The 72,089-nt window shown below is 37.6% G+C and overlaps 5 protein-coding genes across 5 annotated transcripts; 3 read left to right on the forward strand and 2 right to left on the reverse strand.

Annotated features, from left to right (window-relative positions):
- Nucleotides 1-15,936: 15,936 nt before the first annotated feature.
- Smp_038950 (putative l-lactate dehydrogenase) lies at nucleotides 15,937-17,665 on the reverse strand. Its single transcript, XM_018789814.1, has one exon. It carries the CDS (start codon nucleotides 17,567-17,569, stop codon nucleotides 16,571-16,573), a length of 999 nt encoding a protein of 332 aa, XP_018655219.1. The 5' UTR covers nucleotides 17,570-17,665; the 3' UTR covers nucleotides 15,937-16,570.
- A 9,001-nt stretch (nucleotides 17,666-26,666) lies between these two features.
- Smp_038940 (putative mrna (guanine-7-)methyltransferase) lies at nucleotides 26,667-33,660 on the forward strand (the record flags this gene model as incomplete). Its single annotated transcript, XM_018789815.1, has 2 exons — nucleotides 26,667-27,137; nucleotides 33,007-33,660. 2 exons carry the CDS (start codon nucleotides 26,667-26,669, stop codon nucleotides 33,658-33,660), a joined length of 1,125 nt encoding a protein of 374 aa, XP_018655220.1.
- A 157-nt stretch (nucleotides 33,661-33,817) lies between these two features.
- On the reverse strand, nucleotides 33,818-48,647 carry Smp_038930 (putative ribosome biogenesis protein tsr1 (20S rRNA accumulation protein 1); the record flags this gene model as incomplete). The annotated part of the gene is made up of 11 exons (XM_018789816.1): nucleotides 33,818-34,147; nucleotides 34,370-34,558; nucleotides 35,431-35,607; nucleotides 36,462-37,041; nucleotides 38,107-38,234; nucleotides 40,935-41,200; nucleotides 44,657-44,935; nucleotides 45,535-45,748; nucleotides 46,327-46,743; nucleotides 46,778-46,840; nucleotides 48,534-48,647. 11 exons carry the CDS (start codon nucleotides 48,645-48,647, stop codon nucleotides 33,818-33,820), a joined length of 2,757 nt encoding a protein of 918 aa, XP_018655221.1.
- A 3,235-nt stretch (nucleotides 48,648-51,882) lies between these two features.
- Nucleotides 51,883-52,209, forward strand: Smp_038920 (hypothetical protein; the record flags this gene model as incomplete). The annotated part of the gene is made up of 1 exon (XM_018789817.1): nucleotides 51,883-52,209. One exon carries the CDS (start codon nucleotides 51,883-51,885, stop codon nucleotides 52,207-52,209), a length of 327 nt encoding a protein of 108 aa, XP_018655222.1.
- A 14,915-nt stretch (nucleotides 52,210-67,124) lies between these two features.
- On the forward strand, nucleotides 67,125-67,889 carry Smp_203830 (uncharacterized protein; the record flags this gene model as incomplete). Its single annotated transcript, XM_018789818.1, has 1 exon — nucleotides 67,125-67,889. The coding sequence occupies one exon, from the start codon at nucleotides 67,125-67,127 to the stop codon at nucleotides 67,887-67,889; it is 765 nt and encodes a 254-aa protein (XP_018655223.1).
- Nucleotides 67,890-72,089: the final 4,200 nt, after the last annotated feature.

Here is a 72,089-nt window from a genome sequence, read left to right on the forward strand (position 1 = left end):
ATGTGGTCTGCAACCCCATCCCGTAGAAAACAGCCTCGCTAAAAAAACGCCAATCAGATTAAACAAATTAAACTATTTAAACTCTGCCTTCTGAGTTCAAGGAGGAATTATGACGCCTCAGTATTAAATCCGAGATTTTTCGGAAGTCACAAGGTCGATACTCCTTCTAACAACCTCAGCAACACTATATAGGTACATGGAATATTCGGTTAGTGTGGAAGACAGGGAAGACCAGTCAAATAACAACGGAAATGAAGAGAAAAAAATTGGCGGTTCTCGGAATCTGAGAAACCCACTGTACACAAGCTGGACAGCAAAGGCTCGATACGTGAGAGATGCTTCTGTTCTCCAGTCACGAAGAGGAAAATGCTCCGCACACTCAGGGAGTTGCTCTAATATTATTCAGAGACGCACAAAATGCACTTGAGCAATGGGAATCTCATAGATCCAGAATCATCAAAGCATCATTCAAAACAAAGGATGAGGGGATCACAACGAATGTTATCCAATGTTATGCACCTACCAATGATAGCAACGATGACGATAGAGATCAGTTCTATGAGAGGCTGCAATCAATCATATCTAAGTGCTCAAGAAAGGACCTCACCATCATAAAGGGAGATTTAAATGTTAAAGTCGTAGTGGACAACACTAGATATGAAGATATAATTGGACGACATGGACTGGGAGAGAGAAATGAAAATGGGGAGAAATTCGCAAAAATATGTGCATTCAACAAACTGATGATATGCGGCACAATATTCCCACACAAACGCATACACAAAGCTACATGAATCTCACTGGACCACACCACAGAGTACCAGATAGATCATATTTGTATCAACAAACAATTCCGAATGACAATGTAATATGTGAGAACCAGGAGAACTGGCATAACTTCAAATCAAAAGCTCATAAGATGAATTATAGATTTGTAAATGTTTTTGTCATGATAACTTGTCCAGTAGATGATGTGGGTCAAAAGTCATTAGTTTAAATATCACATTTAATAATGCTTGTCAGTAAGACTTATTTTCAACATTGACGAAGGTCCTATTCTTTCAGAAATCTGAAATATTATCATTTTTATAATGTCAAATATATTTATGTTGTAAACTGAACAAAAATCAACTAAAAATAATCAACATGATACTGGGTTCGAGTCCCAGAGTGAACAACAACTCTGAAATACAGGTACACCCAGCTGACGAGTCTCAAATAGGACGAAACGCGCGTCCTGGATTCCACTGCTAGCCACTATCCATCTTTGCTAATAATCAACATGGTCTATTTTCAAAGTTTTTAAATTCATTTTAATTTTGGGTGATATATATCTTATGCTTTGATAATGTCTGAATTTACACTTTTATTAACATTTACTCTCCCTCACACACACACACACACAAAAGTGTTTTCAGTCTGAAAAAACATTTTCATACTTGTAAGATAACCTTTGTAGGTTTATATAACTGGAGAACATAGTAAAGAAGATAATTATATAAGAGAATTATTTTACTGGTATTTAATATGCTCAAATCTGTGGTTCTTATCACATAACCCATTGAAATCATTTGTTGTTGTTTTTTTTTCTATAATTTATAAAATGTCAAATAAAACGTTTATTGATTGAGAAAAAACTTTTATCTTTGCAAAGATTCTTCTCAATTCTTGAATTATTGTTGTTTCTAATTGATAAACTAATTTCATCAATAACGTAGTTATTTTTGATTTCAATGAAGTTCCAAAAACATCATTACAGCCCTATACAGACAAAGTAACAACTGTTTTGTTTTTGGTGATAACATATTTGTGAGACAATATATAAGTGTAATGAGCTAAGATTTGGATAGATTAAAATAATCTATTGCATAACATAAACTTATACATTGCATTCCAAAAAATTTTAAAAATGACTATACGTTAAATGCATTATTTAATCAATTTCCTTCATACTATTTCTATCGTTCTTCCATTACTTGTTGTTATTTAAATTGCTTTCTGATTCCTTCTACTTGTAAGAATTCTACTTTCAATTCCTAATACAATACTACCTATATTTGTCCGTATAAATAGCACACATCACACATAAACTATAATGTGAAATATTTTTGAACTATGTAGTCTTCCATTATCATCCTAGTTCGAAGATGAAAACTGGCAAAGTATGCTTATAATGGACAACACAGTAGTCAAAAGTGGATAGTTTAAACAATTGAAGTGGATTCAGTTAAACGTCGTATTGATTGTGTTTGTTTCTTTCTCAATTACACATTTTTGTATCAGCTACTTTTATTGATTACAAAAGAACCCATGTCGTTTACAGGAAAGGAAGTGGAATAAAACTACTCAGTGTAACTATTTATCTCTTCTGTGGTAATGATACAATAGGGAAGATGTTGTAGTGAATGAGAACATGAATGGGGGCAATCGAATGTTTTTGACACGGAAATTAAAGACTATCACACTAAAATCTGACCACCATACCGTAAACTGTTTATTTGCAAACTATTAATTCATTGTCCCAATCTTGACCATTCCTTATGCAAATATCTGTCCATAGTCTCCGATTATAATTGTTCATGCATTTTCATACCAATTGCGTTTCGTTTCCATTCTTTCCTTATCCATCTTCTACTGAAATACATTCAATGTCCGACCATCGTTATATACTGCTTGTGTGGATTTAAGTAGCCCACACCACATTACTATCAAATTATATGAAAATCGTCCAAGAACAGGGAAATTATTTCCAAATTAAAACTACTGATTTCTCATTTGAAACAATTTACTGTCTTTTTAAATGAAAATTGAACTGTCCGTTAAATATGTTATTATTTACTATAGATTGTAGAGATTTTCTAGAAAATCGTAAAACATAAATCAACTTTGATAGATTTCGTCGATTAAGAAGTTAAAAACGATAAGGAGAAATAGCACGTAAATATGATCAGTTTTTAAGAGATCCCAATGATTTATTGAATAATTTACAGAAATTTGTTACAAACATTAACTTGTGAGATGTCTAAGGCGTTTACAAAGTCTTTTTGCCTGAAATAAAAAGGATTTCCTGCAGCAGTAACATAAAGAATAATTCCAACATACGACAGTGCAAAATACAGCTGTTAGATATGTCTAAACTTGATGACAATTTATCAACAAGTAAAAACCGAACCAAGAGCAAATAATATGGAAACCATTGCATTTAAGCAAGGGTTAAAAAATAAACAAAATTGTGAATAACTGCTACAATGATTGAGATAAAGTAATTATTATGATAAATACAATACATGTTATAAGTATATGTAAATATTTCAGAATATTACACGATAAACTTGCATCACAACATAAGCGCAAAAATTGCTAGGAATGCAACTGTTTACGGAATATAAATAAGTAGTATAAAGCAATACGCAAAAGAGTCGAAGGAAAGTGAATAAAGACAGAGAATATTAAACAGACTTAACAAACAGCTTGTTAGCAAATTAAATAAACGTTTATTAATAGAATTTTCTTTATGTATTACTAAACAGCATTAGTCTAAATTTCGTTTAGAAATAGGGTTTCAAGGACGTAATTTTTGCGATATCACAAGTGGTAATACATATGTGCTAATATGCGTTGACATAAATGTCAACATGTGTGACCTAGATACATGAACTGTAAATTAGATTTATAATAAACATTTCTCACCAAGTGATTTTTCTTGAAAACTTTATTATATGTGCTAATATTCTATTGAGAAAACATATCGTTTTGTTAAGACCTATTTAAAAGAGTTTTACACACATTGAATAGATTTACTGACAGACAAGTTGATATACATCATTTTATTGCTGGTGTCCCTTTATTCTATTTAAAGTCTCATTAGTTTCATTTATTAGTTAAATGGAAGTCTATAGATTTTTAGTGAGATCTAGCCCGTATTGTTGAAAATTTACTATGTATGTTTTTAATGATTCAGCATTCATTGGCTTATTGACAAAAATAAATAACCAAGTTATTCACCACTTTGGTGTGTCAATAAAAATTTACATACCGGATCTGAACATTGATTTGTAAGTGATTTGTAAGTACTCATAGAAAAATTATGGTTTGAATGGTTTATTACAAAGCCTAACAAAAAGTAAACCTTTTAACAATATTAAGAAAGTTTAAAATAGTCAAAATAATGAATCGATATTTTCATACAAGTCTATGATAACTATTTAGGATTTGAGTGCACCATAATGAAAATTGCTATGACAGAGAGTGTCCTAAGTCTGATACTGTTATCCAGTGTGCTACGCGCTAACCCCCCTAACTGACTACTTGAGCGAGAACACAGGAGTGAGAGAGGAAGTGGATTAGGCTACCGGATAAAATACACAAATACTCATTAATATATATACAGCTCTAATCCTTAGGAAGTTGATCCATTTCGTAGCTACTGAAATGCACTTGTTCTTTAGGTCACTTCTGATTGCCATCGATTGATCTTCTCATTACGCTACCCCTGACTGGCTCTCCATATCAAAAATCAACATTGAAGTTAAAAGTATTACAATCATTGAGTAATAAAGAAGGTTGCTTGGTTAGTCTTTTTAATATTTTCTAGTTGTTATAAGTTCATTATGATAGCCTAATAGTAAATTCGGTTTCTGATAAAGTATAAAAAATCTGATGAGTATATTTCTAGTGATGCCACAATCACGAGAAATCGCATTTTATGCTTCCATGGTAACAATTCATCAATGAATACTAAGAACTTAGCTCGAGAAATCATGTACATATTGTACTAGAGTAATAAAAAAGATTTTTATTTCAGATGGTTGTTCTTACAAGTATTATACTCTGTGAGCTGGATGATTTGATTTTGAAGCCACCATTGTCAATCTGAAGACTAGATCATCTCAAATTTAAATTGAGATCGATGTTGTCTAATAACAGTCCTTTGGAATATGTTTTATTGTTGTTATCATAAATTAGGTTTAAATTTTTTTATTTCCACAGATTCGAAAATACCTACCATTATTTGTTCCTTTGTTTATTGATTGTTTTGAAAGATTTAGAAATTTCGACATCGTGCTCATCGACGAGCAAATGACAAGCAAAATGTTATGTCCATTTAATCTAAGCTTTTGTGGAATATGTTCAGAGATGCAGACACAAATACTCCTTTTTTATTCCGATGTAGGTGCCTTTGGTGCGTTTATGTAAGCTGGTCAACACAATTAGATTTAACATAACCCATGTATTTGTCCACATAAAACGATGGCCGTGGTAGTTTTCAGAGTTCCACCTCAGTACAACAAAACTATCTTGACCAATATATTGGTATTCGATGAATCTTACATCCGGCTCAGTAACACTCTATTGAACACTGCTCCTGGTACCGATAGTAGTGTGATGCCACTGTAGTTCTCTCATTTGCCCAGATCTCCTCCGATTGATCTCTTGATGAGGTATCCTTCTTTCCAGTCTGTCGGCACTTGTCCTTCCTCACAAATTTTCCTGAAAAGAACATGGAGCTTTATTGCATTCGCTTCTGTGTCTGACTTCAGTTCTTCAGGTGTTATACTGTCATGTCCTGTTGCTTTCTCACTCTGATGTGCATGATGATTTCTTCGATCGTTGATGGAGTGAAATGTATAGGAAGGTCTGTAGGTGCTGTTTTTAATTGCGGTGGGTTCAGTGAAGCTAGTCTTTTCGAAAGTTCTTCAAAGTGCTCTACTCACCCATCCCGTTGTTCTTGAATCACATTGATAAGCTTGCATTGTTTACACTTGACTAGTTGTTCTGGTTTGCCATATTTCCCTACTAGTTTCTTCGTCATATCATATAATCGTCTCACATCTCTTTAACTTGCAGCATTTCTGCTGTGATTGCAATGTCTTCAACGTATTTCTGCTTGTCAGCTCTAATGCTCTTCTTCACTCGCTGTTTTGCTTCTGTGTGTTTGGTCTGTACCTTGATACTCCCTACCCTTGTTTAACTGTTGTTCATTGCTTTTCGTGCTTACCCTGACATTTTTAAGGTCTTCATAATCCAATCAACAACAACAAGGAAGAGAAAGAATGAAAGTAAGCAGACTCATCTGACACCAATACTTATTCGGAATACATCAGTCAGCTGTTCTCCATGTACGATTTTTCAGTGAAATTCGTCTCATGAATTCCGTATGGTGTTGATAATTTTCTCTGGTAGGTCATAGTGTCAAAGAATGTTCCATATGGTTCTCCTCCCCACTTTACCTTACGCGTTCTCATAATCATGAAATTTATCTGTTTTATATTACCCATCATTATACATCAACGTCGTTTTGAGAACTTATAACTTTTGAAAACCAACGAGGTCAGAAGTGAGACGCATATGACTCATTACACTGGAGGATGATTGTTTAATCTAGCTGATCGATAGCATTTAAAAATGATTACCACTAGATTCTAATTCAGAAGTCTAGCTGTACTACACACACCTTCAGACAATAGTCCTAAATTTCATCCCCAACGATGACATGGATTGAGACCTAATACGATTTTAAATAGTTCAAAACATTACTGAAATAATTAAATGATTCTAATCATCTAATGATTCCTTGTAAACTAGCTATTGATTACTCAAGTCCAAATTAACTATGATTGAATTGATCAGAGATGTACAAACGATATTTGACCAGTAAAAAATACACTTTAGATAAAAATAACTTGAGATAGCAACTGATGAATTAAACACATCAAATCATAAAAATCAAGTTTACAAACAGTTATTTTGTTGCATATATATGAAACAATATATTTTAGTATCATCTTGAAAAGATCATGAAAATGTACAAGAATATCAGGCATTAGCTTGTCAACGTTTCATTTTTTAGACTACAAAGATGCGTTGTTTATCAATGTGTTGAAAGGTCTTCGGAAATTGGCAACATTTTTCAGATATTTTCATTATGACGTAAACTTTTATCACCAGCTTTTATGACATTGTGGTACACAGTAAAGATTAGTACGAGTCATTGTGGTGTTTATATGAATCAATGATTCCCGTGTATTGATGACTGTTTAGATTTCGAATTCCAAGGACAGTACATCGTTCGTGCTCATCTAATACTTCTTAATTAAATTGCGTTATTCCTGGGATTACTAGTTCATACTATAGTTTATACTATATTTCAAATACTTCAAATTATCACATTGGCGTCACGATTGAACCTGTGATGGAACGGTTGGATATACATTCAGATTTTTATGCTTTTGAGGATTACATGGAGAGGTTCGAAATCTGGGCTTTGACCAAGGAAAACGATGAGTATCTTAATACTGTGGCCCATTTCCTTACATTTATCGGAAAAGAACCATACAGCCTTATAAAGACTTTGTCACTTCCAGACAAACCTATTTCACTCCCCTATGCAACTCTCAAGGAACTACTGTTAGATCATGTGCAGCATACAAATTTCGAATGCGGTAAAGAGGAAAAACTCAATGAAATGACTCGCCAGGACATCAGGAATTCCACTACTTTAATAAGTCGTCGCAGTTCGATACATAATCAAGGTTATTCGGATAACAACTCATTAAATTGTGAAACAGTTCGTGAAGATGAGCACAAGTTTGGTAAATGCTTGTTCTATGGCAAGTTTCACCCAAGTAATTCATGTGTATTTCATAATTCTAAATGCTTTAAATGTGATAAAACTGGACACATTCAGTCAGTTTGTAATACCATGGCTCATTTCGCTGAAACTAATGCTAAGGTATATGTTTCTAATGATCACTTGTCTTTATCCAAGACTTCTAGAAGCGGTATAGTGTCATATAACAGTATAGAGTTGAATGCAACCCAGAATCATTGTGAGACAAATGTTTCCAATCAACCAACTTCTTATCAGATTTCTCGTGTTATTGTACCAGATATGGTTTGTCGTAATAATTCGCATATTTCTGATGAAATTCATTACAACTGTGAGAATAATATCTTGAATGCGTCAAATCATGAGCAAAATCCAGGTTCAGTTTTGGTGGATGCTAATTTTCCTAATGATCCATTATTCTCTAATGAAACTCTTAATAAATTTGATGTAAATATTTCAGAAAAATCAAATTCTGATATTATATCAAATGTTATTCGTCGTCACAATAAATTTATCTCTAATGATATTCCTAATGAATGTGACAAATTTGTTCCGAATGAGTCGAATTCTAGTCACATTTCTGATGTTATTGTATCAGATGTTGGATATTCTCACGAACAATGTTTGTTGAGTAGAATCCCTAGTCAGCGGTACGATGAATCAGAAGGAATAGCAATTTTTCTCGAAGCAATCAGAGAACCAGTTTGCCCAGATATAGAGTTTTCACAGGCAGAGAATCCAAATCAAGTTCAAGATTATCCTAATGAGTATGAGGCAGATGCATGTTTTCCATTCGATTGTTTCTCAGGTGAATTAAGCCTAGATGAATCACATGTGTTAATTACAGATATCAATGCATATCTATCTGTGTATTCTAATATGCATAGCAAAAGAATATGTGACAGATTTTTTATGCAAGTCAAAGTCACATGATGGAATACCTCAAATTGTATATTAGTGTTTATCCCCAAATACTGACATATAATAATCGAAGCGTGAGATTTGAGAAGATAATGCGAATTGGGAACGTCATATTGGCTAAAACATTGCGACGTAAGGATCAAACACTATTTCGTGGGGGAGGATAGTGTTGGAAAGTCTATGATTCAAATTGTAAATAACAGTGGTTTCACTCCACAAACGACATGATGATTGTATACAATTCCAGAAATCAGGTGAGTCTGTTCCAATTTCGGTTGTTAATTCTAATACTAACGAGTTCATTCTAGATAATACGGAGTCTACATCCAATTCACTGTCGGATAGACGTAGGTTGAACTTAAGAAGAAGATGTACAATCGATTACAGACACTTACACTCCAATTTGAGCTATCGAGGATGTGGTGTTTATATGAATCAATGATTCCCGTGTATTGATGACTGTTTAGATTTCGAATTCCAAGGACAGTACATCGTTCGTGCTCATCTAATACTTCTTGATTAAACTGCGTTATTCCTGGGATTACTAGTTCATACTATAATTCACATACTTCAAATTATCAGTCATTCAAACACAAACAACATCAGGCTTTTCATAAGTATACATCGGTCTAATTTGTCACATACAAATAACAACCATTTGGAATTAGATTAGAATTAGATATACACTCTTTATCTTCCCTTAAACCTTGAGACTAAAATTGCTTCATATCTCCCTTCCTATACTATATCCTTATATACAACCTATAATTTATATACTACTACCAACACTAAATTAACTACTATTAATCCGGTGTTGATCTTGTTGTGCTAACGAGGTATGGCAACTTGGACCGATGCATATATGTGCCTGGTCCTACGTTGTAGCTGACTGACTGGAATTAGATTTATTCAAGCTTTTCTACGAGTTATATGAAACTAAGCCACTAGATGGATTTCAAACAAGGTGATTTTTGGCTTCTTTATTTATGTTATCAGTTAAGAAGATAATTTGTTCAAATCACCGAAAGCTAACCAAATTACATAAATAAAGCACGGAATATTAATTATCCCAATAATGTAGATTCACGGTAAATACATTGGTTCATCATTGATTAAAACCAATTTGGTGATATGACTAGAATACAATAAAAAGATGTAGTATTGATAAAGATAAAAAAGGGGAGCAATAACAATAACAACAGATATTTAATTAGGTACTTATATGGGAATTAACTAACGAAAGTAATTAATTGAGACTTACAATAAAATAAATTTTAAAAGTTCCCTGTAAAAACATGACCATTTCTCTTGTTGGTTTAAAAGATCCATCTAAATACTATACTTTGCTTTTATTGGTATCAAAATTATTTGCACAAAGGTTGAAAGAATTCACATCGACATCGATTCAGTACGCAGGAATTTAATAATAGCTCAATTTTGTTTGTGAAGGTAATCTATTATTTGACATTGAAGATGGTATCTGTGGTGTTTGTATGAACTGATGATCCCTTTGTACTTGATGACTGCTTGATTTCGAATTCAAAATACAATACATTCGTCATCTAGTACTTCTTAATTAAACTGCGTTATTTCTGGGATTCCTACTTTGTACTATAATAATTCACACACTCCTAATTAATACAGTATATCAAAATGCAAATAATTCGATAGAATAGCAAGTTGAATATATAATGCACACCAACACAATTACACAAAGTTTGTGATTCCAGAAGACAAGCATAAAATTAATGCATGAAAAGGTGCTAAACTTCAATAGCCCACTGAAACTATACACCAGAAAAGGTTCTGACTAATTATTCTGAAGGATCACAAATGCTACTTTATATCCCATTCATTCTCTTTGAGTGCCTGACTCGACTTTCAGTTACGCAAAAGGCGAACAAAGGAATACTTTGCGGTTACGAAGTTATGAGTTTTAAATGGAGTAAAACCTTGGTCTTAATCGAATTCGAAATAACCTATCCAGAGTGGCAGTGAGATATTTAACTGAACGAACTACAATCACCAAAAAAGGAATATTGTAAACACTTTACTCATTTGTCAACTGATTGCTTCCAATTGTTGACTGTGAACTTCACTTGTGTTGGAACTAGACTAATCTACTTCCGGATCATTTTGATAAATTACAAATAGTCAATTTTTCACATAACAGCTGGTAACAATTCCCGGCGATTGAAACGGAATCAATACTTGAAAGACAATCAGGTCTCAAAATCCAGTGAATGAAGCCACAACAGGGGGAAATATCTAGCTCAGTCCTATAAATGCTATAAACCACCAATTTTGCATTCGGTTCCGAATAAAGTGTGCATACTACTTGTACATAACCGATATCCAGTAATTAGTACGACATTTCGAAACTTCAGGATGCTCAGATTTTGTTGGCAAATACTACGGTCTATCTTCATTTTGACCGATACTGATTTTAAGGAGAATGATGCGAAGTGGTTTTAGAAAACCCACCAAACGTAAGCTTGTCATAAATAAATCGGTCAAACCATTCACAAAATCAAGACACTTTAATTCCCTCTTCGGGAAGCTGAATTTTGTGAATTATCATACTACATTTGTAAGAAAAAATGACACTCAAATACAAAATTTCCTGTTGGAATTTACACAGTTAGGCTGTAATGTAGTGGTGAGATTTTGTGTTTGTCATACGCAAACTACCCAGATATTGTTGTCGACACATTTGGTACGTAGACAAAACTGGTTTATGAGAGTAAAAGTCCCATTCCACTAAATTCAAATTATTCAGAATGACTGAATAAATCTACTGACCATTTCTTACTCCAATATCATCATATGAAAATGTTATGTACGAACAAATAATAGATGAATGATAATTGCTGAGAATTGTTTATGGACTGTTATTGCATATATTTTTACTGGATAATTATTAAATAACTAGATTACGTATATATTCATATTCATTTTATCAACAGCTTCCATTTGACCTATTGGCTACTGTTAACATATTCCGAGTTTATTGGTTGTAGTATTCCATACTCATAGCCACTTTTAGATTGACCTTGTATAATTACTATTTTTCATTTTTTGGTGTGATGCGGGAATTTTTTACCTGTATATAAACCACGTTTGTCTGAAATATACGATTTACATATTGGAGACCAATATTTGTGTTGTGGGATGGACGGTCTGAGTTGGGCGAGAAGCTACTACACAAACGACCAATTAGGCTCAGTGTTGACTTAGTGCTGCTAGTACTAGTTAACGCATGACTAATCCAGCACAGAGACAAGGTCATAGAGGTCGATATTCTGATTGGTGACTTTATCACGTAGTATTTGACGGGCCATGGAAAATAACAAGAAGATTTACAAATTGATGAAGGTTCAAACGAACTTCTCAAACCTTAGATGACCTGAACCATTTAGTTGGGTGTGATTTCATTAGAAGTGAAGTATTACTGATGAAACCAGAAATGATCGCATAAAAGAAATACGATTCAAGAAATGACCAGTCGATTCTCGGATACTCTTGGTATCATCAATTAGTTGTGACATTCGTAACTCTTTATCGAGAGTGAAACTACCGCATTCTGGATGTTATCTTCCTATGAATTACCAAGTTGGTCACTTTCAAATCCTTCCTACTCCTAATAACTCTCTTATCTCCACGACTAACCCTTCCCACGTCCTTTTATCACCTCGCACCGCTAGGGCAAACGATTCAAGTACACGGAACGTTATTCCTGGTCTCCTGAAACCACGCTCTAAACTACATATAGGAACTTTTAATGTCCGAACAATGTGCCAAATAGGACAACAGGCTTCCTTAGCTAGGACTCTAGAATCTTACACCATAGACACACATTCAGACGTCCCACAATAGTAGTATTTCCTGACCTTAAGGCGAAATTTGACTCCGTTGATCGTGAGGTTCTATGGCAGTGTTTGCCATTGAAAGGAGTACCAAAGAAGTACATTAACCTCATAAAGGCTCTCTACTCGAACACAACTGGTCGAGTTAGAGCCTATGGAGAGCTGTCATCAGAATTGGTTACCTCAAGTGGTGTTCGTCAGGGCTGTCCACTCTCCCCATTCTTGTTTAACTTTGTCGTTGAAATGCTTTTAGAGATAACACTTTCATCATCTCAATCTCCTGGAGTTGAACTTTTACCGGGAGATTCACTTGTTGACTTAGAATACGCCGACGACATAGTTTTATTCGGTGAAGACGCTGACAAAATGCAGAGTCTTCTGACCACTATAAGCAACAATGCAGGCATGTTCGGGATGCGATTCTCTCCCTCGAAGTGCAAAATGCTACTTCAGGATTGGGTTGCATCGACACCTGAACTAATGATAGGGAGTGAAGTAGTTGAGCGTGTTGACAGCTTCACTTATCTTGGGAGTCTCATCAGCCCTTGTGGTCTGGTGTGTGACGAAATCTCAGCACGGATACAGAAGGCTCGTCTAGCTTTCGCCAACTTGCGCCATTTATGGCGTAGGCAAGATATCCGTCTAGCAACAAAAGAACGGGTTTACTGTGCAGCAGTCCGTTCCGTTCTACTTTATGGCAGTGTAACATGGCCGATAAGAGTAGAGGATATTCGTAGGCTACTAGTATTCGATCATAGGTGTCTTCGACTCATTGCTCGTATATCCTGGGACCACCGGGTAAGTAATGCAGATGTTAGGAAACGGGTACTAGGTAAGGATGGCAAATCGATTGATGAAGTAGTGAAACTTCATCAGTTGAGATGGCTGGGACATGTGTTATGTATGCCCAACCACCGACTGCCCCGACGTGCAATGTTTCATGGTGTAGGAGCAGGTTGGAAGAAAGCTAGGGGTGGCCAGACCAAAACATGGCATAAATCCATGAAGTCGCTGACAAGTGGACTGGGCCGTGTTGGTAGGTGTAGACTACCTGGTCGGAATTCGCGAGGTGATAGCAACCGATGGTTAGAGACCTTGAATGACATGGCTCAAAATCGTTTGCAATGGCGAAGGTGCATCCACTATTTGTGTTCTGCCAAATTCTAATCTTCTGAATTCTTCATGTCTCTATCATTTTCCTCTTTCCAAATTTATTACACTGGATTATACTCCTTGAATAACATATTCAAACCCTAATATTTCACATAATACTTATACTCTTACTACTTCTACCACTATGGGATTTGAATCGACAACTTCATCTCTGTGCTAATGTGGTGTGGCAACTCGAACTGATGTACGTACGTACGAAGTTCTACGTTGTAACTGACTGACTGACTGAAGAATTACTTTGCAAGGGAGTTTTTGGGAATTTCGAACAGTTTGCGATAACTTCTCTGTGAAACAAAATCACCACTACCAGCTTTTTGTTAGAACGATGATAGTCTCTCATTTAAAACCGCTTTAACAATACTTACACCTGTGACCATATCCCATTTCACTAGAGAAATTAGAAAGACATTAAGTGTTTGACCTCTGTTGTCACTAACCTTAATTTCTAGACTTCCCTTCTACTGAAAGTAGCATAACATAGAACAGACTAGCACATGAAAACGGTAGACCTAACGCGGTGATTTTATGCCGTTTTTTCGTTCCCATGGTCCCCAGTTTCCCTCTAATTATAGATGATTATAATTACCCCATAAATGTAGTGGAGTCATCCTTCGGTATATTAGTCAAGCTTCGACAGGACGTCTGAGTATACTTCATAGACTTGAGAACTAGTCGAGAGTAGATGATGTGCATATCGATAACACTCAACATGAAGAATATTTGGTGCATAATTATTTCAGTCATCACGACCTTTAATGAATCGTTACTGTTTGTTTCTGATTATTATGTGCTCTAAGTAGATACCATCCCATTGTTTTGCAGTTAAACGTTCTCCTATTTTATCTCTGTTTTGTTACTAATTGACCCTTAGCTATCATTCACTAATTCCTACCGGGTAAGGTTAGGTTCGAAGTGATTAAGACACATATCTCCATTTCAAAGAAATCAATCACATAACCCTACGGACTAACAAAATATATGGTTTCACAGTCCATCAAGGGTCTCAATATTGGCTTACTTAGACCCAAAATCATTCTGTATGTTCAGTGATCGATCACGGTACCCTGACCTGGTCATTTATCACTGAGATACACTACTTTCGTTTGTCATTAAAAGAACGATAATGCTATAATCGATGTAATGTTCAGACTTTGATAGGCTCTCGTTTATTGTGAAGATGCGTTGTTTGCTAACGAGGGGGGAGTGTGTAAAGTAACACGTGTTCGAGAATAAGAAATATAGGGGAACAAGACAAAAGTGAGACGACGAATTGTAAGTTCGCAAAATGCACTTGCGTCTAGCATCGAATCATATCGACAACAATAAACACGTACACTAGCATGAAATGAAAGCGTCCTGATCATTGAAAAGAGGAATTGATTGGCTAGAATGTCGATTACGTTACACAGATATCCGATTCATACGATTTACTAAACACAGACAGATGCAAATAGCATACAATTTTTGTTAGTATGACATTTTACCATCTTATCTCTTTGTATCATTAGCATTGAAAATCGTGTGACGCATTCTTTTGGTTTCTCTTTATTAGCAATTCAAACTCATGGCGATCCATCATTACGTTTGCGAGCTATAAAGCGAACATCATTGGAGCTGTACGAGCAATCTCACATAAGTAGGCATTATCTTACCTTAGAATAGTATACCAGCTGATATGCTTTTGTTTTGTATCATCCTGGCTAGAAGTTTTGTACCAAAAGTTTAGTGTCGACGAGAGGTTACGTAAATACTAAACAATGTATTTTTTCTGAATATGGATATACATGACTTCTCAAGTCATTGAATCTAAAATTGTTAATAAGAGTTCGTGACTTGTTAGTACCATTTGAATGAATGCCTACTTTATTCTAAAATGAGACTTTTATGAACTTTCTGTGTTTGGATTCGGGGAATCGGTTTTAAAGATTGTTAACTAATGAGTTAAAAAGCCAAGAGAGTCTATGTTGGAAATCTAACATTGCTTTTTAAACATTATTACGTTTATTGTTGACAAAAGCGGCCATTAAAAAATCCGTAGACTGAAGTCATATTAGTTACGATGATAAAAAGCTATCACGAGTGAGTGTGTAAAAATAAAACATATTTTTGGGGGGTATTTAGATTCTAACCTAACATTTAATTCATAGAAGCCCCAGAAATTTGTCAAAATGTGCGATTAGGAAGTATCGAGAATAAATAACTGGGAAACTATATGTACGATGAGTATTGCTTAATATAGTTTCTCCTTGCCACATAGATATTCGGTTACCTAGCTTTAGTCGAGTAAATAATTTTTGAACTGGTTAAAATAGATGTTTTCGTTTTATTACTGTTTAAGGTAGTCTCGAAATGAATATAAGCAAAAATGCACTATGACAGTTTATTGATGATTTCATGAAGTAATACATTAAACGGTATCGTAAACAAACAGCTCAGTTCACTGACAAAATCACCATCGAATAAGTACCGATTAAGTGTCAAACTTCACAAATGATTACAGAAGTCAGAAATATTTTCGAATTTTTTCCAACAACCTATTTCTGTCAGAAAACGATTACAAAAAACCAAACCTTCTTTTTTAATGTCAGACTATTACAAATTCAAATCATATGTGCTGCAACTACATATAGTAAGCTAAAAGACGGTTTGTGAAGCCTCTTCACAATGTGTGATACCATAAAAACCTGATTTGTAAGATGACAGGAATTTAAATCATCCCTAAATAATTTCCAAGGGTGAGTGAAATAATCTAATGTAGTTAAGTAAACCTCAGATCACGCACTGTTACAGCTAACAGTATAGAAGGAAAGCTGTTTATATATCTACCAGATTAATTTATGTTTAATTCTTTGGATAAAAATTTAACAATCTCAAGAAACGAAAATTAAGAAGCTTCATATCTAATACTTACTAATTGAAAAACAGAGAGAACATACATGAAAGGTCGAAAAGCTAGCTTTCTTTGGTACGTAAACATGCAGCAACCATGAGTCGTACGACTTTACCATTTGATCCCCGTTATAACCTCATTCAGAGTGGCAGCACTTTTTCTCAGTTTACACAATTCATCGTCACCAAGTTCAAGTGGGATCAAATGGCTGATTCCAGATGAAGTAACGAGACATGGTAAACTCAAATAAACATCTTCGTTGATTCCATGGATTCCTTTGACAGGAACAGAGAGTGGATAAACTGTGTGAAGATTATTTAATAGTGCGTTACAAAGTGATCGACAGGTCAACCCGATTGCCCATGAGGTATAACCTTTCAAGCGAATAATGTCATAGGCACTCTGGACAACTTGTTTATGTATTTCTTCGAAGTTCTCAGGATCATCTTTGCATCCTATCTTCGGATTTAGAGAGGAAAGCCGAACTCCAGCAACATTCACATTACTCCAAACAGCAACACTCGAGTCACCATGCTCACCAATTACATATCCATGTACAGAGTTGGCAGACACTCCCAATTTCTCACCTAACAGAAAACGGAACCTCGCAGAGTCAAGCATTGTTCCGGTCCCAATTACTCTATGGGCTTCAAATCCACTCAATTTTCGAGCAACATATGTCAAAATGTCCACAGGGTTCGACACAACAACTATGATGCATTTCGGACTGTATTTGACAATATTTGGTATTATTTTCTTGAATATATCGACATTACGCTGAACAAGGTTCAGTCGTGATTCTCCTTCGTTTTGTCTGGCACCAGCAGTGATGACGACAATGTCTGAGTTTGCGGAGTATTTGTAGTCTGTTCCTCCATCAATTTTACACCTGCCAAAAAACTGTTGACCATGTTGTAGGTCAAGAACTTCTCCTTTAACTTTATCTGCTACGACATCAATAAGTACGAGTTCTCCTGCTACTTGCATAGTCGAGAATGCTGCCGCCATTCCAACCATTCCAACACCTATAACAGTCACTTTACTACGAGAACGAGGCTCGATATCTGTTGGGGCTACTGGCTTCAACAATGCATCGCATATAGATGACATATTTTGTGATACAGAGCCTAAGTGAATTAGCAGCCAAATACGTGACCAGATATACACAAACCAAACTACTCCCAGTACAAGTTCACTCAATTGGTAATGTAAAACAAAAGATATACATTTGGTGGTCTAAATAATAATCCTTATTATAACGTTTTGTCTTTTACACCTACTTCATTGCAAGTCTTTCTCTGATTTATTTTTTCGGATTTTTTATATGCTCTGTAATTCTCGGGCTGGTGTCGCCAAGTACTTCGAAATCCAGAATTTTTCAGGGAGAAATAACAACTTATTAGTTCCTTTAAAATTGAGTCTGGGTTATGAGAGAGGTTTCAGTTAAAAAGTGCCAACATCGTTGTTTCCGTCTTTTGTCAGCCTCAAAGTCAGTCAGTCAGCTACAAGGTAGGACCAGGCACATACATGCATCGGTCCAAGTTGCCATGCATCATTAGCACAACAAGATGAACAACAAATTCATAGAAGTGGTTATGTAAATGGTAGTAATATATAAAAGAAATAATTTGCATAATACATGGAGAAAGAATTAGTTTGTAGAAAGAAAGGTATGAACTAACTTCAATCTCACGGTTCAAGGGAAGACAAAGATTGTATACGCCTAATCTATTGCGATCGATTCTGGGCCACGTCACCCACAGTCTCCAACCATTGGTTACGATAGTCACACGGGTCCCAACCAAGTAGTCTGCATCTAACAACATGGCTCAGACTAGAAGTTAGTGGCTTCAAGCACTAATGCCACGTTATGGTTTGGCCACCCCCAACTTTCCTACAACCATCCGATATACTAGTCAGCATTGCGCGTGGTGGTAATCGGTGTTCAGGCACACGTTACACGTGGCTCAACCGTCTCAGTCGATCAAGATTTATAGCCTCATCAACTGATTTACCATCATTCCTTAATACCCTGTGTCTAACCTCGCTATTACTTACCCGGTGATCCCAGAAGATGTGAGTAGTATTTATAGACATCTGTAGTCAAATACTAGTAGCCTACAAGTATCTCCTACTATCAATAGCCACGTTTCGCAGCCGTTGAGTAGAACAGAATAAACTACTGTGCAGTATACTTGTCCCTTAATTGATAGACAGATATCTCACCTTCGTCATAGGCGAGAAATTCAGTCGGTGTGACTGACTTTAAGTGAGGGTCACCTCCATAAAATAATGAGAATATAGGACATAAGTAAAGGGGAAAGGAGTAATAATAATAAGAGAATGATAATAAGAATATCAAGGCCATGGTAACGAGAATGATAAGACGTACTTCTTTTGTACGCATAGTTCTGGTTTGAGTTCATGAATGGTAAGAGCTTCGGCTATTTTTAGGGGTTTGATACGAAGAATTTAGGTAGATTTGAATGAATCATATAAACAACCTTAAAATCATAAAAGAAGGCAGTTAGGAGTTCTATACTTGAACACCTAATCGACTGTAATCATTCTACGGATCAACAGTCTGATTTTAAGGTTGTTTATATGATTCATTCAAATCTACCTAAATTCTTCGTATCAAACCCCTAAAAATAGCCGAAGCTCTTACCATTCATGAGCTCAAACCAGAACTATGCGTACAAAAGAAGTACGTCTTATCATTCTCGTTGCCATGGTCTTGATATTATTATTATTATCATTCTCTTATTATTATAACTCCTTTCCCTTTTACTTATGTCCTATATTCTCACTATTTTATTCATGAATACTCATCATATCACCTTGTTTATTTTTACACCTCTATGACATTTAATGACTTTTAATTATTGTAACCAAAACATTTTATTCATTTTATTCATCTTATTATAATCTTGGTTATTAGTGTTCAGATTTCCTCACGGAATTAGAACTTTAACAAAACATTTTCATATATATACGATTGTACAGTTTGATAATGAATTTGTTGAAAAGAGATTCCTTCTCTGAACTTCGTGTTTTATTCTTAAAAATAGTTTGCTTTGTTTTTGACACAATAATACGAAAAAACCGACACGAAACAAAGTGTCCTAGAAACCCTGCTCTTCTTCCAGAACACATTGTTTTTATTTTGTTGTCAGATACCACCGAAGTGTCCTCGTGATTGTTGGTGAGGTATCGTAATTGTGAGATTTGTGTCTTACGATTGTACCGAAGGAAAATATATTTGAACAGGTTATCCTTCCGAATGCGTGGCATTGAGGCGATCGATGCTGATGCTATCGTTAGTTCCGTTCATATCGATGATACAGCATTTGAATTCACGCTGGAGGACTTTGAAGGGTTCTTCGTATACAATTTCGAAAAGTCGTTGAAACGAGTCGTTATGCATGAAAACGTGTATACTATATCGTAAGGCAAGTTGAACGAAGACGTCAGTTGATTGAGGTCGAGTTAAGACAGGTTTATTTGGACGCTTTGCGGTTGTAAGCCTGTCCGTGTAAGGGCTTGAATCCATATTCCTTGAAGAGTATGAAGAATCCACGAATCCTCTTGGATGTCGGAATGTCGTTCCATAAACGAGTCGAGCTGCAGTGTATCCAATGGCAACTTTCACTGCATTGCGAATACCGAGGAACACGAGTGTAAGAGCGTCTGTCCACTATGAGACGTTTGCAACTGAGAGTGAAGCTTCGGCTGTTGGTGAAAGCGTTCTACTAACCCGTTTGTTTGTGAGTTGTAAGCGATCGTTCGGAATCGTGTGATTCCCAATAGCGTAGTCAGACAACGGGAAAGTACAGATTCAAACTGGCGTCCACGGTCTGTAGTGGTAGTTGAAGGGCAGCCGAAGTTCGCTACCCATCGATCGACGAAGGCGTGGGCCACTGTTTCAGAAGTAATGTTTTTGTTATGTACTGCTTCCGGTCATCGTGTGAAATAGTCTTCACAAGTTAAGAGATCGGAGTATCCATTGGAATCCGATAAAGGTCCTACCAACTCCATATGAACATGGTTGAAACAAGCGTCTGGAGATTTGAATGAGCCTAAAATTACTTGTTGTGCTCAATCACCTTGGATGTATAGCAGCTTATAGAGGAGTGTACCCACTCCACCACATCATCATTCATACCAGGCCAGCAAAACCGTTCTGTTATAAGCTTGGTGGATGCACAAACGACTGGGTGAGAAAGTTTGTGCAACTTAATGAAGACGTTGTGTCAATAATGTTTCTGCACGATTGAGCGATCACTACCTGTAGATGTGTCACGTATTAGGGTTTCTTACCTGTTCCCATCCGTTTAATGCTCAGTTTTAGAGTTGTTGAGGATAACTCGTGCTGAAGATCAGTGTCTTCTTCTGAAGCTGGACGAATTTAAGAAGGTCGATTCCTTGGAAACTGTTCAAGGAGCTTATACGAGATAAGGCGTCTGCAACCACATCGTTTACTCCGGAAATGTGTTGTATGCTTGAGGTAAACTGCAAAATGTAGTCCATTTGTCGAGACTCACGAGGTAAGTACTTGTCTAAAGATGAGACTAAAGAGAAGGTAAGGGGTTTAAGAGCAGAAAAAGGGTGAATTCTCGGCCTTCGATAGAGTGTTTAAAATGCCGCACAGTGCAATACATAGATAGGAGTTCCATGCCGACTGTGCTGTGCCTCGATTCACTGTCTAGCAACCGTCTCGAAAAGAATGCCGCAGGTTACCGGGATTAGTTGACCTATTGTTGTAAGACTCCTCCGATAGCTGAGTTGGATGCGTCTACTGCGATATTAATGGGCACTAGAGTGTCCTGATGTGCCAGCATAGTTGCCTTTGCAATAAGTCCCTAACTGTGGAGAATGCTTTGCGCGCGGAGTCGTCCAGGTTATTGGATTTCGCATTGCAACGAAGTTGGTCAAAACGGACGCGCGTTTGGGTATAAACCGTCTATAAAAACTTACAAGGCCGTCAAATGTGCGCAACTGCTTAGTGGTGGTTGGTTCTAGGTTAACCATAATGGCCACCACTTTGCTTCCAAGAGGTCAGATGCCTTGAGCATCAATAGTGTGTCCTAGGAAATTTAAGGAGTCGGTTCCGATTTGGCATTTCTGAACGTTTACAGTAATGCCATGCTTTTGCTGTCGTTCGACCACAATGTACGGATGCTGGAGATGGGATTCTCTGTCCGAACTTGCTATCAAGCAGTCATTAGAATACGCATGTGCGAAGTTGAGACCTCGAAAAACGTCATCGATGAACTTTTGGAAAGTCTGGGCAGCATTTCTTAGGCCAAAAGGCGTTCACGAAAATTCGTAGAGGCCGAAGGGAGTTATGATGGCGGTTTTTGGAATGTCGTCAGTGGCCATAGGAATTTGGTTATAGGCTTTATCAAGTCGATTTTCGAAAGCACAGTTGTACCTTTCAAGATAGCTGTCAAATCGTGAATGTGAGGCAGTGGGTAACAATCGAGAGCAGTTTTTGCATTCAAACGCCGATAGTCACCAGTTGGAAGCCATTCGTTACTGTCCATGTGCAAGGGAGATGCTCAGGTGTAAGTTCCATTTCTAAGGTTTTGTGCGCGAAAATTCCTCCATGCATACATTTGCAACTTGCTTTTATTAGTTTCTTTAGTTTTACATTTTGTTAGCCATTTCGATGCCATTTGAGATGATAATATTTTATTACAGTTTTCTCATTCTTCTTTTGCATTCACTGAGTTTCTATGTTTCTTCCTGAACTGTATTTATGTTGCTTCAATTGATATTTAATGTTGGCGGTAGACATATTGATTGTTCCCCCTTTGGTTGTGTTACTTGAGTTGACTGGGATCGTGCATTTTGTTTGTGAATTGAAGCACTTTTCCAGAACTGTAAGCACTTTGTGTGACAAAGCAAAAAATTTTATTTTCTGAACGGATTTTTACTTGATCAATTCAGAAAGGGTAGAATAACACTTATTTTTTGGTGCATTCAGTCGATTATTGACGGAACAATTATTGGTTGAATAACTGAGCGGTAATAGTTGTTTAGGTAATGTTAGGATATTCACAAGAATATCCCAAAAATTATCTCGAATGTAAAATGGTATGTTTTCAGACTCTTCACATAATTCGCATGTTATTTCCTATTGGCCATTATTTACAGTGTCCTAACTATGACTTTCATGTGTCGTTTCCCTATTGGTCAATTTTGAGTCGTCCTAATTATAACCTTCACGTGTCCTTCCTTTCCATTGGTTACCGTTAATAGTCATCGTAACTGTATAAATATGCCTTGTCTGTAAACCATTTTTGTTCTGCTGCTGACCCCATAAACAATTCTCATTTAACGGCTGTGTTCTAATTTATTGGAGTTGGGGAACAGTATTGGGGTCGAACTAGGATATCTGAATTTGGTCAATCGGTAGAATTTCGCGTAGTCCTATCGCAATACCCACGCTATATTTCGCATTATAACAGGTAATAACGTACATTTGTATTTTTAATAATAATAATATTCCATGTACCTATATCAATTTTTTTTGTTGTTAGAAGGGGGATCGACGTCATGACTTTTAACAAATCTCAGCTTTCACTATAAGCGCCATAATTGGGACCAGCAGCAACCCTAGAAGAGATACAGACGGAGTTAACGGAGGTATTGCTAATTTAAAAAAGTAGATATACAGTATTACGGCCATAGTTAGTATTCTATATTTTTAGTAGTCATTCATATTCTTTACCAGTTGAAAAGTATATGACCAATCTTATCTGACTACTTTTATATAGTGATCTGTTTAATTTCAAGCATATAGATGATTTTACTGTCATTCTCACAGCGTGAACTAAGTGTAGTATGAACTCTAAAAATTCATACTCATTTGAAAAGTGCTACTTCATGGTGTTGTCATATAGTTGTGCTTTTACTTGTTAAAGTGAGAAAGAAAATAACTATTTCTGGAAGAATCCAAACCGTTAATCTACTGATTACCGACTGAAAGAGCTAACCAATCAATCAGCAGTAGCTTGAGAATGTATTGATTAAACTACATTAAAGAATCAATCAGCCGTTAGTTGGTAAAAACGTGAGAAATGGGGCACAATTCATGTACATTAAGAAAATTCCTTTTTTAAAAAGCCATTCGTATTGCTGGTGGATTATTTTTTAGTAATAATAATGATGAAATTCAAAACCGCTGATTCACCAATAACCTTGTTCCGATTTCAAAAGGGAAATACTGAGTGTCTAAATTGCACAGTCAGTTATTCTTCAGCCAAACCTTAGTTTGGATTCTACACCATGGGCTCTTTGACGGTCGAATAATACCTAACTCTATCTTGTGGTCGAAATCGCTTTCGGCCAACCTCAGCTTTTCAGGAGTCAGTCGGCGTGCTTTCGAAAATACAGGTGGTCCTGCAGTCGTGATGTTATGTGTAACATTGCTGGTTACGCAAGGCGATTTCGATTGAGGTTGGTATATCCCAAAGTACTTATCGAGTAACGGTTGATAGAATGGGTCTCTCATGTGCCTAATTGTGACTGAAGATAATCTGCAACCGGAAAAAGAAGTCACGCAAGTCGATAACTTAGTTTTTCCGTCTACTAGCCTCCCCTTTTGCGTACCAATGAGTAGGTTGTGATGTTGAAGGAGGTCTATACCAACGATTGGCACAGAAACATCTGCAACAACGAAGATCCAGTGAATGTGTTTGCGTAAACCCAAGTTAAGGTAAATGTACCTTTTACTATATAAGGCGATTGGCTTTCCGTCTGCCTCATGTAAGTTCAAAACAGATTTGTGAAGCCGGTAGTTAGAATTTGCAGGGAGAATGCTAACTTCTGCGCCAGTATCGACGGGGTAGCGTACTTTCGTGACCACATCTTCGACGTATAACAGATGGCTATGTTCGCCGGCTACATTTGCCGTCAATACGTGCCGGCTGGGAAGTTTCCTGAATTATTTTTCGTGTCGTTCAATTTTGAGTTCGGATAGTTGCAGGGTTTTCTGCAATTTCTAGAAGATTTTCCATACTGGTTATGATACCAGCAGCAGTCGGGGTTACCTGTCTCTCGTGGTCTAGAGACAGATCGTCAACGTGAAGTGCTTCTTCGCGGGGCATATGACGGTTTATGGTCATTACGAAATCTTAGCGTTTAAGTGTCTAACATGATTCTGTAATTCCATTCTGGGCTGTTGGAGGTTTTTCTTCAACGGTAAAACCTCGTCATTAGAAGATTTCGTGATTTCTAGGATGCGGTCAGCAGACGCAGCCAGCTCGTCCACAGCGTTGTTTGGAAACGAGACAAGTGCTGCTTGCATCTGTTGCGGACGTTTAGGTAAGAAAGGTTGTTTGAATAGGCCATCATTGGAAGTCCTTTGGCTGATAACCTTTCTCATTCCTAGCAACATGCCTGTCGTAGAACCAGGTTGCAGGTCGATATTATTAAGGAGTTGGTTTAACTTTGTCGATCGGTTGGATCTCTGCTTTTCTGAATGGATCGCTTTAGAGTTTCGTAAGATTCCGAAACATCACCAGTAAACATACTAGGTGTGACATACCTGTCGAATTCGCGCGGTGGTGTCTTTACTACTGCGAAGAATTGTGCACATGAACCAGTCATGTCGTGCTCGTAGAAGTTTGTCTCTGCGTAGCAGAACCAAACTTCGATATCGTCTAGCCAAGAGGGTATTAGCTGAAAGGAGGATAATGTAAGTGTCTTGATCTTCTGTAGCCTAGGAGTCTGTTCTGTCAAGACAACTTTAAAATAAGGGGATCAAGGAGGGGAAAATATTCAAGTGTACGAAAAAATATCACAATATATGAAAAATAAAGCAAGTAATGATTTATGAAATTTCAAAAAGAAACAGACTCACAGTTTATGGGTTGGTGTACCAGATCACGTTAGGCTCACCAATGAGGGTGTCACAGGTATTGTAGTTTGACAATACTTTACCAGTAACATCTTGTATAATTGAATCGAACCAACCCAGTGAAATCAGAAGTCAGAAGCGAGGAGGTTGGAAGGTATATTTGATAGATTATCAATATGTCGAGAAGTGACTGATCTAAACTGGTTAGTGATCTCAGGAGAAGTTGAACGCGGCGTTCCCAATCGTGATCTGGTGCGGATGCATGACCGAGCATTGTCATCTCGGTGAGTCCATTAAAAATAATGTGGTCAGCATCCAATGTCAAACATTTACAAAGCTATTGATTTTCGGGATTTATTTACCATTACAGCCTTCTGATAACCAGCCTCAGAAGCAGTGTAACAGAACCGGCAGTTCACTGTTGACATCAAACAAGTCGACATAGTAAAAGTACTAGTTTCTTTACGAACGAAAAAATCAACAAGGGCAGACGACTCACACCCCTGAATGTTAAGAAGAAATGTGACAAACATAGCTCCTCTGCTCAATACGGTTCTCATAAGGCGACTCATGCATTGTGAAGTTCTAGTAGGCTGGAAGAAATTAAGACAATCCCGTTTACAGAACAAAAGCCGCATATAAGATTTTGAACTACTGACTAGTAAGCATTTATAAAATTGGTGTAAAAATCCTGAAAAAGTGGTGAAAAAAGCTATTGAAGCAACCCATTACAGTGCACATCACGACTCCTGCCTAACGGACGAGTAAGATTATTTACAAAGAACACAAATCTAGAGCTATATTAGTTGCCATACACTGAGAAGCTTTATAATTTGGGTCTATCTACACTCTTTGACTTTAGATATTGATGAGATTTTATCATGGATTGAAGTACGAAAACGATTTTGAGCGGATTTGTAATCTCATTTCCCTTCAGTCATGTCATGATGACCCAGAGAACATAACAGGGGAGTTCAGAAGATAAGAACAAACAGAATTATCGTGTGAAATAAATATCCTCACTGAGTAACTAACTTTTAATACATATAACCTAAATGAGTGGTGTCTATAAATTTAGATGACTTACTAGGTAGAAGAACAGGCATGAGTAGGAGTTTCCACCTTAAATCCTCATTGCGCAAGTCCGAAAATCCGGATCATACAAGACTTCCATCTGGAAACCTCCTAGGAGTTATGATGGGTTGCTTATCCATCTCTCCGAAACCTACCTGTCAGAACTTCAGGCATAGACGTAAAAGTCACGCTTTTATATCTTGTCGTAAAGGTTGTTGATTGATAAATGTGGTTGGCAATTTAGCTTTACTGCGCGCGTTGTCTCAAATGGCCGGGATTTCAAATCGCAAAGATGTCATCAGCTTTTACGATGCCGCTGCTCGCAATGATGAGAATAATTCTCATACCAAGAGGAGAGAAACTCGTATATTTTATCTGAGGAACTTTAACAACTGGATGAAAAGCGTTTTCATCAATAAAAGTCTTCGAAGCTTAGATGTCCCCTCCAATCGTGCTCAAATATTAGATCTGTGTTGTGGTAAGGGTGGAGACCAGTTAAAATGGTTACGCGGCGGTGTTCAACATGTAACTTTTGTGGATTTGTCCAAAGAGTCTATTGAGGTTTGTCGTCATCGGTATGAACAACTGTGTAGAAATAAACGGTCTGTTTTCACTGCAGACTTTTTCGTGGCGGACTGCTCAGAAGCTATACTCCCACAAGTGCTTCCATCTGGTGTCTTATATGACTTAGTCAGTTGTCAGTTCGCACTTCATTATGCTTTTGAGAGCATAACTCAGGTAATTTACTAATTTCTTAGAAAATTTGAGCTATGTTGTCCACGTCAACTTATTTTGTACTTAAATTTGTTAGGTGTCACATGATATCACAGAAATTTAGTGAGTGCCATGTAACTTATCCAAAATCCCATTTCATCTACTAATTCAGTGATAGTCGAGTAATCTTTCGAAGAATTCTGACTATCAAACAGTTATTCATGTGAACATTTCGGGTTCTACATTGAGTATGGATTACAAGACGTGATTATCGCGAATTAGTTGTTTCTACAAACTAGCAATTCCACACCTGAAAGCAATGGTTCACCAATCCCTTCATGTGGGGACAAGTGTCTGCAAGTGTGCAGACAGTTCACACTTTGGGGTTGGATGTGCATCATAAATTTAAACCACTGTTGTTCTAATGTTTATCGCTTCTCTCGAGATGTTATGTCTTTATTTTATTTGAGAAAAAGGAGGCATTTAGATATATTGAGCGTATATTTTGATTACACCTCAACTAATAACTCATTTTTTAATGTTTATGATCATACCCTAAAAATTGATTGTAAGGGCTAGAAGAAGAAACCTACAATTTTTTAAAAAGTAAACCCATAAGTACTGCCCCTGTCCTATACTCTTGACTTCCTGATTTTTTACCTAGGTTAGTATCGTAACTGGACTTAAGTAGGTCTTCTATAGGATGGGCAGGGGTGTTTAAGATGTGAGTTGTCAGATCATCTTTATTCTAATGAGTAAAAATTCAATGTTTCTATTTTTAGGCCTGGATTTAGTTCCCTGAACTGATCACGCGATCCGCTTTTGATTACGACTCAGGGGGCTTTTCCTTTTGGACGGAAGTGAACACTATCCTACTCTAAATGCGGTCAAATGAAACCTTTAACGATTGAATAGGTTATTTGGCTAAACTGGTCACAATGGACTTCGAAGTCACCAGTGCAAGGTTTGCTCCAAGTGAATCCTTGTAACGGTTAGCATGAGATTTTAGATCATAGGTTGTTAGGACATCTAGATCTGTTTCAACCACTGACCGTTTTAGGGGGAAATCGCCGAAGTTGTGTGCGTAATAGACAAAGTACCACATATAGACTACCTAACATTTCAGTGTTGATAATAAGTCCATTATTGTCCACATTTACTCTGGGATAGGGTCAGATTCTCCTAAAGTGTTAGCTTTTCATCCTGGTTGCAAAATACCCCGGACTACATAAAGGCATCCCACAACCTGGTTAAATGTGAGACCTTTTCTATAACTTCAGTCAGTCCATGAACAGTGACAATACTTATCTGTTTGAGCTCCTTGACAAAACAAGCTCTAGGGAAATCAAGGTGTATTACACCTACCTTCCCCTTGAGATGCAATCAAGGATTAGTAAGCGTTGGTGTCGCACTAAGCGCTGGAGCTGAGGCAGCACTAATCGATTGGATCCCCATTAACAGTCGGTTATGTGCTGTTAGATTAGAAGGCTCCATCAAAGTGAGAAGAAATCGGCATGAGAAACGGTGTCTTTTCGTCATCTCTGCCTATGCCGTGACAGATTGCAGCCCGGATGCAATCAAGGATGAGTTTTACCACCAGTTAACTGTTCTCCAGAAAGCGCGTTCGACAGATATTGTAGTACTAGCCGGAGACTTGAATGCACAGGTCAGGCGTCTAGGCACAGAAGGGAGTCGTTTAGGTGGCCGATGGGGACTTGTTGGTCGCAGGACAGATAACGGGGACCGTTTGCTGCAACTGTGCACAGACTACAACCTGTTTCTGGCTAGCATTAACTTCCGGCACAGTCATCGCCGATGTGCCACCTGGCGTCCTCCGTCTGCATCCCAAGCCTGGACTCAGATTGATCACATCGCGATCAGCTACCACTGGCGTGGTTGTGTACAAGACTGCCGCTCCTTTTGGAGTACCTATCTGGAGTCTGATCATGCCCTGGTCTGCGCCAATCTTACCTTACTTTTCAGTGGCCGAAGGATTGACCGCCATCGACGGATTGATGTTAGTAAACTGGCTGCAACTCCTGTTGCAAGTAAGTATCGAGCCGATCTAGCTTCTAGGCTAGCTACCACCCCACCGAAAAGTATAGATGAGCATTGGTTGCAACTTCATGACGCCATGAAAATGGCGAGTAAAGCCGCTTGCGGCTTCGCGAAACGTCCCGCTTATAAGTACTGAGTTCCTTCTGGCTCCTTACAACTGATCGAAGCCCGTCGGTCTACTCTGGGTGACCGTGAGTTTGACCACAAACGAAGGCTGTTACGTAATGAAATTGGGAAAAGCTTGCGTAAGGACCGGGAAGCCTGGTGGTCGGAGCGTGCTAATGAGATGGAAGCAGCAGCTGCATCTGGTAACTGCCGGAAGCTCTTCCAACTCATCCGAGCCACTGGCAGCAAGAAGTCTGGTGTGAGTGAAACAATCTACGAGGATGACGGGATGCCAATCACTAACATCTCTCGACGTCTTGGACGATGGGCGGAATTTTTCGAAGGGCAGTTCAACTGGCCTGTTGCTCCGGCAACATCGACCAGTTTGTTCTGCCCCCCATGGCCGGTGACGACTGATCCACCCAACGAGGCGGAAGTCCGCAAGGAACTCCAACTCTTGAAACGTTACAAATCACCGGGCCCAGATGACTTACCTCTGACCCTTTTTAAAGATGGTGGTGACTTTCTGACTAAGGAATCAACTGCATTCTTTACAAGGCTTTTGGAGCTAGAGTGTTCAAACGTCATGGAATGAGTCAATAGTTGTCCCTATCTTTAAAAAGGGTTCACGTTGTTCCTGTAACAACTATCGGGGGATAAGTCTACTTCCGATTGCGTCCAAACTATTGGCTTCTGTCATTCTTCGCAGGTTGTTTAAAACCCGAGAACGATTGACTCGCGAGGAGCAGGCTGGTTTTCGTTCTGGTCGAGGATGCATTGATCATATCTTCACTCTTCGCCAAATGTTAGAACACCGTCATACTTATCGCAGGCCAACAATCGTGGTGTTTCTTGATATCAGGGCTGCCTTTGATTCGTTGGACAGGACTGTTCTCTGGGATTGTCTATTGAAGAAGGGTGTGCCTGAAAAGTTTATTAACAACTTAAAGGCCCTGTACACAAACACCTCAGGCAGAGTGAGGGCATACAACCACCTTTCTCCCTTGTTCCATTCAAGCAGTGGGGTTAGGCAGGGTTGCCCGATCTCACCATTCCCCTTCAACTTTGCCATCGATGACATTCTGAAAACAGCTCTGATGGATGTAATTAATGGCGATGTGAATCTGCTGCCTGGAAAAAGACTTCTCGACCTCGAGTATGCGGATGATGTTGTCTTACTGTGCGATAATGCCCAAGGCATGCAATCTGCACTTAAGCAGTGTCCGCAGGTACGGCATGTGCCTTGCACCCTCCAAGTGCAAAGTACTCCTACAAGATTGGCAGGATTCTAATCCCGTACTCACCCTGGATGGTGAGCAGATTGAAGTAGTTGAGAAGTTCGTGTATCTAGGTAGCTACATAAGTGATGAGATCGATGTACGTATAATGAAAACCAGAGCGGCTTATGCCAATCTGGGCCACCTTTGGCGCCTTCGTGATGTTAGTCTGGCTGTAAAAGGTCGGATCTACAACGCGTCAGTGAGATCAGTTTTGCTCTATGCTTGTGAAACCTGGCCTCTCCGAGTTGAGGATGTTAGACGACTCTCTGTGTTCGATCATCGTTGTCTCCGAAGGATTGCTGACATCCAGTGGCAACACCATGTTAGTAATGCAGAGGTTCGGCATCGTGTGTTCGGGCGCAGAGACGATAATTCAATTGGTGTCACCACCTTGAAACACCGACTTCGGTGGCTTGGATATGTTCTACGAATGTCGTCCCAGGGACTACCACGCCTTGCATTATTTGCCGACTCTGGGACTGGTTGGAAAAAGCGAAGAGGAGGTCAGTGTATGACATGGTGTCGTGGTATGAAAGAAAGCTGCAAAGGGCTAGCTTCTGTTGGTCATTTAGGACTCCCTGGATGGGGTCCGAGAGATGGTGCAACACAGTGGCTAGAGACGTTATCAGATATGGCTCAGAATAGAAGCCAGTGGCGAGCCTGCTGTAACCTTCTTTTACTTTCTTCATAAAGAGTGGATATAACTTTCTTAACTGAGAGAGTTCTTCTGGTTGTACATTTCAGTTCCCCCCATCATTACTCTTCTCTTTTTTTTCCTTCTTTAACATATACGCATCTTCCCCCTTTCTCCTCCTATTCTCATTATTTTGTGTGGTGCATATTTATCCGGTGCCCTTTGTACCAATATGTATGTGAATAAATAAATAAATAAAATGACACATTCCCCTTGACATTGCGAACGATAGTCTATCTACTGGTCAGAGTCAGCAGATTAATAATGCAGAAGTAACCCTTCCTAAAACTGCTGTTGACGTCTGAAAAGTTAAAATAACAAGAAACGTAGGCTTTCGTAAACCAAAGATCCCATCAACCTCGAAGCTATTGTAGTTATCCTCCTAAAGTTTAAGAGATTATTTTGTCGCCCCCCCCCTTAGAGATTCAAATAAAGTGTGTCGAGTTCCAACTGTCAGATGCATTAAGATTATTTGTAGCAAACATTTAACTAGTACCAGCTAATATCTTCACTCGTACTATCAGCCAATTTTTCCCTTGAGTCACAGTTTGCGATAGTTAACAAACGGAATTAAAGCAGTAATTTCCAGTCGCTAAAGTCACAATTTCGCTGTCTACCCTTTATCCTTCTAGGGCTGCGATTTAAGCTATAACGTTGAACTACTGGCATCATCGTTACTACTTAGGAAGCGTATAGTAAGATCACTCACTTATGATGAAACCACATAGTATTTTATTTATTTATTTAAACATAAATATTGGTACAAAGCGGCACCAGATATACATGCGCCACACAAATCTCATTTGATTTGTGTGAGGGCTGTGATACTGCCCGGATGCCGTCTACCGAAGCAGTTGATTTTCTTAGGGGGCCATACCCGGAGCCTTTGACCTACACTTCTAATCCACAAGGCAGTGAGGAGATGCAGTCCCATGGTAGCCGGTGACCAACGGTTGATTCATACGCCATTTGTTCCCTCAGGATACTGGAGCCTATGAGCACCATTGGTTTGGAATCAGGGTTTTCCAACTCCCTTAGGCGAATCCTCCGTGTCCGCCAACCCGGTTAATCCGCCGGACATTCGCTATTCGTCCTCTCAGTTTCGTAAACAACACCGGTGCCACGCGAAGTCAGTGAGTAGGACTTCTCCGCAAAGGCTACATACGCGTGGCCATTTCCAGAGCGGACTCTTCCCACTCTCGGCCGTAAAAGGGCATTTGGAGGCACACAGCGAGTAGTCCTAAGGACATAGCGTACATTATATTCGTTGGTGGCTGGTGTGTCGCTCTCAGAATGACTGGTTAAGGTTTCAACTGTTGAGTTTTGTTTATAGATTGTCTAGTTACCACATGGTTGTAATTTTCCAATGCACATTGTGACGTTTCTCATTCACACCCGCAAGGCACTTTGAGATAGTCATTGTACAGGTATATATTATGATCGTATAGTACGGTTGTGTCTATACTGAATAACATAAGTGTAGTCTAGACAACCGAATAAAGAAATTAGTCTTTTAAACCATCCGTGGTAACTATAACTTATAAGAACGGGTCTTGTGTGTCTGCCCAAAAATCGGTCCAGGATGGATTCAAACCGTAACTGACAATCTTATAGGGCACTTAGTCGGTCTTTTGATAATTGTGAGGGTCTTTATTTACCCCATCCTACATAAATTACTCTAATTCCTAAATTTAAGTTGACCTAATAAAGTCATCATCATAATTTATTCTTTGTATTTACAATACTGTCTTTACAGGCACGTACGATTTTGTCAAATATTAGCTCTCTGTTACGAGAAAATGGTTTTTTCATTGCAACAATTCCAAATGCTTACGAACTTTTGCGCAGAGCTACTGAAGCGTTAAACAAACATGTACAAAAACAAGCTTCAGAATTTGATATAGAGGAAATTAAGTTTGGAAATCCTGTATATTCAGTCACATTTCCAAAAGCTTCATTCTCAATCAAGCGAATAGCAAACCAAACGAAAGATGCGCTTGCATTAACATTTCCTTTATTTGGGGCAAAGTACAACTTTTTCCTGGATGGAGTTGTGAACTGCCCTGAATTTGTAGTATACCCACCGCTCTTGGATAGGTTGGCAGCTGATTACGGATTGATACCCATACATGAACCTATCTCTTTCGCCAAGAATTTTTATTCCACGTTACGCAACCGTTCAAGCCCACAAGACCCAAAGGATTTGCTCAAGAGAATGGAAGCTTTAGAACCATGGCATATAAGTCATAACTATTCTTGCTCAAACGATGATGAATATATCCATCTGGTAGACCATCAAAATAGTTTGCACAGCAATTCAAACTCATATGGAACTCTTTCGAAGTCTGATTGGGAAGTTACTTCTATGTACTCTTTGCTGGTTTATAAGAAAAAACCGAATAAAGTCTGAGCCTATGCAACCTTTAATTTCCGACTGTTTTACTGTGAATAGGTGTCTGGAAAAAAGATTGTACGTCCAAAATGTCTTAAATTTTTAAGCGGTTTTACAATGTCTAGGAAAAAAAAGTGAAGAACGCAACTATTCAGCAAAATATTTACAAGTTATATTAAGCAAATAAAGCTGATTCATCCTGGTCCATTTTCTCCCGTGCAGGGTTGGAAATACTTTTTTTTCTTAGTTGAAGTACATCTGAGCTCACATATCTGAATTGACCGCTATCAGTGACAACATGGTCATTACTTCTATCATTATTGGCGAGGTATTTAGAAACTACTGGTTCGTACACATATTTTGGAAACACTCGCTTGTACAAAGGCATTAAAGCTACATCGTTTGCTAGAATAGGTCGATCGAAAACGCATTTCATATGACCATGGGTTCCAACAGGTTCTTTTATATGCCCAACAGCTCCGCTCTTTGATTGCAACTGTACAGACTGAAATAAAAGGTCAGAAGAAAAATTAGTACCAGTCAGAAAATCATTTTGAAAAGAGGACTCTAACATGTTGGATACTAGGGAAATTAGAATTATCTACCAGCTGTTGAGCTGAATGACAAATTCTCGAAATCGAGACGCTAAGTAGGAAAGAGCTTCTCAACCCATGACGTATAATATCAACAAAGTTCGAGGATAACTGTATAGGATAAAAAGAATTACCTGAAAATGAATCACGTCCGCTGGATTGTGGAACATATATCGGACAACTACATGACGCTGGTTAATCTTGTAAGGATGACCTGACAAAAAAATCCTCTTAATAATTAAATGGCTGGGATCGACTGATCTCAATGACCCTGTTGCCACCAATTCACCGACGTATGGTGAAGATAGCTCCCCGTCTTCATCCTACAAGGTAAGTAAATGTGTTAAGACTCAGTTTAATTATGTCAACAAAACAAACACTAGTGTATGCAGAAGAGAGATTTTGTAAACGCTGATGAATACTGGCATTTTAATTGAACCAAATGATGGTCTTTCAAAAACTCTGATGATGGCGACAGCTGGGAAATGATCAAAGGTCACTCGTAAAATTTAACTAGAGGGAACTGCCATTCAGCTTATTTTTAGTCTTAGTTCTAGGTAGCTTCGATTTAGTCCAACTGGTTTCGTTCTACAGTTGATGCATGTTTCTGATTAGTTGTGAACAGAGATTAAGGTTTTTTACAATATGATTACTATAGTAGTTGGAACTCGTCATGGTTTTTATTCAGTTATACACAATGTAGAGCCTGGGGCGGAGTCCCCACATCTCAACATCACAGAGGAGAATTTATCAACTGTCTCATCGCTAAGCGCAACTCAAGCGTATACACTGTAACGCTTCTGTATTAAGTGTACACAGAATCCTGATAATCTTAGGAAGTCAATGTCGTTTAAATGAACTTAGCAGTTGGTGTGACGTAGACTCCAAATTAGATACAACCTTATCATTTGATATTTACTGTGTGACATACGAATATGAGTCACTTCTTAGCTATGTTATTAACTGAAGTCACATATACTTACTGATTCATAATAAGGGCCTTAAATGTATACTTAAATATAGATTCAACGTGTTTTAGTTCAAGAACATTGTTTGGACGTGATAAATTGAATTGGTATCGTTAGAAGCTTGGTATGTAGAAAATGCCCAGAATGCATACATAAACTAAGGTTTGGAATCAAATAGAAATCTAGAGTGTAAATTCATACAACAACAAAATATACCAGTAAAATACCTCTGTTACTCTGATCCTAAACTGTAAAATATTAACAGGAGAATACATCACTGGTGCATAGACAGTCGCTACAGTAGAACTTTCTGAAGCAGGGAAAAACGGTTCAAATTTGGCTTTTTCACGAGGATTACTTGGTGCAGAATAAATTGGAGCTGCTACAAAACGCCGAATTCCAGCCTGAAAGGTTGTAAACAAAGTATGATCACCCTAAGTAGAATTCAAAGTAGCAACACAACAAGAGAACCGTCGGTAACGGAAAATGAATACATCTGTAACGCTATGATCAACTTAGCCATGTCACCTAAGGTTAAACATGACCGATTACAAATATTAAACACCCCCTTGTCACGTTTGCACTTCTTAACATAGCTCGGTCTATCAACGAATCATTGAGTTGTTTTGTTTTTTCCAACCTATTCTTATGTTAGCCAATAATAGCTTCATACTGGTCAGAGATGCCCCACAACATTCGGGAACAAGAGCAACTATTAACGCTATCCTGAAGTTAATAGTGAGACGATTAATTTAAAAAATCTGACACCCTTCTACTCTGTTGTGAAAGACAACGTTTCTAATGCCTATAAAATTTGAGTACAAATTTGTCCAATTATAAAAGAGATAACAACATTCCTAATGCAAATGACTCAAGTATGAAAAGTTCTTTGTATTTCGCAAAGTTAACAAAAGATTGTAACGCTGAAAATTGCGACGAGCCAATCATACATAGAAAGCTATCAAATAGAGAAAAATATTTACGGATATCGTCATCTGAAATACTACTGATCTCAGTCAATATTTGGAGAGAGTAGTAGATTGGGAAAATAGTCGTATCTCAAAAGAACTTCACTACACATAAATTTGATTTAAACGTTCATGAAGGGTGAAGGATTTACTGTATCCACTAACTTACACAAGTTACTACTCAAATGATTGCAGGTAATAATGATCTTATCTTTTAACTAACGACACTAATATTTTACCTCTCATGATTACATATAAAGTCAGTATTGTAAGCATAATTCTAATTCTACCTGAATAAGCATCAGATCTTTCGATTTAATTGGTTCCGCTTCAGGAGGTATAGGCATTTTTGGGTCGTATAGCGCTTTTCCATTGTGTTTTCCGTCGATTTTGTTACGGTGACTAATGAGGGCATCATGTATTGATTTATCTTCTCGTTCTACTTGTGTTGAAGCCTCCTCACCAAACTCTAGTGCGCAAATCCCATTTTCTCTTGACTCGGTAATTTTATTTGCAGCGTTTGCTATAACTATCAAATCTGAAACAGCGTGGATTGCAGAAGCACGCCGAAACATCGTAAAATGGCAAACTGACATTTGAGTTTCATGAGGTAAGAGTGACCAAACTAATAGTGGATGAGGTCTTGGGTCAGAAGGTTTTCTGGCTTCGTTAGGTTGAGGGAACGTGTGGTGAGACAATATCGATTCACCAAGATCCCGTGAAACAGGCCGTAGCAGAAGCTCGACATCTACACCAGGTGGGATGTACTTGAAGATGTTCCCTGTCGGTTTATATTCTGACTGAAAGTTTGCTAATTTTTGTTCAATATAACGAATCATAGTACGCCTATTACGATGATAGTTTCGGAAGCTTTTGGATAAACAAAAGAAGATAATAAATAGGTCACTGATATATTTTTTTGTCAACTTCAATAAAAAATATATCGCAGTCCTAACACAATAACTCCGATACTGCATTAAAATTAAGATCGGATATTTAAGCGATATAGTGATTTTGCGACTAACATATCTTGCAGAATACAGTAAAATTCCGGGACAGAAACAAAGAACAGACAACCGATTGGCTGCTAACTGGTAACTCTAATTTGGATAGTTAAATGAAATATCTAGCTGTAGAGCTTAGTACATACGCTTGGCTTTTTTGGTTATTTTAATCTAAATATGAAATAAGCTAACAAAATGATACTAGTCCCAATAAGTTAGAACTCTGACAAGACAAGCAAGAACTCGAATTTGAGGTAAGCAATATGAAATCGCATTGTATGGCAATAACAGATTTAAACACAACACAAAATATTTAATTGTACAGTAAATGTATCAGTTATTCACCACAATTACACCATAAACAATCCCAATTACTAAGATATAAAGGAGAGCCCCTAAAGTTAATTTATTAATATAAATGACAATCGATTATATTTGACACGCTATCACTATGTCTTTCACGATCAAACTCCTATCGTCTAATACATAACATTAGAATTACCCTAAAATTAGCAGCCATAATGGTGAAGCTACATTTCGGAATAGAAATACAGTGAATATCTTCTGAAGAGCTAAATATTCTAACATATAAAGGACTTGAGATACTATTGGATTAATCATTTGAAGACGTCTGAATAAGAATTGTAAGTTACAGAACAGAAAGTAGATAATACAAAACGTTCGGTATGCATCCAACAACAGAATCCTTCTTTTAACAGCTAGTCTATGACAACTGTACACGCTTAATGAGGACTAACCGTCGTACTTTTATTTAAGCAAGTAGGATAATAAAGACACGACACTAAGCGAAAAGTTCCGGATATATTATTCCAGAGATATATTCTGCAGCTGCAAATAACGATTTATGTATCTATGGTTAGATAAAAAATTTATCATAAGTAGTAGTAAACCACAGATTTTGCTTACATACCAGGCGATATTTTGGTAATGTTTAGGTAACCAATTCTTTTCTGCTGGCCACACGCTACTTTGAAAACGAGGAAGACCACAGTACTTTACAAACCGTTCACTAGCAGGTGTGTTGGGAGGGGTTTCAACCTGTATATATATAAAAGGTAAATGTTTACATTCGCAATTTTGTAGAGACTGTTCCAACATACACAGGGGTAAAAATGGGCATACTCAGATTCAGTGGCGCAAAGATCAGGTCATTTTGAACTGAAATAACTTCTCAGGGTATGAATTAATTAAGAACCCCACCAATCAGCTAGCTTGGTTACAGTTCGTTACATTTATTTTCTTTTATAGAGCGTTAATCCAATAAGATGTTATCAAACTTACTTGAGCATAAATGTTCATAATTTACTTGAGAATGTGTCAGATTGATGTCTGTTTAATAAGCTTTTTTGTTTTCTGTAAAAGTTCCGCATTTAGACTAAAGAAGTATAATTCCGTGTATCGTTAAGTCTAATGTCCTAGTAATCTCACTGACTTTCATGTCCTACTATGGTGTATTAATATTAATATGCCCCGATAAGGATAATGACTGGTAACTTTGGGATCTATTTATGAACTAATACTATGCATATATTTTTTATCGTATAATTGCTAAATAACTAAACTAATCATATTCATGTCCCTCTTATTATAAGCTTTATTTTGACCTATAGACTATTATTATACGATTTGCCATTCTTGAGTTATCCCTAGTCTATAAATTATTGAGGTAATCACTTCTGATGACAGTTCGCCATAGGCTCTAACTCGACCAGTTGTGTTCGAGTAGAGAGCCTTTATGAGGTTAATGTACTTCTTTGGTACTCCTTTCAGTGACAAATACTGCCATAGAACCTCACGATCAACGGAGTCAAATGCCGCCTTAAGGTCAAGAAATACTACGATTGTAGGACGTCTGAATGTGTGTCTGTTCTAGGACCTGGCGTAGAGTGAATATCTGGTCTATACAAGTACGTCCAGGTCGAAAACCAGCCTGGTCTTCTCTAGTCTGCTTTTCACGAGCTTTGGTTAGGCGTCGAAGTAATATTGAAGCTAATATTTTAGACAATATATTAGTCAAACTGGTCGCAAGAGGACTTTTGTCCTTTCCTATAGACTGGCACAATCAGTGATTGGGACTAGTCAGATGGAATTACGTCCCATTTCCAGATTCTACCTAAGACCTTAGTCAATCTCGTTGCTAGTACTGGACCACCATCCTTAAAACTCTCAGAAGTAAACCTGTCAGGGCCTGCTGCTCTCCCTCGCTTCAGATTTCCTATAGCTTTTTCAATCTCGCAGAGCGTTGAAGGACTTACATTAATTTGCCATTCAGGACGACTGGGGATCGTGGGTAACTGAAGGCCAGTTAAAATGATCCCTAAAGTGTTCTGCCCATCGATCCAATCTCCTGGATTGAGAGTGAATGATATGTCCATCTTTATCTGAGATAGTTTCGCTGATAGTTGGGTTCCTAATACCGGTTTCTTTAACAAGTCTGAACAGTTGTCTGCTGTTACCCATTGCCGCTGCCTTTTCCATCTCTCTTGCTTTCGCTACCCACCACTGTTCACGATCATTGCGTAGGCTTCTTATTAGCCTGCGCTTAAGCAGACTCCGCTCTTCGTTATGTTCAGAGCCAGGTGGGATGAGTTTTTGATCATCTATCAGTGCGGTAGATGCTGCCGAGATCCATTGTTTCTCCATAACCTTAAGGTTTACCGTACTAGCGAATATCACTGCTGTCTCCACAGCTTTTCGGATGTCATTCCACGCTGCCTCACAAACTATAACATGTATGCTACCTAAGTCAACAAACATAAGTAGTATGAAACACAAATCACAAGTGGAAGGCATGAAAGCAGAAGGTTGAGAAAATTGAATCGAAGAGAACAGGCACAAGAGTAACTGTTATAACAATGAAGGAACGATGAAGTTTGAGACAATTGATGGAGGATTTGAAAATGAAGTATTTAATGCATGGTTTTCACATTTTATGAAAGAACTCTGTGGTTTCGTATTAAAAAATAAGTTAGTTTCCCCCATATGAGCACACAAGTAATCGGTAAACCAAGTGGCTTCCTAGTTGAACCAATTTAATGTGAGACGATTCACTAATCTAATAAAAACTACTCAACACAGGGAATCGGGTTAACTTATTAGGAATAACCTAGCGTATCGAAAATCGATTGACTTTATTACACACATGAACCTTCAGAATCTTTTATACACTAATTATGACTGCTTTAAGTTGTGAGCGGCTGAAGGGATATCATCAAATGAATTGGTAAGATCCTGCTACATCCCTATCACTAGCTGAAGTTTAAGAGAGGTAAAATAGCATCCAATATAGCGTGAAATATCTCATCGTTAAGCGAAATATAATTGGGAATCATAACTGCGTTGCTGTTTTTTGTAAACGTTCAAAATAGTGACGGTTTTTAATCATAAGATACCAGGTTTTAACATCACTTCATTTTGGTCGTTTTAACACTCAGTTGTGTTTCCAACAATCGCGCTAAATGTGGAGCCTAAAGTTTGCGACAGAAACTCGCAACTGACCATTGAGTAGGAATAATAAAAAGTTTAAACTGCTAGTAGTCGAACATGATGTACATAACCAGTTTGCTTTAACTGTCAATATATGGTATGAAGCAAGTTAATAAAAATGACTAATCGGGTAGATGGATTACTGAAGAATCGTTAGATTCTTGATATGATTTTTAAGTTTTTATTTCAACTATTTTGCTAGCAATTTACTAGTGTTAAAAGTACGTCAGCTTAGGAATAAGGAGACTTTACCTCATCCGGGAACATCTCTTCCATTCTGGCAGCCCGGAATTTGGCTAACTGAGCAGATGAGAACGTAGAGGTAGCGCTGGCTGCCATTGTATGAGCGGTATGACTTGCTATCGAAGTATATTCTATATCAGAATTTCCAGATAACTCAGATTCTAAATGATCAGATATCTCTTCTGTTGCATCCCAGTGGTTTTCATTTGTTGACTGATGTGAATCATCAACAGACATTTCATCTGATAGAGAGTCCTCCTCACAATCTTCATTCTCTAAGATAAATATCAGCAACGAGAGGATATGGGGATGTGATTAATTTGGGGAACGATGGAACTACGGTGCAATGTTACAAAAGCTAACGAAAATTTAAGACGGTGTAAAACGGCATAACCAACATAACATCGAATCCAAGAAACGAAAGACGTAAAACACAAGTAGTTTGATCAAATGTCTTTCTAATAATATCAAATTTAAAAACATACTAAACATAAGTAAATAAGAAAACCCTATCTGTAGCCTTTCTAGAGTTACTGCCGGTCAGAAGTCTATACAAAGAAGTGTGTATGGGGTTCGCAACCCTGTCCAGTGGAAAACAACTTTGCTTAGAAACGTTAACTAGGAGGAGTTATTTAGACTATTTAAACTCTGCGCTGACAGTTGAAGAATCGTTATTGAGAAGAATTATGACGCTTCATGGTGAAAGCCAAGAGATCGATGCCTCTTTTATTAACCAGAACAATTATTAACATGTGTACATAGAATTTCCGGACAATGTGAAAGACCGAGAGGATCAATCAAATAGCTACGCGAATGAGGAGATACAAACTGATAGTGTTCGGAATAAGTGAAAACAAGTGGACCCAGTATGAATAGAGAACAGTAACTTCGGAAGAGGTGCAGTTGTACTCTGATCATCAATAAGAAAATGTTTCGTGTACACAAGGAGTTGCACTGATACTGTCCGAAAAAGCACGAAGAGCACTTATAGAATGGGAATCTCATGGATTCAGAATCATCAAAGCAACCTCCAAAACGAACAAGTAAGGGATCACAATGAATGTTAACCAATGTTATTTACCAACCAATGATAGCAAAGAAGACAATAAAGATCAGTTATGTGAGAGGCTGCAGTCGATCGTATAGAAGTGTCCAGGAAAGGACCTGACCATCTTGATAGGAGTCTTAAACGCCAAGGTCGGAATGGAAAACACCATGTATGAAGATATTATAGGACGACATAGACTAACTGAGAGAAAGGAACGAGAATGGTGACAGTTTTGCAAATTTATGTGCCTTCAGCAAAACGGATCTAGGCTACACTATATTCTCCCACAAACGCATTCACGAAGCCATATGGGTCTCACCGGATCATACTACAGAGAACCAGATCGATCATATTTGCATTACTAAAACATTCAGATGGTCAATGGAAGACGTAAGAGGAGCTGATATAGCTTCAGATCACCACCTGCTTGTGACCACGATGAGACCGAAGCTAAAGAAACACTGAACAACTGGGGAAACGGCATTACAAAGGCTCGATAAAGCCTTCCTTAGGCATACTGACAGACTAAACGAATTCAAGATAACTCTTAACAACAGGTTCCAATCCTTACAAGATCTACTCAATGAGGAGGAGACTCCTATGGAGAGTAACTGGAAAGGCAGTAAAGAAGCATTGACTTCAACGTGTCAGTAGGTCTTGGGCCACAAGAAGCACAAGCATAAAGGAGTAAATCTCTATTGATACCATATCCAAAATTAAAGAAAGGAAGAACAAGAAGACAGAAACTAACAATAGTCGCACAAGAGAGGCATTAGAGCCAACAGGCAGAAATACGTGGAAGACATAACAATCACAGCGGGAAAAGCTGCAAGTTAAGGAAATATGAGACAACTGTATGATATAAAGCGTGGTTTAAAATATTTTCCTGCCTCTCAGGTATACTGAGATAATGAGACTAGTAATTTCATATCAGATCAAGGATTCACGACCCAGAATAGAGAATCAGATTAACACTAGATAATAATCAATTGAACTCAGTTACTGAAAGTCACATTCAGTGAGACCAAAGTAAAAATCAATGAGAGGGACGGAAATCATATATTTAATAGTCTTTAGGCCAAGTGTCTGTTTGTCCATTATCATTGACCAATCATATTTTACTATCACTACTGATACAACGTACCTGGAAAGCATCATTGATGAACAAGGAGGATCGGATGCAGACGTAAAGGCGAGGAATGACAAAGCAAGGGCAGCATTTCTACAATTGAAGAAAATATGGAACTCCAAACAACTGTCAGCTAATTTCAAAGTGACAATCTTCAATACGAACGTCAAGACAATCCTACTGTACGGAGCTGAAACGTGAAGAACTACTACATCCATCGTCAAGAAGGTACAAGTATTTATAAACAGTTGTCTACGCAAAGTACTCAACATCCATTGGCTGGATACTATCAGCAACAGCGTTTTATGGGAGAGGACAAACCAGCTTCCAGCTGAAGAGGATATTGTGAAAAGACGTTGGAATTGGATCGGGCATACAATAAGGAAATCACTAATGTGCATCACGAGGCAATCCTTAACTTGGAATCCGGAAGGGAAGCGGAAAAGAGGAAGGTCAAAGAACACATTACTCTGGGAAATAGAAGCAGATATGAAAAGGATGAATAACAACTGGGAAGAACTGAAAAGGATTGCCCAGGACAGAGTTGAATGGAGAATACTGGTGGATGGCCTATACTCCTCAACGAGGGGTAACAGGCATAAGTAAGTAACTGATACAACGAAGAAGCAAGAAGGGGATCAGACAAGAAAGAAGCCAAACCATTCACTGATTCAAGAACAGCAGTACAGGTGGGTGGATCACTATGATGAACTTCCAAGTGGATCAGCCTCACTGAACCCACCGTAAATAAAAGCAGCACCTAGAGACCTTTCTATAGATGTCACTACACCAAAAATAGGGGAAACCAGCATAGCTGTCGGACAAATCAAGAGTGGAAAGGAGTAAGACGTGATAACATCGTTATTGTTATCGGAAGAACATTTGGAAGTAGAGACATTATAGAAACACATAACTTAAGTACTTTTGCCCTTTAGCAAGGTAGTATTGTAAAGGAAAATATGAAATTCATGTAAGCATTTCTGGACGAACTTACTGGTATTTTATTTGTACGTATGAAACAAGTAGTTTTACGATATTTCTTCTACATGGCTTTAATTGTAAGCTGGCTTCTGACCTATTCATTGTTGCTAATTATTAATGGTCATAAACAAAGTGCAAAATCAGCCATGAGTGCAGAAATCCACTTCATAACAAAACGTTCTAATAATGTTTGTGTACTGCTCCAAAACTCGAAATACATAATCACGTTGGTGGTGGGTCTAAACTATACGAAACAGCAACTTATTTAGCTCTTCTGGTGTTCTTATTGCAAAATTGGTAGAGGGTGAATTTAACGTGGGTTATTGATCGTCAGCGTATATGGCACTTCAGTTAATTGATTCAATGTTATTGGTGTGGGAAAATTAAGATCAATACTTATGTCAAGTATCATTACACTGGATTGGAAGAGAAATGCTTGAAAGTTTAAGAACTCGTAGAAAGTCCTTGCGGATGAAATAATCTAACAATGTACATTAACTAATTACTCAGTTCAGACAAGAAAGAGCTATTTAAACAGAAAAATTTTGGCAAACAACATGCATTAAAACTTACCGTTTGTGAGTTTGACTGAGGTAGATTTAGGTATGCATTTTGTCGATATATTTTTAACGGCGTTAAGATCTGAAATCTGCCACTTCTGTTGCAAGTGATAGCTATCAATCCATTTAGCCTCTATCAAAGGGAAATCACCCCAACCAGTCAAATGTACACGAGGACCAACAAGTACAGAACCATTTTGATCTAACTCCTCGAACAAAAACAATGGTGCTCCACGTAGGCGGCCACGAAGACAGACTGCTACCTCGGATTCTGTGATAGCGTCATGAGCATCTACATTTTGCAAGAGTTTGAATGAATTAATATATATATATACTGAGAATACAATCGACACCCACTTATTTACTGAAAGTACTGTTTATTCTACGAACCTTGTGTACAAGTTGATTAATTCATTGAGTCACCTCATAGTTTAATGGGAAATAATAATTATTGAAACAACCATGGATAAGGAATTGTTCACCAAAAAATATATTTGAATAACCCTACTGTTCTGTCTAAAATAGGCAGACAGTTAACATAAATGATCTAATAACTGATGTCTAATCAAAATATGTAGTTGGTTCAGAAAGTGAACGGTAGAAACGATTGAAAGCATTCCATAAATCACTAGCAAATCGAGGCGGTTATTTACTCTAATAGTGGAAGTATGTAACTAATCAAATACAGTGGGAATGTTGAAGATGACGGACGCCACTTTAATCATATTACGTTACAGGTTGTAGCTTTCTGAAGGAACCGTAGTCAAAACTCTGACAATAAAAGTTAAAATAACTACATGATCAAATAATTTATACTCTGTGTGGCTTGCATAGACACACACCTGACGGACTGTGAGTAAAAACTAATTTACGACTGAAATAAAAACTTACTATTTTCAGAGATTAGGTCAATGGAGTCAACAAGTAAACGTGTTCGGTAGCGTGCTCCAGTATGCGCCACTGTAGACTGTCCAGCCACTTTTGCATTTTTTCCCTTAGCATGAAAACTCGACGGATTGGTTGACGCAATATGCCGTAGGAGGTGTAGAGCATTGGTGCTTGAATTTAGTTGATGAATCGTCGATTCTGGCACTGGAAACCTACGCTTTTAGTCAAAATAAAAAACATCTTATGACGTCACAAAATGAAGTTAGAATTTATGAAGGCCAGACTGTTGCATTCAGATCATTAGATGCAGTCAAAGACTGATGTTTGATAAACAAAATTACTAGGTCCACTTTCACGTATAAACCGCTTGAAAACAGTTCAATACAATCTGAATCGACGTAGATAGTTTCCAACAAGAATACTGTTAGCATGTATGGTCGCTTTGCCGTATAGAAGCTGGATTATGTGTACCTCACAGAAAACAGTTCAACAGACTTTAAAAAAATGTGTGATGGCCTAAGTCATTATTAGACAAATCAGTCGAAAATAGTTTAGTTAAAAGTTTGGTCGTAGGTCCAGTTCATGTAACAAACACTATAGTTCACCTTCTTACATGAGCACTTGTACATAACTATAGCAATGCAATTAATGTATAAAATAATGAAGACTATCTGTTTTTAATGATGGACAAAGTTTGATGTTTAACAAAAATTAACTCAAAATTCTTTCGAAACGTTAAGGCAAATGTATAGCATGTAAAGTTTTAATTAAAAAAAATCAGGGCAACCAAATTACCTCCAGAATCTGTTTTAACTCTTTAAGATTTGAACTAGAAGAAAGAACCGCATAGGAAGCATTTGTAAAACCTTGAGCATATATGGCAGTGAGTAACTCATGAACAGAATCAGGAATCTCTGTAGGATTACTTGGAACTAAAAGAATAAGCCAGTCTGCGAAATTTGCGAGATCAAGACAACCAAAGAGATCATCACTGTAAGCACAAATAAGATCAAAGTATTTATTTAGGATTCGAGAGTGAATAGTGACTACATTTTGCAAACAAGATTTTGGCTTTTTTATAACCTCAGTATTTGGTTCACATGTTTGAAATAAAAGTTGAGCTAAGTGTGTAGGTACTGAGGACGATAAAGGGATCAAAACGCAAGCTATAGGATTTTCCTTAGTCCCACGAGACGCTTCAAGCTTTTTCACCTATGACAATAGGAAGTAAAGCTTTATAACAAACCTCTAATCTTTTTTGTATGCGGAGTTGTTTGGAGAGCAAGCGCCGTTGGTCCTTATTCAGTATCTGCAATGGTAAACAAAAATTTAAATGAATTTAAGTGATTTACATGAAGCTGGTGCTTCAACACTGTCAATCTCCTTATTAAAGACAATGTATTTTTGGACTTCAGTATTATTTAAATTAACTTACATTCATTAGGTTTCCAGACATTATTTATCTGGATTGATTTCCATCGTTGTTTTTGATCTAGTAGAAAGTGGTTCATTTGTGATGACAATAGAATTAGATTTACTAAGTTTGGGAATAACATTCGTCCATAAAGTCGTCACACCTCTATACAGTCAGCAGTACGACTTCACCTACAGACCTTGGGTTTGCTGCTTTTAGTCTTACCACTCTTCAATCGACATGTCTGGCATGGTAGGACCTTGAGGAACGATTGTTCCAGCCAGTATAGCTCGATCGCTTCATCACGATAAGCAAGCCCGACCATCACGTCAAGGTAGCAGCTACGGTCCGGTAAAGTCTTAGTACTAGCAATGAATATGCTGAAAATTCCTTCGCAGTGTTAAGTTCCTGAACACAGATTCCAGCGCTCTTCCAAATACATTATATTTCGTCCAGTCAAATACAACTTCTTACTGAGAGGAATGTCCAGAAAGTATGTAAAACTACTCAAACTGTACATGATTAGTTGACTTATTCACAGACAATTTAAACACAATCATGTGAAAAAAGTCGGGGGAAAATATCGAACGAACGCATATAGCAAAAATATATACTGTCTAGTTTCCTCTATCTTTGTGATATATATTTCCGAAAGTAACAATTTAGTCTCCCAAACTTTGGGGGATTGGCCTCATGCTTACAGATTTTATGATAGATGTGTGAACCGTTTTTTACCATTGTGCGATAGTGTACGAGAATAATCTGCAAGGATGTCTAGTTTTGCTTTAGGTGAAGAAAATGGACGGATTAATTTGTCGGTAGATTAGAAGACAAAATATGATAGAAAAATTATGAATTGTGAAAAAAGACCTCAAAAATACTCTCGAAACCATTTACACGAACACATTTTCTGGAAATGTGAAGAACCTAATAACAGACAATCGACCAAACAAATGACTGAATTTGTAGTTCCAAGGCAGTACTATTCTTATTAGACTAAATTCTTAACGGATGCTTGATTTGATCCCTACAGCACCCACAAGTAGACAGAAAAACATGCTGGTTTCAATGTTCGTCATGATACACTATTGGCATTCAGATCTCTATTTGTAAAACATCAGCAACACTAGTTATCACATAAAGATAAGAAACCTGACTCGAGGTATATTGTGTAAGACACAACTGATTAGCAGTGGTTTTTGTCAATCATCCGTTTTGTATTTATCATTTGTATGTAAACTTTTATCAAGAGCATTATGTCGGTTCGTAAGTTTTACAATACCTGTATATCAAATAATATCCATGCTGACGTACAGTCTCTAGAATGAGGAACCACCTAAGGGTAGCAACATTTACATTGTGAATACATACACTAACACGTTTACTACATGGCAGTCATTATACCTCTAAGGATACTGCTTGTGTGATCTACTCACAATGCAGTTCTAGACATCAAAATACGTAGCAATACGTATGGGATTTTTAGGATTATCAATTATTCAAGAATGACACCAATTCTGTGACCTTACCTCTCAGCCTAGTGTGACAAAATAATTATTACTCTTACACAATAAAACTGGCACAATACCTTGTTTTTTGTAACGCGGTGTGAATTTGGGTTTCTATCTGTAGATCTCTTAACCCCTTTATGCTTTTTATTCTGCTGTTTCAGAGGCCCACTTCGGTGCGGCGCACGAGCCATCGACCCGACAGAAATCAAAAGGAAGACCAAAGTCTACAATATTCAATAAAGTCGGGGGTTCTGTATTTGAAGTAATAATTGAACACTTATACTGACTGCTTCTCAAATTATTTATTAAGATACTTTCCGTCTTCTGCCAATTAAAAATATAACGGTATCGAAAACTGTTTCAGCAATGGATTTTACACTTTCAAATTTATTGGGCTAAAAAACTAACTGATGTCACCATAAAATCTAGAACTTGGTTGTGAAAAATCCCTTCCAATGATATTGAGCATTAGTAAACTTTCTGCTACTTCTTCTGGAGCTAACGATCTTATCAGTGAGCTCAGAATCTAATACGAGCTTCATTTATCCAAACACCACTGCAGATGTCATGTGATGTAAACATAATGTGTCTTATATGGACAGGATTAGTCGAATACACTCGTCCGCAGCCCAAGTCAATGGGTAAGGGTAATGATGAAATATTTTTAAACATCCAGATCATGTGCCATAAATAGATTTAATACCCAGCCGTTAGCAATGAAGTCTGAACAAGAAAATAAATCCGTCAAAGCTTTTAAGAGTTTTGGCATTGGTGTTAAGCGTAATATATCAGCAGGGCACATGACCAACTGAAAGAGCTCAGTCAAAGTGTCACAGATGCTCGGTGTTTAACAAGGCTATCGTCTAAAACCTTAAGGCGTGTCACAGCGCCGCTACTAGTAAACCTTTTATTATAGAGGACCCCAAACCTAGTCAAACCAGAAATCAGGAATGAAGACGTTTGAAGATATATTTGGAAGATAGTCAATATGTTGAGAATTGTTTGATCTCAGATGACTGTTTTTTTAATGGTGCGTATGCAGCGCCAGTGAATTATTGCTGAGCTCTAGAGAAATCACCGACCACGTAGACCTCTGAATTCTGAACAGTTTATTAATCACCGTCAAGGTCAAGGTTAGCGTCAGACTCAAGGAATCATAGAAAAAATTATCTGGAGGATCTACTTACTGCTTTGTACCTCTTCTTCCAACTATCCATGTTAAGTGTTATACACTACGATATGTCTGCCTAACACACCTTCCTTTTCCGTCATCTCCAGGATTATTTCACTGATGAAGGGGAGAGAAGTGTCCTTTAATTTAGTCTATTCTCTTCGTAGCCGAGGACATCTAGTATTATTGATATACTTGGACATTTCTAAAGCCTTCGGCATGGCCAATCACCAACTTCTCATAGGTGAACTTCGCATCTTATGGGGTCCCAAACCCTTTGCTTGGTTGGTTTGATTCCTTCCTCAGCAACCGATATCAAATAGTTAAAATTAACTCTTCGTTGTCGAACAGTATCCCTGTTAGAAGTGGTGTAATACAATGTAGTGTCTTAGGCCCTTTTCTCTTTTTAGTCTTTATCAATGATATTTGTGAGTGTTTTTGTCTGGGTAAGCCCCTTCTGTACGCATATGATCTTAGAGTAGTATGTTCATTTCCTCCCCATGACCTGAACAATATTCAAAATTGCATCAGCATTGAGCTTAACAAGGTAGCATAGTGGTGCTCAAAACGGCAATTGAAGCTTAATACAGCTAAATGTAGATGGAAATGCTTTGGTGATCATTCAATTTAGATCTTACCATAAATTATGAAGTGTTGTGTAGGTTACATTCTGTAGTAGACTTAGGACTTAGGTATTCCTACGACTTGTCGTTTACAGAACAGACATGAAACAGACTTCCAAGTCTCAATGTCTTATAGGTTACATGATTCTAAAACTTTTTAACGATGAATCACCTATTTTAATGTTCAAAGTTTGTGTCTAACCGCTCCTAGAATACTGCACGTTTATTCTTAGTAGTGCGCGCATAAAGGATAAATTAAGGCTGGAATCAGTACAGAGACGATTTATACTTTGTATTCTTGGAACTGATTGTAACTTGACTTATAGTTCTAGATGTATTAAAGTTGAGCTCGACCTTTTATGGATGGGGAGACTAAAACCAAATCTTATCTTCTTCAAAATGCTTAATAAACTATCCTTTACATCCAACCAAACAAACCAATATGCAGAAACTTCTCATTACGATATACGTAACTTTGTCACTAGCGAAACAAACATATTCTAAATCATCTTCCTATATGAATTACTTTACCTGTAAATCTTCTAGACTCTGGAATATTCTACCACAATCTATCCGTACGATAAAATCTGTCCCATTATTTGTTCGTTGCATTGATGCATACTGCTCCTCTGAAAGTACATTAAAAAATTTAGCGCCTGTAAGTGAGTCTTACTCCACGAGTGAGATTATAGGAACCTTAAATGTTTAACCACTTACCTGTTGTCACTCTACGTTAACACTGTCCCCAATAACCTTAACTTATATGAATAATATTTAACATGAACAGTGGTAAAGCTGACCGATATATTTTGGTAATCATTGTTTTCACGTTCCATGCTCTCTGTTTTCATTTTGCCCTCTTTAATTGTAGATAATTATAAATAATTCGTCCCGGCACAGGAAATAACCTTGAGTAACACTGTTCATAGATCAACAGGATATCCACTTAAGAAAAAAGTTAAAAGTTTCCTGCTGATGTATTGGAATGCTGTAATACATGTCATAAATGTACTACCCAAACAATTACTGAACTAGCGAACTTAAAGCCATCTGATGTCATATGTTTGTTCTCTACATCTAGTGTTACTATTTATATCAAATTGACTATGTCTGTAAACTGGCGTGAATTCTGTAATTATTATTTACAGAATATATATATATATAGATAATCCACGATCCAGGTTATATCTGCTCGCAATTATTTTCGCCTCCTGAAAGACAGAACAGGACGCCCTCGACCAAACTCATCCCAAACCTGACAAAATTTTCAACAAAATGGGATGATTGGGAAGTTATGAAGTAGTAATTGGTTCAACTTGTGCACTAAAAGACAGAGAGAGCTAAATCAATGTTCTTCACCATGATTTTGTAGTTTCGCTGCAGCGCATGACCCTAACACAACAGACACCCAACAGACCCTTAGCAAATGAATTACGGAATGACCGCCTGTCGTCAGGCCTCTCAAGGTCTTTGTAACGGAGCGGCGGGCGGCTTTGAAGCGATCTGACTTTTTTATCGTACCTATCTGTTGTGTCAGTACATCACGTCCTTTCCTCAGAGGCATTTACAGGTCCTGGCTGCTGTGTTGTTGTTCCATATCACTTTTGCTAATATAATGTGCTACAAGTGGTGATGGGGGTATCTATGACGAAAAGCGATAAAGACTACGATGAACCATCGGTCGTTCCAAGCAAGTCAACAACCGGTGCAACCCCCCGCCAACCAAAACTGCTGGGCGTTTCATCAGACTACTCTATTCGGAAGACTAGAATAATGACGTATCTATTTACCGTTCCAGCTACAGAACAGTTCGACTACCTCCTGACATACTTAGACGACGAAGCAGCAAAAAGGGCGACGGCCAACGAATTTGATGCAACCAATTCAGCTGCTCAATATCGGAAAGTTCTAGACGAATGTTTTTCGTTAACAGTGGACACTCATCTGGGGACCATTTAGTTTCTGTCACGTCACTAGAAGACGAGTGAAGAGCCTATTGATTACCTTCATTCTTTGCAGCAGGCAGCAATTCAAGTCTAGATGTCTAGGTCCGGGAAGAACCAATACGCTCACAATTTGTGGAAGCGCTTTTGGCGGGCGCACTACAACAGCACCTTTCACGCATGCCACCAAATAGTATGCAGGATCTAAAAACCACATTCCTTCTCTTAATGGCCTCTGGCAAGCTATCAACCACTTCAAGTGCACCCTATTCGACAGAAACAGCTATGGAAGAGTTTGGGGTACCGCATCAATTTGACTCCGCCCAAACTATTTCTGAGGTCAACTATCGGCCGGCTAGACAACCGCTGCGAAGCAGTCAGAAGAAAGGCTAAATGCTTTTACTTCAATGCTTTGGCCGGAGAGCCCGGAAATAGGGACATAATAAATTCTGGGAGCAAGATGAAACCAGTTTTCTTCATATGTCTTCATGTTATTCTAAGTTCGTATGCCCTATAACGATAACGGGCAGTTTACAGAAGCCAGAAACTACTAATCTACTCGATACAAGAGCTTCAGTATATATTGTGAAAGAAGGATTTTTACGCACATTGAATCATGAGAACCGGCAAATCCGTGTTGCTCGGCACTAAAGGCAACTGGTGGTGATCTTCTGGAAGCTCGTTCTAAGGTGTGGTTAGATGTAACGGTGAACAAACACTCATTCCCACATAAATCCTTGGTATGCTCCGCACTCAGGAGGTAATATTTGTGGTTGACTTCTTGTTAACATACAACGTCACTATACATGTAGCTAGGGTGGAAGCCCCATACCGACACGTCATCCCAAGAACCTAATTAAATCGGTAGCTCGTGTAGGATTGTCTGAAGTCTTACGTCAAGCACAAACTAATGAACAAATAACGGAGAACGTCCGTCTGTCAGCCGTCTTCCTACCTCAACAACTTTATGTTTTCTCGAAGAATATCTCTGGAAATCGAACGACCACAGTACACTCACAGGTGACCACATGATATTATGTCAACCAAGTAAAACAGTACAAGTACACGTTCAGCCTCAGTTAGAATAAATTATAAGAGAGGTGATAGAGAAAAAGATTATTGCACCATCTTCATCACCGTGGGCTTCGCCCATCGTTTTAGTGAAGAAGAAAGATTCCTCTCTCCGATTATGTATAGATTGTGGTCGCCTTAATGCTATAACGAAGCGTGACTCTCTTCACTTCTGCGGATTGATGCGACATTATACTCTATGAAAGGTGTGTGCTGGTTCCCAACTTTAGACTTAGCATCCGTGTACTGGCAAGTGAAAGTACGATCTCAGTGCAAAAAATAGACTGCATTCGTCGTAGCAAGTGGGCTTTACGAATTTTAAGTGTTGGCTTTCGGGCTAGCTACTGACCCAGCCACCTTCCAGCGATTGATGCAGACAGTTCTACACGGCCTTGTACCACACAAGTGCCTGATTTACCTTGATGATATTATTGTGTGTGGCAGCAGTCTCGAACAGCATAATGTCAACTTGAGGGCAGTCCTGAAACGCAATAGGCAGCACAAGTTAAAGGCGAAACCGTCTAAATGTCGACTCTTGCAAAAAGAAAGTGCTCTTTTTCGGACATCGCATTACGGAAGAAGAAGTAGGAACAGATAAGGAAAAATCCAGCGCCATTATTAACTGGCCACTGCCGAAATATGCTGAGGATGTTCGCAGTTTTCTGGGTCCCGCTTCTTCCTATTGACGCTTCGTTGGCGATTTCACATCCCTGGTAGCGCCTTTACATCGCTTGACGCCTAAAGGACGGAAATTTTTGTGGACCTATAGAAACTATCCTATCCCGAATTTTGATTATGGTCAATCTTGGTTAAGCCCTTTTATTAACTTACTTAACAGACATTGTCATTTGGATAGTAACAATTCGCATATATCTTTGTACTGTCATGATCACTAGAGCACATGACAGACTCTAGCCAAAACTTTGATTGCCTAAATATCATTCGTTGACTGATCCTCCTCCCCACATGTGTATTCACTCAAATCCTATTATTAGCTTCTGCTTTGTCTTGTTGTGCCCTTATACAATTTGACTATAAATTTTCCAATGTAATTGCTCGCACTTGCTCACTGATGCTTACTCATGTGCTTATAGCATTTTGGCCTGCGTCATTTGATAATAAACTGTAGTTGCAGCTTCTCTTTGCCTTCTGATTTTATGCACCCTTAGGATTTGTACTATAACGGTTATTGAGGTGAAAGATTAGCGAAGCATTGCACTACAGACCACGGAATGTCAACAGGCATTAAGCCCTTTGAAGTCATGTCTTACTGCTCCACCCATATTAGCCTTTCCGGACACCTCTGTTAAAGGTGAGTTTATACTTGATACTCATGCTAGCTCGTCAGCTATTGGAGCAGTACTGTCTCAAACAGCACAAGATGGACAGGAGCGGGTCATAGCGTGCGCTAGTTGGCTTTTAGATAAGAGGTAGACAAGCTATTCGACGCACCGAGAGTTGCTGGCTTTGGAAACATTTTTGTAACATTTTCGTCACTACTTCCTAGGACGCCCTTTTCGTGTACACACAGACCACCGTGCAGTCTGGTGCGGAGAGGTGGCGTCGAGTGGAGTGTTCTGGCGGGCGGCGTTGGCTGTAGCGGGTGCTGTCGACGGAGAGGAGCAGTGGGACGTGCGGCTGCTGGACGGGCATCGGATATAGATGACTCAGCAGGCCAGTGGAGTACGGGTGTTGAACGTCCCAGGTGCCGGGTGGATTCGGATGTTGGTGCCCCGGCAGGTCGACGGAGCTATGGGGGTCAGTGCGCCGCGGACTCGACATTCTGACGGAGAGCTTGGCACAGACTGCAGTGGAAGAAGATGGTGGCATGGCGAGCAGAACCAGCGCATGAACGAATGCTTTAAAGGGGGGACGAGTGTGGTGTGGTCTACTTATATCCATATAAGTAGTATATGGTGTTGGTCAGACATAGAATGTATTTTGGCAGAAGACCGATGAGGAAAGAACTGAAACGAAGCGCAATCGGTATGAAAATGCACGAACAATGGAATTAGAGAAGAAACAGTGAAGATTGAGACTATTGGTTGTTAATTTGCAAATTAACTGTCCATTGTATGGTTATCAGAATTTACTGAGATAGTTTGTAATTTTTGCTTAAATACATTCGATTGTCCCCAACCAGTGTTCTGTTCATTACTACTGCCTCGTTCGTTTCGCGAATCAGAAGGTCAGGTAGCACGCTAGCAGGAGAGATTGTAGGAGTTCGATTTTGCTTGCGAATACCGACCCGGAAGCCCACACTAAAACGCTGATTCTCTGTCTCGTATGACTTATTCTCCTAGTACCATAAATATTATTCTTAGCACAACCCCCGAGATTGACTCGCCGTCTCTTCAACCAGCAGACCCTGATCTGCGATTCATTTACCAAAGGCAACTGCACGTAAATAATAAACCATCTATGGCTGAGTTAAAGGATCATTGCTTAGCAACTCACCGCGTTTGTGCCAGGTGGAGTAGTCTGAGATTGCGTGGGGACACGTTATTTATAGTCAGTGAGTCAAAACAGTCACTGTTGATAGTACCACGTGTACAAGTTCAGAATATTATGGAGCAGGTGCACCGAGAACTCGGGCAATCGGTAAGATGGAAGACTGAACACGCGACTTGCCAGAGGTCTCGGTGGTCATCCATCCATAAAGACTTGGCAGAGTTCCGCAAAAGATGTACCGTATGATATGTCATCAAGTCACCTCAGCAAATACCCCGTGCATTGTTAGTTCTAATGACGACAGAAGGTCCACATCAGCTAATTGGCATCGATATTATGGGGTCACTTACGACGTCAAAGAACGGAAACCGCTAAATACTGGTGATGGTGGACTATTTTAGCAAATGGTGTGAAGCCGTTTTTATAAGACAACAAGAAGCCTTCACGGTTGCTCGAGCCTTTACTGATATTTGGGTCTCCCGTTACGGCGCTCCATTCACACTCCATTATTGCCAAGGTGCAGCTTTTGAAAGCCATCTCGTCGCCCAGGTATACCGATTATTGGGAATCCGCAAAACATACACCACCGCATACCGCCCACAAGGTAATGGTTTGGTGGAAAGAACAAACAGAACCATCAAAACCCTTCTACAATCGTTCACCAATAAGTCGTCGACGGAATGTTGGGATGATGCAATACCTCAACGTCTTTTAGCTTATCGCGCAAAAATGCACCGGTCCACGGGATTTTTACCCACGACCTAACTCTTTGGATATTAATTACGCCTAACTGTTAAGATACAGATGTCATTGTTGCCATGTGAAGCTCAGGACCATGTACTATACATCCGTAGTCTTCTCAGCCGTCTAGCCGGCGCATATCGCCCAGTTAAAACCAACACCAAAAGGATTTGTACAACTGACAAGCGAAGGGGTTCGTATATAAACCCCGAGATCGTGTTTGGCTGCATCGCCCTCAGGCCCCACCGGGAACATGCAGCAAGTTCCATCAGTCTTGACAAGGGCCTCATGAAGTTGTGCTTATTCGGTTCACAACTACATTCATCCTACATAACCTCCAACGGCCTCAAGACTAGGTTATCATAGCACATTTGAATCAACTGAAGCCTGATAGAACAACGGTGCACTTAGATATTCAGTTTGACTGCTATCAGTCATTATGGAGTGCCATCAGAAAGAGGGGTGGGATATTCATGTACATAGACAGGCACTGAGGACAGTGCCTCATGGAGATAGGGGGTAATGTAACGGTATTAAAAATCATTACATGCGACGTTACCAATGCGAGTTTGTTTTTCTTATAGCAGGGCAGCAAAAAGTAAACGGGCTGGAAGAAGAGAAACAAGCCCTAAATAATCCGAACCTGCAGAACGATGAATAAAACTATTTTGCAATAAGTTTCCCTTTTTTGTACTCGAACCGCGTCTTTCAATTTTAAAAATATTTCTGTTGTGCCAGTATACCGCGTCCTTACTTCAGAGGCATTTACCGGTTCTGACTGTTGTGTTGTTATTTCAGATCACTCCTGCTTCAATTTGAACGCTAATATAACGTGATACAGTAGTTTTCGAAGCTGGTGCCTATGGCGGTGATTAAAACAGACACCACCAACTAGAGTCGTTTGGTTAAACTATTTGTTTGTATTCCGGTATTGGCCATGTGCAACACTTTTATTGGCTTATGTGTTCATCAAGATGGTCGTACATTTATAAATCCATAACACTCAAAATATATTTCACATCCCAACTCTTGTCATTCTCCTCACTTGTTTCTCGGTCTTTGATGTTGAGATAAGCATACGTGAACTCAACCTTAATGCATAATCTCCCTACATGAGCTCGTTATTTGATGTTCTCTGGTCAGTTGTTTTCATTATTTTAAAAATAATTATATATTTTCCAGTGTATTTGTAGATTATCTATGACTGAACATATGGTAGCTTAGTAACATATCATTGAACTTGCCGTTAAAACTGACGGCAGTATGTTTACAGTTTGTTTGTATTCATCAGGATTCAAATCTTAACCACACCATATATACATCACTCTCCAACTTTATAGGTACTTGTAGATTAGGGATTGTAGCATATTAGCGTTCCATTCTAATTCGAGTTATCATAGAACGACCACACAAACATTGTCAGTTTCTCTGAGTAGAATATCCGGGTCTTTCACTAAACAATCTATTCTGTAGTAGGCGTCGAGTCGAGGACAGACTATGATCACCACTACAATTCGATTACGCGCTCAGCAACGACTTGGTTCCTTTGATTACTCGCAAACCAGAAGGCTTTAATTAGTCCAGATAAAATATATTTATTGGCGATCTCGTGGTATCGAAAGAATACCGAGACGTGCCAACGAGTACAGGCAAAATGGGCAGAGCGTAAGAAATTTCGAACCGAACAGGGCGGATAGCGGAACCAGAAGTGAGTCTGATACAGTTAAACAAGTACAGTAAAACAGTCTCTGGTACAATTGGTTACAGTAATAATAATTGTTTCTATTATTCCAATCGTGTTCTTATCGAGACAGGCCGGTCACTACAATTCCATTCCGGTCTCACTATGAATCAGATTCATAGAAGCATTGTACGAGAGGTCGTAGCATTAAGTTACTAGCGTACGCAGTATCACTGAAGCATGAGTAAACATGTAATTTACTACAGACATTTTTAATACTGGTGAGGTTTCGTTGCATAATTTATTCATCTTTCATCTGGATGCCCAAAGTAAATAGGGCTGTTTCTCTGATTCTATTTCATCTACACCAAGAATAAGACTACCCGGGATTCGTTAATTTAACATATGTTTTGCAGATGACTTTCAAATTAATAATCCTGCTACAATGAGAATTGATGGACTGCCATCTCTTGAATCTACCTAGTCCAAGAGTTGTTGATTTAATCGGTAGATAGACGAACTTCCCGCCTACATTACAAGTTATGAAAACTGGAAAAGCGAAGGCTTTTTGATTTCGTGTTCAGTTTCTAAAAAGCCCTAACTCACGAGGATTGATGGAGCTCATGAAGTAGGCAAGGTAATCGGCTACATAAAGACTTCACCCTCAATGATCAGATGAGTCATTGGGATAGGATAATCTTTGGCATACAGTGTGTGAAATTACTTGATTCTGTCGATTGCTAATAAATACTTCTATTTTGAATTAACCGTACCTTAAACTAAAAGTAAAGCTTATAATCCAGAACATTGAAGTTCCAGGATATGCAGTGTTCTATTGAATTATAAGAACCTAAGAAAATATGATTCAGAATCGATAACATTATGTAGCGGTACGACAGCAGTGGTTTCGAGTTCCCAGGTTAATTCAATACCTTATGACTAAACACACCCTGTTTTGTAACAGGTTTGAACAATACCCAGAAGTCGAATACAAAATGGTCCTGGTAAATTAATATATTTCATGTTTACGTATTGTACATATGAACCCAGTGGTGTTTTGTCTGATCGCGAAATCACTCATTGTATGAGTCACTAAACATTAGGTAAGCAAACATATACACAAGTATATGAAAATGTACATTTAAAAGAGGGGATAATTAAACTTACTTTAATAGGTACAAAGAATTTAGTAAGATTGGAAATGCTAGACTTACTTACCAATTAGGTACTAAGCCTTAAATAACTTAAAATAAGCTACAACAGTAGTACAGATCCTTCCCTCATATCACTAACACTCTTGTGTTTTGCTTGTTTTTGTTGCACTGTTAATTTCTTTTACATTAACTCTTATTGTATTAAAACGCCCATCTAGCATCATTTCCAAGATTTATGTTATTATAATCAACCACTTAGTAATATAATGTAATGATAATCTCAGCAAATCCTAGAGGTGTCATGCTCTATCGAATATTTTGGGTAGTATTCATTCAAATAAAACTTTAAGATATTTTCTTCTTACAAAACACAAATAAATCGAATTAGCTGTGTATGGTTCATAATAGATGCAAAAATTAAGAAGTCATAAATAATTAAGGGACAAAGTTGATCACCAAATCAACTAAGGTCCAAACTATATTTTTGCCAGGCATTTCGTCATTTTTTCTACAAAACTTAGAGGAAAAAAATTGGTAGTAACAAATTTACGCATGATTATGAATGTATTTAGTCAGAAATTGTAGCTAAATGCTCAATTCCATCACGAATTATATGCATCTAGGCTTTAGTTTCAATAATTATTTCTAAAAGTTCTCAAGAATCAGTTGAGTGAAGACCAAATTCTCTTGGTAATCGTGGAATAAGCGGAAAAAATGGTTTTCCAAGTAAATTACACCTTTGCACTTGCACGATCAAAAAATTATACCTACAATTATAAATAGTTGTAAAATTTATTCGTAAATTCTAATGTTTGTGTAATAGACTGTATTCCTTATCATGTAATTAAAATATATATTAAGTCGTGCAGTATTCATAGAGTCTTGCATAATACTGAAATTTTTTGAATTATTCAATGACATGCCTATCATCGGGTAGTAAGAAAATGAAGTGATAGTAAAGCATCCGTTATATAATGTCAGGAAATTGTCTATAATGAAAATTATTAAAGAGCAATTGCTGAATTCTCATTTAATTCCAGTGTTTTTCCTACTGATGTACGAGATTTATGATAATGACAAAACAATATTCATTGAATGTCAAGTTTCAAAATAAATTTTGAGATTTTGAAGAAAAAAAACTTATTCCATGAACAACTAAATAAAATAATCCTAAGGATTATAGAAGTTGTGAATCGATAATTGAACTATCATGTACGTGATCGTCCAAACTGAGTACAAAGCATAAAATATATTTTCCGACTTGTCGAAAATAATAACAAGGTAATTTTCACATTTATTTGCATTAGGTCTAAGCTGTTATCAAAAAGACTCGAATGAAAATAGCCACAAGGATACATTGATTTGAGATTTTTCCACTTTTGATATTTAATTTTAAATGTTTAGATGTTTAGATGATTGAATCAACAATCATTTGTTGAGTGTCACAAACAAGCTATCTAGTAAATTATTAATTAGTAAATTCATAACCTATTTTAGTGTAGCGGTTATCATGGCTGACTTCCAAGCAGTCGATCCGGGTTCGACTCCCGGCGGTCGCAGGCGATTTGCCCCCAAATGCCTTAATACGGCCGAGAGTGGGGAGAGTCCGCTCTCCCTCTCAAAATGCTTTCACATGGCCACGTGTATACAGCCTCTGTCAGGGAAGTCCTGCTCACTGCCTTCTCGCGACGGGGGTGTTGTTTACAAAATTGAGAGGACGAAAAGCAAATGTCCGGCGCATTAACCAGGTTGGTGGACACGGAAAGTCTACCTAGGGGAGTTGGAAAATCCTGATTACAAACCAATGGTGCACATGGGCTCCAGTATCCTGAGGGAACAAATGGCATATGAATCAATCGTTGGTCGCCGGCTACCATGGGACTGCATCTCCTAACGATACTCCACTGCCTTGTGGATCAGACCTTTAGGTCAAAGGCTCCAGGTGTGGACCCTAAGAAAACCACCTGTTTCAGTTTGGGCACCTGGGCAGTATCATAGCCCTCACACAAATCTCATTTGATTTGTGTGGAGCATATGTATTCGGTGCCCCTTTGTACCGATATTTATGTGTTCAAATAAATAAATAAATAAATAAATAGATTTATTGGTCAGGCCTAGTGTTTGATGACTGAAAAAATCTATTTGAATAATCAGACCAAAAAAAGTGAAGCTATTTTGGAACTTTTAGCTCATTTGTTAAATAGTGAGTGGTTAGGTCGATTGAACCATTGCTTCAAAACTATTAAATATTACTTCTTACTTTAAAAATTATAACTATTTATTTCATACTCCTAAATATAAGGAATTACTGCTGTTTTCATTATGCTAACTACACTGATATTATTTATGTTATAAATCTTGAATTCTTAAGCCGTTTTTTAAATAACATTTCATCCGACTTGGTTAACAAAGCTCTTAATCATATCATAAAAATATTATACAAAGAAGACTTGAATTATAAACAAATAACTTATATCTGTGATACTACGAAGAAATATATCTTTAGGAAGCGTGATTCTTTCAATATTTTCAATACACATATGGAAGATCACAGTGTTAATGTCTGACTCCAATTAATTCACGATATTGTGCAACCCTTACCTTTTGCCTACGAGGTCGTGGATGAGCACGGTTGAGGAGTCCTATACTTGAACAAAACAGTCATCCAGTGCTTTTAGGTTTCCAATAGTGTTCTAGCCAACAAACTATGAAACTCCTACTATCTTCACAAATCTCTCTGTGCTAAAAATATATAAAAAGATTCAATTTAATAGACTGCTTAGACTATGATCTAATGAATTAACGATAGTATCATTGTTCCAGATTGTTCCAATATTTAGCATATACTTTTGCAAAGTTTTATCCATTGTCTTGAGGTGATTTGGATCTTTGGTACATTATACCAATATACGTCAAGATCAACTTTTAACCAAATTTATTTGAGTATTTTCAACTCCATCTTGTAACTTTAATTTTGAAGCTTTGATAGGTTTTAAGTGTCTTATGAGAACCTAAAAACTAGCATTTTCGATAAAATCGTTATTTTAGTAATTTTTAAGTTATTAAAAGGAACTTGTGTGATGATTATTTTGTTTAGCCACAACATTCATGAATGATGATTCCGATAGAGTATAGTTTTGAATGTAAAATATACTGAATATTCATAAATAAGGACAATAAGAATATTCAATACCGTCTGCTTTACAATAGATTTCCTGATAATATCAACAAGTGTTGGAAATAATGTGGATCATGGAAAAGTGGAAATAACACAAATGTCAGTAACTACTTAACCGAAATCCTTCAGAATAAATAGTAGAGTTAAATAGATAAAAAGAAGCACGGATTATTTTTGGAAACTAATTCTTCATGAGGTGTTATAAAACAGGGTAAAGTTGGGTAAACATAAATGATGGTTAACTATCAATCCACAAAATCCATGACTAATTTCCGCAAACTATGTTAGGGATTTTGAAATGAGATCAACAAAGGATTTCAAAGTAATCCAAGGAAGCTGTTGAAGTAGCCAGAGGAAACCATGTGATACTGAAAGGTCAGATTCGAGAAATGATGGGGAGTATAACATTTCAGTCATACTATATCAGTGAACCATATTAAGCCAAAATTCTTTTTATGGTTTTCAATATGGTCTATGTGTATGAGACTTATCTGGATTGACTAACGTAATTGAAAGCATGCTTATTACTATTCGTTAGATGAGAGAGTAAGTTGACAGATCACACAATGTTCTTATTTCTGCCAAGTTTGAATAGCTTTTAATTCATTAGTCAATAAATAGTAATAAAAATATACTTTATATTTTGAATGAGATAGTTTGTCGAAACATTTAGTATTCAAAAATTTAATTGTAAGTTACTGTGACTATCTCTTTGACTAAGTTAACTGAAAACCTAAATTATTTTCGAACTTGAGCGTTGATTATGAAAGTACTAAGTGTATTCTAGGTACAATCACTCTTTCGCATAGATGATAAAGCAAACTTGTTGATTTTGTGATGTGGGGACATACATAATGGAAAATGTTTTTGTACTGAACTCAAAGCTAATTAATTTGAGTCCTCTAACTTCTTCATTTATTTACACGGATTACATAAATATAATGAATTTAAGAATGATGAAATTCGGGTCAACATCATAGTCATGAAAATTCTGTTAAACCTCAACTTTAAATTTCATATGCTTATATGATGCTATTTCGATCATTTTTCTCTACATGATTTCATTGTCATAGGCTAGACTAAATGAATTATCATTTTAACATGATGATTTCACAGTTTGGTTTGCATTTATAATTTATTTATTTATTTTCAACAAACATTTGTACATGTAGTGTGTCATGCTAATGTAAATTATTCTGTATAGTACGAACTATTGTTCTTTGTTCTTGTGCTTTCTATGGCAATGTTTTATTCTTGATTGGACAAATCTAACTTATGTTACATACCTGTAGTTATGTCTCAACAAATATGTAATATTACGATTAATAACCACCACAGTATGTGAACTGTTTGTGAATTAAACAGCACCCATTAACTACTGAAACGAATTATATATATATAATAACAGTTCATGTAATACGCAAAGATAAATAAACAGTAACAGACTGTAAGGTATGAGGCTCCAAAATGTTTTCATAGAAACGTGGCTTGAGAATTATATACTTGTCTGATCAATGATGATTTCTATAAACTTGGTTTTTTAAGTTATTTGAAAGGTAAAGCAGACATCATCTAATGTCTCAGGAAAGACACTGATTTTTTCCTTACTAAAATACAAAAATAGTAACCAATTATTTATTGTAGGTTAAAATGAGTTATATTGTTACGTGTGAAAAGAGGTTGGTATACATGGTTATTCAAGAATGAGTTTAGTTTTAAAAAATAGACATAAATATATAAATGGTAAAACCATGTTATCACTAGACATAGCATCTTTGTTCACTAACATCCCCCTGACTGAAACTATCGATTACATATGTGAACAAGTGCTAGAAAAGAAAATAGAGATACCGATTCCAGTAAGTAAAATGAAAGAACTTCTGATGAAATATACTATGAATATCTAATTTAAGTTTAACAATGAATTTTAAAGACAAGTAGATGGTGTAGCAATGGAATCACCTCTAGGCTCCATCCTTGCTGATATTTTTCTGGCCAAACTAGAAAACGGACCGTTAAAAGACATCCTAAGTAAGCTAGACTACTACTGTCGATACACAAATGACACAATAATCGTATATGACGAAATTGTTGATAAAGAAGAGATGTTGGACTTTTTCAATAACGTCCACCCAGCTATTAAATTCACCAGCGAGGAAGAGAAAGACAATAGTATAGCTTTCTTTGATGTCCTACTTTCTAAAAGGGGAGACGGTTCCATAAAACGAAATATATTTAGAAAGAATACATGGATGGGTCAGTATACCCATTTCCAAAGCTTCACGCCTCTTCAATATAAAATAAATTTGATTAAATGTCTCAGCCACAGAATCAAACTATTATGTTCTGAGGACAGTGTCGATAGTGAAATAGATATACTAAAAAAACACATTGCGAAATAATGGCTATCCAGATAATTTCGTTAAAAAATACCTAGTAGAAAATATTAATAAAAAAAGAAGAAATTGTTACTCAGTGAGTAAAAAAACCCTGTATCTGAGACTGGACTTTAAAGGTGACATAGAGGGTGATATTCTAACACGTCGACTGAAAAGATCTGTTGAAAGGACGCTTCACGCCACCAAGCTACACATAATTTTCTCAACTAACCCAGTACTTACACAACTAATCAAGGATAGGTTACCGAAGATAGTCTCTTCCATGTGGGTATACCATTTCAACTGCTCCTGTGGAGCTAGTTACATAAGCCGTACTCATAGGGCTTTATCCTTGCGTATTCGTGAACATGTACCAGTATGGTTGGGAAAAGGAATCACCAAATCCATTAACAGAACCATCTTTTCTCACTTGGTAGGTAGTGAACATCATATCAAAATAGAGGGAGCTTCCTCTGTTTTATATCAAGTTCCGAAAAATCTACCTCAAAGAGCTAGATTACGGCTACTCTACATAGCCGAAGCCATCTGGATCATTTCCAGAAAACCAAACTTATGTATCCAGAAAAGGTATATCCAGCTTCTATGTTTACCTTAGCCTATGACTGGATCACCGGATACGTAAACTGAATATTATAAACCTCTTCCCTCTCTTTTTTTGACCACCTCTATCTTAATCTTCACATCCATCATTCTCAATTCGTTTATCGTAATTACCTTGATAACACCCCTTTTATTACATATTGTATTCACACGACAATCTTATTATTGTTACTATTACTATTTATCATTATCTCAATTAACAAGATGAAATTCTCCTACTATGAATTTTATTCACATAATTTTTTTGCATTTTCATTTTTCCTATATTTTTTTCCTATTATATTGATTGTGACTGGACACTTTATTTCAAATCATTTTGACCTTTATTAAATGACCTTTCTAATTTACAAATAACACCATTTTGAAGTATATATGTCGTAACAGATGAAAACGTTCACCATTTTTAACATATAACATTGTCAAATTAATTCATATATGCCTCATTTTGGCCTTTGTAAAATATCACAATAATTATGGACTTATCACTGTAGAGCCTGATGATGAGGTTATTGCAAACAACTGTTTGCTCAAATATTGTTCATTTTTGAATATATATATATATCTGAAAATTTTCATGAAGGTAGGACAAAATGACAGCTTATTGTGCCATACTTCTGATATTTGGACTAACCATTTGAATTTTATTTTAAAAAGTGAGTACTGAAGTAACTCATGGTATACATATATTTCGCTAGTGGTTAGGGTTGTCGAAACTAATGTTCATCATCTTGATCAAATATGTTACATGAAAAAATACCTTATAAATACTATGTAATACTACGTAATTATAAACTCAAAGCCTTTTATTAATTCGCATTACGAATAAGATGTGTGAACTACTTAGAAATCAGAATGTAATAATGTAACTTGACAAATATCATCCGCAAATAATATCGTGTTAGATTCAGCAATAGGTTTTGAGAATTTCATCACTGTTTCTGTACAAATGAGATTTATAACTGTAGTTTGTATAAATTGTCATACTAAACAGTACTACAGTGGTTAATAATATGTATGAAAAGTACACCTAGTCATTGATTCTGTTCGAAAAATAGATAGAATTACAATTATTGTTGACTAGTGATTCGCCTATCTTACAAACATTCTAGGATTGAAAACATGTTCAAATGATGCTATATCAGTAAATACTAACAACACAAATGGTCACTAAATGTAAATATGCTGTACAATTTTGTAATCAACACAAGTTAGTTTAAAAGTAATTTGTTGGAGCATATACTAAGATAATTTTTGTATAGTCCATGACTACGAACTATATAAATGATACTTCAAGGAAAAAATGTCAGCTCACTCGACAAGAAGTCAGTAAAAAGTGAGACTTGAACACTACACTTATTTGAAAACTTGGAGTGTCATTTCACATATCAACAATACTTTGCGTCGTCTGATAGCTTAAGTGAGGTATCAACCTGACAATGTTGCTTTTTGAAATTCATAATCGGACTATATAAAAAACGAACTAATTGTTGACTTTTTCACTAAGAAATTATACATTTCAAACTTCTTGGGGGGGCCTGGGACAACCGATTAGAATAGCTTATCGTGTCATTGTGTCATTGGCTTTCGTTTCGTTACCGCGGAATCGATTAAGTTTCAAGCATAACAATTGGCGACGGGGACAAAAAAAAGTGAAAAATGACGTTCCCTTCTGACCGCTTACAGTTGCTATTTGACCGACATTTGGAGTTCATGGTCAAACTACGCTCACAGTTTCTGGATCATCAATGCTTCGCATATGCGTCGGAAGTGGATGTATTAATCTCTGAATTGCACACAGAGCTGGCAAATGGTCGCAGCCCCCATGATTCCTCAACAAGCCGCAACCTAAACGAAACAGCAGTATCACAAGACACGCCCGGTTGTCCATCACTGTCCATTTCAGAAACATGCCCGGTAGTGGATTCAAACCCCACTATCCCTGAATTAGCAGGTTCTAACAATGACGCTTTCAGCTCTCATCAATACGATGCTATGTTAAAAGCCCATGAAATGGTCGCACCAATCGCCCACAGAGTACCAGAGATCATATCAAGCGGTTCAACGAGCGAATCTCATTCGGCAATAGAAATGTCTACCGAATCTAGTGATAAAGATTCCCAAGCTTGTCCAGAAATTTTGTTACATGCATCAAATCTGGAACCTAGCGCAGTTTCGGTGGACGCTTTTTATCATAGTGATCCACAACCGGCCAGTGATGTTTGCAATAAGTCTGATGACTACATTTCTGCAGAATCAAATTCTGACCTCACATCAAATGTCGATCCTCACCATCCAGTCAATCTTAGCGGGTTCCCTATTGAATGCCAGAAACATGTTATAAATAGAATCGCATTAATAGAAACTTGGGTATATGAGGATCCAACACTATTTCGTGGGGGAGGAGGAGCTCGGATTTCTTAAAAGGAGGAGGTGTTGGGGATGTCAAATCCCCAGAACTTACTTGGTAAATGGCTTAGTTTTGTAATTTTATTTTGAAAATTTGAATTTAGCTGTTTTCGCGCCAAACGCGCTCTTTTTACCTTCGCGTCATATTTCCCACTTGTAAACTATCTTAGACGCTATTGGTCCATTGTTTCTTTGTGTGTGCTATTTACTAATGATGCTCAAGGACAAATTGTTGCTGTATAAATGCGCTTGACTTTTTCCCTTATTCGATTTGCTTGTACTCGGCTGCTTACGGAATACATACATATTCCCCTACTTGCCTTGAACTTCTTCATCTAGTTAGCGGGGCCTGGGACAACCGATTAGAATAGCTTATCGTGTCATTGTGTCATTGGCTTTCGTTCGTTACCGCGGAATCGATTAAGTTTCAAGCATAACACATATCAACAATACTTTGCGTCGTCTGATCGCTTAAGTGAGGTATCAACCTGACAATGTTGCTTTTTGAAATTCATAATCGGACTATATAAAAAACGAACTAATTGTTGACTTTTTCACTAAGAAATTATACATTTCAAACTTCTTAAAAAATAAAATAATTTGCGGAAAAGATGAAAGGAATCATTCTTATGATATATATCGAAATAATATCAGTAAAACAAAATCTTGTCACTAAGACTGTACATTGAAACCTTGACGCAAGAGAAATGTGAAGATTAACATAAAAATTATCAGCGTTGTTTTTATTATTCATTTTATCATAAAAGCGTACTTCGGAATTACATGAATGTATACATCTATTAAATGAGTCATGGAAACAATTCACTTTCCACTTTAAATTGTCTTCATGTAAAGTATAAAACTACGGAGATAATTTTCTTCATAAATAAGTCGTGAAACATGAAGAATGTTGAACCAATAATGTAATTAAGCCATTATTTCAATCCTAATAATTAATGAACACAAGTGTCTTTTAGATTCCAAAGAAACTGATTCATTTCTAACATCAATCTCAATTTCTGATTTAAATTTTCCTTGTTATTGTCGATATGCAAAAACATTTTATGCGTTCTATAGTTTTTTTTCCGCAAATTATAACCATTAAGCATAGAACATTAACTGTCAACTAGAAAAAAGACGTAACTATTTCCGAATCACTTGATGTAATCTTTCTTTATTACGCATTCTTAAAAAAAAACAAATGTTTTTTCAGGAGCAGAATCATTCCGATGCAAACGCAAAACATACCGTAAATTACATATACTATTCTAGAAAATTCCATTCAATAAAGATTGCTAAGCATCTACTGTTATAGATTTGATATTGTATACTGAAAAAGACATATTCGGTGATAACCAGTTACTAAAATGCCATAAATCAAAGTAAACAAATGATCAGGTATGACATATAAAATTCATGTTATTATTGATCTTAAATAATTACTTTTGTTATTATTTTACGGTGTTTCCAACGTTTCCGCTTAAGTCAGTTATGCTCTGGACGTATCAAAAAAATGTATTGGGACTGGTCACCAATAGTGTTATGTAAAACTAGCCTACAAACTGATGAAACAGATCGTTAGGTTTTTACTTACTTATTCACGCCTGTTACCCCTCATAGAGGAGCATGGGCCGCACACTAGCACTCTCCATCCAACCCTGTCCTGGGAAATCTTTTCCAGTTCTATCCAGTTGTTATTCATCCTTTTCGTATCTGCTTCTGTTTCCCAGAGTAATGTGTTCTTTGACCCTCCTCTTTTCCGCTTCCCTTCCGGATTCCAAGTTAAGGATTGCCTCGTGATGCACATTGGTGATTTCCTTATTGTATATCCTATCCACTTTTAACGTCATTTCCTAATTTCTTCATCAGTTGGAAGCTGGTTTATCTTCTCCCATAAAAAGCTGTTGCTGATAGTATCCAGTCAACAGTCATTCAGTATCTCGTGTAGACAACTGTTTATAAATACTTGTAATTTCTTGATCATCATTGTGGTAGCCCTCCAAGTTTCAGCTCCATACAGTAAAACTGTCTTCACATACGTATTGAAGATTATGACTTCGATGTTGGTTGAAAGTTTTTTTTGGGTTCAATATATTCTTCAACTGTACGAATGCTGTCCTTGTTATGTCAATCCTTGCCTTCACATTTGCATCAGATCCTTCTTGTTCATCTATGGTGCTGTCCAGATATGCAAACGTTTCTACCTCTTTCAGAACTTATCCATCAAGTGTGATTGGGTTGGTGTTCTCCACGTTGTATTTGAGGATCTTGCTTTATTCCTTGTGTATATTGAGGCTTACTGATGCAGAGGCCTTACTGTCACACTGATTGTCTTGACCTGCATTTACTCGTGTGTATGGGATAGAAGGGCTGAGTCATCTGAGAAGTCCAAATCGTCTACTTGCATTCTAGCTGTCCATCGTATTCTGTGCTTCTCCCCAGATGTCTGGGTCTTCATAATCCATTCGACCACCAGAAGAAAGAGGAAGGGAGAGAGTAGACAGCCTTGTCTGACTCCGGTCCTTACTTGGAATGCGTCTGTCAGCTGTCCTTCATGTACCACTTTACAGTGTAGTCCGTCTTATGAATTCCGCATGATGTTGACAGTTTTCTCAGGAACACCATAGTGTCGAAGAAGTTCCCATAATGTTCCCCCATCCACACTGTCAACCACTTTCTCATAATCAGTGAAGTTGATGTGTAGTGATGAGTTCCATTCAATTGATTGTCATACAATAATCTATAGTATCGCTAATGGGTCTGTATGTGACCGATCCTTACAGAATCCGGTCTGTTAATCTCGAAGTTATGTGTCCACTCAATCTTTCATCTAGTTCAGAAACACTTTGTTGAACACTTCTCTTGGTGTTGGTAGTAATGCGATGCCTCTGTAGTCATCACACTTGCTTAGATCTCCTTTCTTTGGTATCTTGATGAGGTATCCTTCTTTACAGTTCATCGGCACGTGTTCCTCCTCCCAAATCTTCTTGTATGGGACGTGTAGCATGTTTGCGGTTACTTTTGTATCTGGTATATTGTCAGGCCATGTTGCTTTCCCATTCTTGATTTGTCTGATGGCTATCATGATTCCCTCGATCGTTGGTGGGGTGACATCTATAGGAAGGTGTGTAGGAGATGCTTCGATATCCAATGAATTCAATGGGGCTAGTCTATTCTAAAGTTCTTCAGGGTGTTCTATTCATCTGTTCCTCTGTTCTGAGATCTCGGTGATTAGCTTGCCTTCTTGGTCCTTGACGGGTCTCTCTCGTTTATTACATTTTTCTGCAAGTTTCTGGTTAGCGTTTTTTTAGCGAGTTAGTTTTCTACGGGATGGGCTCCCTAACCCCATGTACAACCCTCCTCTTTCGGATCGGCAGTAGCCTCCAGAGGAGCTACAGGCGGAGGGAAAAGCAAGACTCTCCGATACAATACAACATGCACCAACCGAATTACACTTGACGGAGAAGCTTTGGAGGATGTCGAAACCTTTACATATCTGGGCAGCATCATTGATGAACACAGTGGATCAGATGCAGATGTCAAGACACGCATCGGCAAAGCAAGAGCAGCATATTTACAACTGAAGAACATCTGGAACTCAAAACAATTGTCAACCAACATCAAGATCAGAATTTTCAATACAAATGTCAAGACAGTTCTACTGTATGGGGCGGAGACGTGGAGAACTACGAAAGCCATCATCTAAAAGATACAGGTGTTTATTAACAGTTGTCTACGCAAGATACTTCGGATCCGTTGGCCAGACACTATCAGCAACAACCTACCGTGGGAGGGGACAAACCAAATTCCAGTGGAGGGAGAAATCAGGAAGAAGCGCTGGAAGTGGATAGTACACACATTGAGGAGATCACTTAATTTCGTCACAAGGCAAGACCTCACATGGAACCCTGAAGACTAAAGGAGAAGAGGAAGACCAAAGAACACAATACGCCGAGAAAGGGAGACAGACATGAGAAGAATGAACAAAAGTTGGATAGAACTAGAAAGGAAGGCGGAGGACAGAGTGGGTTAGAGAATGCTGGTCGGCTGCCTATGCTCCATTGGGAGTAACAGGCGTAAGTAAGTATGTAAGTTTATATAATATGAAAACATTTAATTGTAACATTTCCCACTGTTTAAATTTAACTTCTTATCACTTTTTTATAAACAAAAAAATTGAGTTTTCATTAGATTATATGCTAACAGACTAATTGA

The sequence above is a fragment of the Schistosoma mansoni genome, chromosome W, assembly GCF_000237925.1.
Source record: "Schistosoma mansoni strain Puerto Rico chromosome W, complete genome".
In the NCBI taxonomy this organism is placed as follows: Eukaryota; Metazoa; Platyhelminthes; class Trematoda; order Strigeidida; family Schistosomatidae; genus Schistosoma; species Schistosoma mansoni.

Coding starts and splice junctions, on each gene's coding strand:
- Smp_038950 (XM_018789814.1), bottom strand. CDS start 17,569: ATGTCATCTATATGCGATGCATTGTTGAAGCCAGTAGCCCCAACAGAT.